The 57,972-nt window shown below is 52.9% G+C and overlaps 2 protein-coding genes across 2 annotated transcripts; one reads left to right on the plus strand and one right to left on the minus strand.

Moving 5' to 3' along the window:
* The first annotated feature begins 2,533 nt into the window (after window positions 1-2,533).
* Window positions 2,534-7,847, plus strand: UBALD1 (UBA like domain containing 1). Its single transcript, XM_004750486.3, has 3 exons — window positions 2,534-2,803; window positions 6,369-6,428; window positions 6,751-7,847. Exons 1-3 carry the CDS (start codon window positions 2,534-2,536, stop codon window positions 7,102-7,104), a joined length of 684 nt encoding a protein of 227 aa, XP_004750543.3. The 3' UTR covers window positions 7,105-7,847.
* Window positions 7,848-9,530: 1,683 nt separating this feature from the next.
* Window positions 9,531-46,865, minus strand: CUNH16orf96 (chromosome unknown C16orf96 homolog). The gene is made up of 17 exons (XM_004750488.3): window positions 45,990-46,865; window positions 35,913-36,017; window positions 34,022-34,102; window positions 33,773-33,859; window positions 32,339-33,665; window positions 30,350-30,435; window positions 29,910-30,020; window positions 25,732-25,806; window positions 24,921-25,085; window positions 23,887-24,005; window positions 23,137-23,199; window positions 19,892-19,984; window positions 18,817-18,994; window positions 18,586-18,688; window positions 14,831-14,911; window positions 13,897-14,110; window positions 9,531-12,516 (listed from the first exon to the last, which is right to left on the minus strand). Exons 1-17 carry the CDS (start codon window positions 46,407-46,409, stop codon window positions 12,501-12,503), a joined length of 3,324 nt encoding a protein of 1,107 aa, XP_004750545.2. The 5' UTR covers window positions 46,410-46,865; the 3' UTR covers window positions 9,531-12,500.
* Window positions 46,866-57,972: the final 11,107 nt, after the last annotated feature.

Raw genomic sequence — 57,972 nt, forward strand, 5'->3', positions numbered from 1 at the left:
CTACCAGCCTCACCTGCCCCACCCCAGTCAGCCTACTGGCTTAGAAGTGCTCCACCTGAGCTGAACAAGCCAGGACAGATAACTGAGTGTTGCTGGCTAAGGTTAGGGGGAAGGGGGAAGGTACTTGCTGTTTCCCTGAGCCAGAAAATCCCCTAGTAGGCCCTGCCAGGGCAGTGCCCCCTCTCACTGGCCAGAAATACACCCTCATAGTCTACTGGGTACCTGGTCTCCAATGACTGGCAAGAGCATAAGGGGGTGTGGATTCCAGCCTGTTTCTTCATTAGTCAAATGGGGCTTGGGCTCCCTAGAGTGGTCTGGATGCAAGCAAAGAGGTGTGTACTAAAAATAGTAGGTACACTGAGTGCCAGGCCCCTGCTAAGCACTGCACAGGAATTAATCCCCTCGGTAGTCCTGGGATTGCTCCACACTCCTAGCTCAGGTTCTACAAATGAAAACAAAGCTCAGGGCTGCAGTAGCTTATCCAACATCAGTCAGTAAGCAGCAGAGTTGACTCATACCCAGGTCTGGCTCCAGAACCCGCTTCCCTTCCAGCATGCCCTGATGCTGTCCCTGTGTAACAGGGACAGCAATAACCACTTTCAGAGCCACCTTCCTCGTGCTGGGCGCTTTATCCACATTAATTCAAGTTCATGATGCTTTGTTAAGGAGCGGGTCCATGCTTAACAAGACCAGAAATCTGGCATTATCCGGGTTTGCAAAAAATGGTGGAGCCTGAGTGATCCTGTATGGCAGAAGAGACATGCCCCAGCCCCCACAATCCTGGGATCCTTCAGGCCCTGTCAGCCAGTCTCCCATTATCCTCCCACTCACCAAAGTCAGAAACTCTGGAAGAGTTAAAGGACCCAGGTGGGGCTTCTCCCCACCCCTCCAGTGTGGCATAGTTCCCTCCATCCAGTGTATTTCCCCTAGTGAGGGGCGCTGAAGGTGGGGGGGGGCACTCCACTAGAAACAGACACATCCAAAACATCTCCTGACCTGGACTGGGCCCCTCTGCCACCATTAGGACCTCACACTAAGTCTAAAGCCAACAACAGATGAAATATAGGAAAACCTCCCAATGACCTTTAGCCCAAGCCCCTAGGGCCTGCGTCACTTTCTAAAGAGCACTTTCCATACTTCTACATTTCCCCAAGTCTACATCTGTCCTAGGGATTTTTTTTTTAAGATTTTATTTATTTATTTGACAGACAGAGAGATCACAAATAGGCAAAGGCAGGCAGAGAGAGGGGAAAGCAGGCTCCTCGCTGAGCAGAGAGCCCGATGTGGGGCTCGATCCCAGGACCCTGAGATCTTGACCAGAGCCGAAGGCAGAGGCCCAACCCACTGAGCCACCCAGACGCCCCTGCCCTAGGGTTTTCTGACACACGATCCCAAACTGCCCCCCCTCCTTTCCCTCCCCAGACAACGCTTCTCGGATGTGCTCTCCGCAGTAACCCGGGCCGGGTCAGGGCAGGGCAAGAGAAAGGGCCCAAAGAACGGTTGCCCAACGGATGAAACTGAGCCCAGGGAGCGCGAGGAACCCGGCCAAGGTCACTCAGAGCCGGGGTGACCGAGCCAGACCTCTCCCCGCCTCCCCGGCCGGGATCCCGTTCCGAGCCCGTCCTGGCCCCGCACGCCCAACCCGCGACGTCACCCGGAAGCCGCGCGTGCGGAGCTGTAAACACAACCCGCAACTCCCCCTTTCCAGTGTTCCCCAGTCCCGCCCCCGCCCGCCACGTGATGCGCCCCCGCCGTCCCCGATCCAGCGCCCGCCCCCGCTGCAGCCCCATTGGGCGGCCAGCTTTGTTTACCTTATATGGCCAGGTCCTTACACTCTGCGGCCACCCATTGGCCATGGCGTGGCCTCACTCACTTGACGTCATTCGGGACAGAACGATGCAAATAAACCGGGGCATTCTGGGAATAGGAGTTCGGGGCCGCCCCGGAACTGGCTCCGCCAGGTCCTGGCGCCCGCGTCTCGAAGCCGAGATTTCCGGCAGAACGCACGAGATTTTGCGTGGGAATGTGGGAGCCTCGCGGGGAGGGCACCCCGAGGCACCAGAGCCTGCCCGCCTTGCCGGCTTGTTCGGGCGCAATCCCATCCCAAACGTTCCTCGGGTCTACTGTGTGCCTGGCCGAGCGCCAGGCTGGGAAGGGACCCACATCACGAGTGGGCGATGTGAGCTTGTGCTCGGGGCGCTGGAGAGACCGGAAGGCTTCCTGGAGGCGGTGGCTTTCTGCAGAGCCCTAGAAGGCACATTCATTCATTCAGTGAAGGGAGTATTTATTGGCGCCTACTGTGTGCCAAGCCTTCGGGGCTGTACGTCCTAGTGCCTACGATTTGTGCCAAAATGTCTAGGGGCCCCCTTTCCAAGCGTGCGCCCATTCAACAGAGGGATGCCAGGCACACCCGGCCGAGAAGCCAGAGGGCCCGCGGATGCGCCCGCCCGCTTCCGCACACAGCAGGGGCAGCGTCCGGACACACCTCCCTGCGCCCCCCGGCCGGCCGCGGCGCGGGACTACATCTCCCAGCATGCCCTCGCGGCCCCGAGCCAGGCGAGGCTCGGTGAGTCAGAGCCGCACAGTAAATATTTGTATTAGCCGGAGCCGGCTCGCTAATGGTGGACGCGTGAGGCGGAGGAGCGCGGCGGCGGGAGGCAGCGGGCAGCGCGGCAGCGGCGCCATGTCCGTGAACATGGACGAGCTCAAGCACCAGGTCATGATCAACCAGTTCGTGCTGACGGCGGGCTGCGCGGCCGACCAGGCGAAGCAGCTGCTGCAGGCGGCCCACTGGCAGTTCGAGGTGCGCGGCCGGGGCCGGGGCCGGGGCCGGGGTCTGGGTCTGGGTCTGGGTCTGGGGCCGGGGCCGGGGCCGGGGCCGGGTCAGTCCCGCCAACCGCGCGTGTGCGGGCCGGTGTGGACACGTGCCGATGCGCGCTCCGCCTGGGCCGGGCCGGGGCCGCGCACTCGGCTCGGTGTCCCGGTGGCCGCGCGCCCCGGCGACCGGGCCCTAGCGCGCACACGCGTCTTGCGGGTCCGGCCGAACGGCACGGCCGCGTCTACGCGGCCCCCGGAAATGCTGCCCGCGCGGGGTGGGCGAGAGAGGCGGCCCGCCCCCGCCGGCGCCCTGAATCCCCGCCCCCCCGCGTCCCCAGGCGGTCGGGATACGGGGACCCCCCTCTTTTGTTCGGGTAACGGCCAGGGCGGGGCGGCGCCGCGGCCCGGACGGACAGTCGGTAGGAGGCCGGAAGGAGGACGCCCCGGGCGGGGATCGCGCGCCGCCCCCACTTCGGGAGTCGCGCGGGGTGGGACAGGCAGTCCCGGGGCCAGCCGGCAGAGCCGCCCCGCGCGAGTGGGTCTGAGGGTCTGCGTGCCCGGTGGGCAGTTCGGCGGCGCCTGTGTTCACGTACATGTGCATTTGTATTTACGCACGCGCCACGCTACGTGCGGGCATGTTGGCGTGTGTGTAAACACGCAGTCCACCCGGCGCGCGGGTGCGGGCTCTGTGTGTTCCGTGTACACACACGTCGCCGTCTTTGCAGAGGATGCCCACGCGTGTACGCACACGAGTGTACCGGTACTGTGTTGGAGCCCCACACTACAGCTACGGGTGTGCATCCGTGCACCCCGCCCCAGAGGCGTGCCCGGGTGGCCGCCTCCATGCTGGCAAGGGACTACCTGCACAGTGCGCGGCGTGGTTTACATGGCTCAGTAGCTTTCAGTCAGCTGGGCAGGAGGTGGGGCTGCCCCAGTCAGGACCCCACCCACCAGGCCTCCCTGACCCATAGGGCGCTAGTGCCCGCAGCTTGTGCTGCCAAGAGGCCACCTGGCTTTGCCTAACTCAACTGCCACAGAAATAACCCAGAGTGGTATCTAGGAAAGAGGCCAGAGTCCTGGAGCTCCTCCCCTCACAGGTGTAAGGTCACAGCCCAGCCGGTGTCTGTGTCTAGCCAGGGCCTGGGAGCCTCATTTCCTGGTGGGGAGCCATCCCAGGAAAGGTGTTTGGGTCTGCTGAGGGGACAGTGAGCTAGGGGATTCCAGGGCTCAGTTTTCTGAGAGTGGGGTGGGGATCAGAATTGCAGCCCAAAGGTTTAGACAGCCTGGGGAAGCAGTGTCCTGTCCAGCCCTGGGGGCACTTTGCTCACCCACATCCACCAGAGCTCTCAGGAGGGACCGCTGCCCCTTTGTGGTCCTCACAGCACAAAATGGGAGGCTTCTTGCTCTGGGCAAGTCCCTTCCATCCTCTGGCCTCAGTTTTCTCTACACCTCCAGTGTGGGAATTGACCTCTAAGAAGTGAATGGCCACTCCCTCCACCACCACCCCCCAGGGCCTGAGCCCCACCCCGCAGGAAGCTCCCTAATCAGCCTGTTTGTCTCAAGAGCTAGATGTGGCAAAACTTGTAAAACCACATTCAGGGCAGTTTGCATGAGTCCCACATCTGCATACACTCCCTCCCTGCCTGGGGCTGGGCAGGCAGGTGTCTTGGTGGGAAGCCCGTTGCGGGTCTGGACTCTGAGCCCAGCAAAGAGCCTAGCACCTGCTGGGCTGTCTCAGCACGGGTTGGTGGCCATCGAGGGAATTAAAAACGGAGCTTTGAGGATTGAAATGTCTGGGGAAAACTCTGTCCCTAAGAGGGGCAGGAGCTGTCTACAGACTCGTAGCTCTGGTGGCTCCCTGAGTCTTCATTTCACATCTGTAAAATGGAGGATAGGGATACTAGGGAGATTCATGTAAGGTGAAAATGAGGTATGAACCCCCAAATCTTAAGTCCTTGCATGAAAGTGAGGGCTACTCCTCCCCCTTAGTAACCTCTCCCTAACAGGCTCACAGGCTGAGGGTTGACCCAGGCTAAGGTGGTCTTTTGGGTCTTAGCTCTGTGATTCAGGTGTTAATGAGGACAGGTGGCTGCGGGTTGGGGGGGGGTGGGGAACCAGAGTGTTTTAAGTGGTGGTGCTTCCTGGCAGCAGCAGGTTCTCCCTGGAATCCCGGCTCAGGGGGCCTTTGGGTCTGCTGCTGGGAATGAATGGTTTGGGTGTGTCCTGGGGCTCCCAGGTAGGAAGGATTCCGGACAAGGTACTTAACCCTAGCCTGTTCCCACACCCTGTTTGGAGAAAATGGGGTAGGGCATCTCCAGCAGGAAATTCCCAGAAAAATTCATCTGAATGTAAAAAAACAAACAAACAAACATACCCCAGGGCAAGCCCTGGAAGTCAGCTTGGTCTGGCTGTGCTGGGGGGTGGGGCGGGGGGGGGCACGCGGTGGGCAAGGGATTGGTTCTGGCTGTGTTTAGGAGGCAGGGAGCCTAAAGGGGTGGCGATGGAGGGCAGCTGGGACTGGGGCTGGGACTTGGCTGGGCCAGGCAGACCCTTCACACACTCCCTCACCCAGCACTTACGCAAGAGCAGCTGGCTGCCTCATTTTCCTCAGTGGGCTCCTGGAGCCCCCTCTCACCAGTCCCCCAGGGCCTCCAGAAGAGCTTGTCTGGCACAGGCCTGCACACTGTCTCCTTTCCCGCTCCCCTTCTCACCAGCCTGGGTGCAGACCTCCCCGTGTCACCCTCCTGCTTTGCAAAACCCAGACCATCCTCCATAATTCTGGCTCTCCCAGCTGGAACGTGGATCTTAGGTTATTGTGGGGCGGGGGGGGGGCAATCTGGAAACCACCTCATCCAATTTCCTTGTGCAGATGGAGAAACTGAGGCCCAGATCGTGGCAATCTCCCGTGGCCAGCCAAGGAGAAGGGGAGTCAGGTCATGGACTTAACATCCAGGAGGCTGTGCCGTCCCCTGGCTCAGTGAGGAGGAAATTGAGGGGCTCCTGGGTGGCTCAGTTGTTAATCGTCTGCCTTCAGCTCAGGTCATGATCCCAGGGTCCTGGGATGGAGCCTGGCATCAGGCTCCCTGCTCCACCGGAGGCCTGCTTCTCCCTCTCCCACTCCCCCTGCTTGTGTTCCCTCTCTCGCTGTGCCTCCATCAAATAAATAAAATCTTTAAAATAAACAATGAGGAAAATAAGACCCAGATTAAGGAGTTGCCACCCATGGAGTTGGTGAGAGTCAGGCTGGAATTTTAGTCAAAGGCCATTCTCCATGAGACCTGGAAAGGGTGCTGCCTGCTCCCCTCCCAAGGTCACAGTGACCACATTAGGTGTGTGCCAGCCAGAGGCAGCCTTGTGTCTTTACTCCCTCCAGACCTGCCCAGGAGTCTACCACGCCTCCTTGGGGAGGGTGGCAGGTGTCGAGTGGTGACAGGCACACTCCTTCCACTCCCTTCTCTCCTGCTCGATAGCCAGGCCCAGGGGCACACCAAGCCCAGAGATTCTGGGAGCAAGGGCCTGAGGGTAATGAAATCTGGGCCTTCTTTCCACAGACGGCCCTCAGCGCCTTTTTCCAGGAGACCAACATCCCCTACAGCCACCACCACCAGATGGTAAGTGTCCCTGCAGCCCCAGGGGTGGTGATAGGGGGTGTTCCCGGGTCGGGGCAGGGAGGCCTCACCCCCCTGAGGAAGCCACAGGGGCTCTCTGCTGTGGGGGGGCCTCCCTGGCAACTGCTGGTGGGTGTGCTGGGCCAGCCTGTCTCAGCTGCACCTTCACCCCGAGCTGGTGTCTGGAGCCAGAAGGCAGCCTGGGAAGAGGCCCAGAAGCTCACAGCCGTGGCAGAGTGTGGGTCTCCTCCTACGAGGCAGCGAGAGGCCAGGCGGCCTCCCTGGAAGGGGTTCTCACCCTAGCCTCTCTGTTTTCCCCCCACAGATGTGCACTCCTGCCAACACCCCCGCCACGCCCCCCAACTTCCCCGATGCCCTCACCATGTTCTCCCGTCTCAAGGCTTCCGAGAGCTTTCATGGGGGTGGCAGTGGCAGCCCGATGGCCACCACGGCCACGTCCCCCCCGCCGCACTGCCCCCACGCCGCCACCGGCAGTTTCGCGGCACCGAGCTGGCCGACTGCGGCCTCGCCCCCAGGGGGGCCACAGCACCACCAGCTGCAGCAGCCGCCCCTGTGGACTCCGGCACCCCCCTCCCCGGCGTCAGACTGGCCACCCCTGGCCCCCCAACAGGCCGCCTCAGAACCAAGGGCCCACCCTGCCATGGAGGCGGAGAGATAAGGGAGGCCCCTCCCCCCTCCCGGAGGCCAGGACCCTGTGGGGCGGGGGAGAGGATGTCTCCGCGGGCCCCCTTCACCCTGCTCTGTCTGCACCCCTGTTCCCCGGAGCCCTGGAGGGGAGAGACTGGACCCTGGTGCCAGCACACGGGCTGCCTGCGTACAAACATGGGAGTGCAGGCACGGGGCCCCCACCTTGCATGGATGTGGTTCAGAGTCGTCTTGGTGCTGGTGGACAGAACTTCAGAGAACAAGCAGCCTTCCCCAGAGGACTTGCTCACCCTGCCCCACCCCAGGGGACTGCAAAGAATCGCCACAGCAGCGGAGACTTGGCTGGCTCCTGCCTGGGAGCTCCTCAGGGGCCAGCAGGCCTAGATCCCCACCCTCGGGAATGCAGAGGCTTCTCCGCATGTGTGTGTGTAGCTGTGTCTGTATTTATATGTATGTCGCTCTACAAGAAGCAACCTAGTTTATGGGGCAGCTGGACTTTGCATGTTAGAGTGAGCCCCCAAGCCCCTTGTCTGCCACCTGTCTCCCCAGGGCCCTGCCCCTCTCTCCCACCCCCTGCTCAGCCAGCCTTGCTGTTCCTTGCAGAAAAAAGAATTGTGGGAAACTTCAGGACTCTTCCCACCCATTCCCCAGCGCCTGCCTGCTGGGGCTGCCTGCATGCCTCCCCCAGAGCCCAGGGGTACCTCACACCCTTTCCCTTCCTCCTTTTAACAAAACAGAAGAAAGAGTTCAAACCACCACCAGGCTCTGTGGTCTTGCCACCCATCTGCACCCGTCTGCTGCTGTCTCAGTCACAACATGGCACTGGAACCTTCTCGCCCATCCAAGGCTCTTCCCATGAAGTTATTTCTGGCCTGTGTTCCCAGAAACCCTGCCTCCTGTCCATCCTTTCCTCCTGTCTGACTGAACTGGTCCTGAACTCCAGGACTAACAGCTGCCTTCCGGTGTGCTTGGGTTTCACATAGGACCTTTCCTTGTGTGTTAGGGTCCCAGGGCTGGCTGCAGGCTGGACTCTGCAAGCCCAGCCTCCAGCAAACATGCCGGGTAGAGCAAGGCCCTCCACCTGGGAAGGTGTGCATAGCCGGCTTCTGTGCAGAGCCAGTGGGGGCTTGGGCAGGGACAGGACGAGCCCAGGGCAGAGTCCAGTCTGCAGCTGAAACCTTTGGTCGCTAAGGAGACTGGCAGCCTAGGAGCGATAGACGGATCCCAGGCTGCTCCCAAGCTGGACTGGGGCAGACACCTGCTCTCATCCCAAGGGAGAAGCCTTGGTGCTCCGCTCTGCGCAGCACCTCCCCTGCCTGGCTGCCCTTGGTGGGGAAGGGGTTTCCTGGGGCAGCCTCAGCCTTGCACACCTTGTAAGGGGCTGGGCGTTGGAGAGAGGCCAAGGTCTTTGCCCAGCCTTCAGTATAGGCAACCTCACTCTAACTTAGGATACCCCGCCTTGCACTGGGTCTTCTGCGGCTGATAATGTGGGTTGGCAGGTTTCTTCTGTTTCAGAAGGTCTGCCGGACTGCCATCTCTGCACTCCCCTCGGGCAGTCCTGCCTCCTGAGGACGGTGCTCCTGGGTCAGGTGTTCCCAGAGCTACTGCCTGGCCTCCCCAGCCTGTCTGCCCTGCTGGACCCTGGACAGGCTCAGGGGTCGACTCCTCTGGCTGTTACTGAAGAAGACTAACTGCTGGGCCCCCGCTCCAGCTGTTGCTTCTGTCCTGGAATCGTGTCCTTACCCTGAAAACCCTTCCAGCAGCCTCCCAGGCCTTCCTGGCAGAGGAGGTCTAGAGGGGAGCACAGCTCTGTGAGGGCGATTCTTGTGCAGAGAGGAGGGACGGAGGGGCAGGACACAGGGAGGGGAAGGGTGTCTTGGGCCTCCTGAATCTTCACCACACCCGAGGGGCACACAGCCTTGTGATGGGAGAAATGCTCAGATAACTGCCAAACGGCCCCCCCGGAGTGTCAGGAGATCGCAGAAGCAAGTACGTTCCCGTGGACGCTCTGCTCTGTAGGGGGTGCATCTGCCCAGGTTGTCCCAGTGAGCAGGCGGCTGGGGTGCTGTGTGTGTCAGATGTGGGAGACTGCGCACCCTCAAGAATTTGCACTCCTGGAGGCGAGGCTCAGCCCTGGGCAGGCCAGTGGGGAGCCTGTAAACAACTCACAGTCCGGTTACTCAGCTGTGGCAGTCCTGGGTTTCCAGCATGGGCACTGTAGACATTTGGAGCTGGGTTAGTCTGCCATGGGACGTCCTGTGTTCTGTGGATACTGGCCAGCATCCTGGCCCCCACCACTGGATGCCCATAGCACCCCCCAGTTGTAACAGAAGTATCTGTAGACACGGCAAAATGTCCCCTGAACCCAGGGTTCCCATAGTTGGCTACAGAGCAGAGCCACCAGGGAGGTCTGTTAAAAAGACCACAGACTTCCAGGTCTCACGGCATCACAGTCCTTGGGGAGAAGCCCTCACAGTATTATTTGCAACGTCCACAGGATATTGGTTGATCAACTTCAGAATAAAAACCACTTAATCATATACCTTGAAAGGGTGAACTTTAGAGAATGTCAACTGTATGTCAAAGCTGAACTCACAGCTCCCAGGTGATTGTGAGGCAGGAGCAGGACATGCGCCTCCCAGCGGCCAGGAGTCACCAGACTCATGACCCCAAACTTGGAGAGCATAAGAGTCCCCTGGGTGCTTGAGGCAACTGCTCTGGAAGAGGGCCCAGGAATCTGATTTTTCGTCATTGCCCCAACCAAAGTGGGAACCCAAGCCAGAGCCAGGGCTGGGGCCTCTCCGAACTTAGCAGCACATGCAGAGGCCCTGGTCTGAGCATCTCACGGTCAAGGGAAAGGCTGCAAAAGCAGGCCAGACAGACTCGAGGGGGAGCCAGAGCTGGGAGCCTTCCTCAACTTCCCGAAGGGTGAAAGCTCAGAAGCGAAGCTGGAGTTAGTAACGGTCTCTTACATGTTCAAGTCTAAACTGGCTGGAAGGCAGAGGGGCTGGTGCAGGAACAGAAGGAACAGAACATCCTCAGCTGGCCTTCGTCTCCGCGCCTCCTGGGATCTGTCCCAGCGGCACACACGGGAAACCGGCCTTGTTACCTCAAAGCCCAGCCTCTTCTGGGCATGGTCACCCCTTACCTGCCTGCCAGACTTGAGCGCAAATGACCATTTCCAAAGTTCTGCTCTAAACGCCATTTGCATCTATGACCTTGCTAGGATCCTAGGAGCTCTGTCTTATTTCTGAAGGGCAGACGTTGCAGCGTGTGGGGTGAAGGTCCGGCTTCCCCAGGTGACAGGCAGTGGGTGTGTCTTTCTGGTCCGCGGTTAAAACACCTGGGAATGCTAACTCGGGGGTTTGCAAACTCCTAGTGCCCCGATGTGCTTCTTGGCTGGCGTGACGTGCTGCTTGGCTCGCAGGACGTGCCATGTGTTCTTGAATGGCCTGCCAACATGTTAAAGTCAGGAGAGTTTGTGGGAGAAGCCTTCCTTCTGGCTCACCTCAGACGTTTGCAACAGCTGGCCCGGGTTCCTGCAAGGCCGCCGCTAGCTGAAGCAGAGCCTCCCAGTGGGACACAGCCAGCCTGGCCCAGTCCACTCCACTGGCTGCCGACGTGTGTGTCCGATTCCTGTATCCAAATCAGTTGCAGTCTGGAGAGGATCTTGTTTTTCACCAGGAAGAGCTTCCCAAGTAAAAGGCTGGCTCCGTGGGGCAGAGGGGGGCACCTGGCGGATGAATGGAGACTAAAACGCTTGCTGTGGGCAGGCGGGGCTCCTCCTCCAGACCACTTTCAAAAGAGAAGGGCTTGTTCTCCAAGATTCTCTCGGATGAAGGGGACACTCCCAGAGCCACTAAGGGGTCCCCAGGGACTCTCCAGGGCTCTCTGAGAACACCCTGTGGCTGGTGGCGGAAAACCACGCTGTCCCCAAGGCCAGCCCCCAAACCCGGCAGTGGGCAGGGCCACCAAGGCTCTGGAAGTCTCTGAGGGGCTTTCATAGCAGGACTCATCTGAGGACAGTCTGCTTACTTCCCAGGGTCAGTGTTGGGGAGGCCGCCTGGGCCGGACAAAAGGAGAGCTTCTGAAGCAAGGCTATTTCCAACTCCTGCGTTTGAAAGTCTCTCCAGCTGCTTAGCTGTGGCTTCTGTTTGGGCAATTGATGTGTTTCAGGTGTGCCTTAAAATGACTCCACTCTTTCAGGGGTGGGGGGTACGGGGTCCTCTCACACCCCATTCCAGGATGACTGAGGCCATGTCACTGGTGCAGCCCGAGGTGCCGGGAGGCTGCTGGCAGAGTTCTCTGCTTTCCGAGGCCGCTTCTCCTCTCCTGGGAAACAACAGCTGCACATACTGGTTGGGTGGTTTCCTGGGGATCCTGGTGATGCCATGAACCAGGCAGACTGGGACGGTTGGTCACCTTACCCCCTGTCCAGCCCAGCACTGCCGCTGCGTCGCAGGCCAGGAGCCATGTCCACCTGGCAGAGGAGGAGGCTGGACCCAGGGCCTTCTGAAATTTCCACTCTGCGGACCCCTCTGGTTCTGTCTGCTCCCCAAACACCTTTCCCTGCTGGGATCCTGTGGGCTGCCCCCCTGAGGCACCTGCCTGGGGGTTGAGGTGGCCCCTCCCTCCAAGCTTCCTGTAGGCCCCACCCTCTGGGGCTGGAATCTGGAGGCGCAAGGATTCTGCCTGCAGCTCCCATGTGGGGCCAGGCCAAACCTGGCTTGTTCCCCGGCAGAAGTGGGGATGGATAGGAGGGTCTGAGAATCGAGCCTGGGTGTGTGTAGGTGCCCGAGGTGGGGACTGCAAGGACAAGCCTGGCATGGGATGCCTTTCCTGAACCGGGCCACACCTCCCTTTCCTGCTGTGGGAGATGATGGAAGTTGGGACCCTCATACCCATGTACGGCACCCAAGGAGGATAACTTCTTGCGGGGGGCTGGAGAGCCGAGGCCGACCTGAGCACACTGGACAGGTCACACCACCACCCCTGCCCTCAGACCCCCTGTCTTCCCAGAACACAGGGCTAAGTCACCTCGGCATACTTTGCCATCATGGAAAATGTAGCGGAGGCAAGAAGGTTTGCTGTTGATTCTCTCCTGGGACTCCTGGGAACTCACAGTGGTTCTGGCTGGTGGCTCTGGGAGGCTGACCCTGGGGTGGGGGCCTGAGTAGGGACCAGCAGGTCCACGCACCCATGTGGGCAGACAAGGCCACCCTCTAAAGAGAGTGCCAGGCCAGTCACCCTCATCCACAGTGAAAAAAGTGAAAGATTTTATTCTGGGAGAAGTTGCCAAAAATACTCATCTGTGATATGGGGGTGGGTCGGGGGTCCAGAGCAGCACCAGCCAGTGCCTGCTAAGGCATCTTGAACTGGTAAGTCGCCTGGGTCAGGAAAAGCTTGGCCTCATTTAGACACAGTCCTTGGAGAAAGAAAAGAGAAGTCAGGATCTGGGAGTGGTCACAGATGAGGAGCTGGGGAAAGGGCCAGGAGACCATTAGGAAGGGGGTAGACATGCCGTGTTCCCAGACTCTGATGGCCGCCAGGCCAGGGGATCCTCCCCCATGCCAGCCCCCAACTTCCTTACCCATCTGGCGGTCCCAGGGGCCTCTAGTGGATGTTGGGGCTGGGGGAGCCATGTCCCAAAACCATGCAGAGCAAAATTTTTTAGACTATGTGTAATGTGGTAGACATGTCAGAAGTACAAGAAGCACAGAGGACACAACTAGACAGAGCCAGGAATGGAAAGGAAGAGGGAGAAGAGGGAACCTTCTCCTTGACAGGGAGAAGAAGGGAGGAACCAGCTGCCTAAGGGGAAGCAATCAAGGCAGGCGTGCACGGTGGCAGCTGCCTGCTAAATGTCCAGATCAGGACATTACGACCTCTTTGTTCCACCAAGTGCATGGGCAGTTAGCACAGGAACCAGGAGGACATCAAATAGGGGTGCAGGATTCCAGCCCTCGGTGGGAGAGAGCAGTCCCAGAATGTTCCAGGGCCGTTGCTCATGGGTTGGCCAAAGAAGTAAATATAAACAACCAGGTTTTAAAAATATCCAATTCATAACCATAATTACTGGTGGGAATAATCAACATGAAGTTAAAAAAAAAAAAAGGATGCACACAGTAAAATTTGTTTCCCGTGAGAAAACTGGTCTTGTTAGAAATAACGGCCCCCAAAGAAAATGTCCGTGGGGAGTGTCTGGGTGGCCCCTGGGTGGCTCAGCGGGTTAAGCCTCTGCCTTCCGCTCAGGTCATGATCTCAGGGTCCTGGGATTGAGACCTGCATCGGGCTCTCTTCTAGGCAGGGAGCCTGCTTCCCCCTCTCATGCTGCCTCTCTGCCTACTTGTGATCTCTCTCTGTCAAATAAATAAAATCTTTTTAAAAAGATAGAAAGAAAGAAAGAAAGAAAGAAAATCTTAAAAAAAAGAAAAAAGTTGTAAAGAAAGAAAACGCCCGTGGGCAGTAGTAATTGGAACTGATTATGATAGAGTCATTTCAGCAAAATAAAAAGGACAGTGTTTTTAAAAACCAGTTAGCTGTTGTATTGAAATGTGGTCAAGGAATTATATTGGCTGAGTGGAAAATTCAATCTAGAAAGCTCTGTACTCCGGAAGGGTAGGATAAGGGCCATGTATTTACATGCATAGAGTTAAAATAGCCACTGGGTCAAAATGAGTCCCTTATGGAGGCCCCTCCCCCAGGTGCAGGCTTGCGCCTCCACCCCCCACCCCCCACCCCAGGCCAGACTCTCTGGGGGTAGGGGGAGAGGAGGGGAGGTAGGGGTATAGGACACCAAGCTCACGGATTGGTGAGCTCCTCGGAGGCCTGCATGCTGGCTCGGGACTCGAGACGCAGAGGTCTTGGGTGCCGGGTGGGCCCTGGGGCCTGCTGGGCGTCCCTTGGGGGTGGCGTCAGTGGCGGCAGCAGTGGCAGGGGCGGCAGTGATGGAGGCCGAGCTGGCATCGCAGGCGAGGGCCTGGAGGCAGCCGAGCGCACCCTGGCGTGGGGGTGCTGGGCTGGGAGAGGCAGGAAAGTGGGTGATGTGTCCCAGGAACATGCTCCAGGAGGCTGGCCTGTGGGGTCCTACTTACTAAGGAGCTGAGAAGCTACCATACTAGAAGTGGTTTCCCACGGCTCACCCAGTCCCAGGCACCCTAAACTTCCCCCGGGGGTGACCCCAAATAAATGACGCCAGAAACGGACGCTGAACCGGACATGGATCTGGAGTCCAGGATTGGGGAGGGGGGTGCTGTGCCCCCAACTCCACACCGTCCGCCCGCAGAGCGGGGCTGAGGATTGCAAGGGGCTGACAAGGGAGAAATTGCTTGGGTGACCGCACCCGCCGCATGCACCTGGGATCTCCCTGGTGCATGGCGAGAGGAATCCAAGGGGTACCCCCAGCCTGGCTCATGGGGCCCCAGGCAGAAAGGCCCCAGAGAACGAATAGGCTCCCTATCCCACCCCTGCAGCTAGTTAGACACCTGTGGGCAGACCCTGGGCCTGGGCCTCTGGGATTGGCACCGGGGCCAGGAAACCCCGCTGAAGGGCAAACTAGGGACCCAGGATGGCTGGAGGCCATGGCCAGGAAGCCGGGTGCTGGGTGGGGGTCACTCAAGGGGCCTACTCAGGCCCTGACACATGCGATGGGGCAGCAGAGCCCCAGGCTGGGACTGGGGGGCACCGGAGACCTGCCACAACCCCAGCTGGGCCAGGGAGTTAGAAGGGCAGATACTCACGGGGGTAGATTGGACCATAAAAGGTACTCGGGCGTTCACGATCATACAGGTTGCGAGTTGGGGGGTGTGGAACCTTCACAGCTTCGTGGAAAAGAAAGAGGAAGAGACAGTGCAGTGAGGGCTCAGCTCTCCCAGAGTTCGGCCCCGCTCCCGGAGGCCCCGCCCCTCCTGCAAAGGCCCTCCCACGGTTCCCCAGACCGGCCCCGCCTCCTCCAAACACGCACCTGCCAGCTCTGCCCCTGGGGAAGCCTCCCCCTCCCACCTTCCTGAGTCTAGAGTTTCTCAAGGCATAGATACTCCCGCTGGGGCCAGACCGCTACTGTGTCCCCGCCCCGACCTTCCCGTCCCTCATCGGGGGTGTATGAATTTTTTTCTTTGAAGTAAAATTCATATTCCATAAAATTAACCATTTATTTATTGATTTTTTAAAAAGATTTTATTTATTTATTTGACAGATCACAAGTAGGCAGAGAGGCAGGCAGAGAGAGAGAGAGAGAAGGAAGCAGGCTCCCTGCTGAGCAGAGAGCCCAATGCGGGGCTTGATCCCAGGATCCAGAGATCGTGACCTGAGCTGAAGGCAGAGGCTTTAACCCACTGAGCCACCCAGGTGCCCCTATTTATTGATTTTTAAGATTTATTGATTTGACAGATGGAGAGAGCAAGAGCAGGGCGAGCAGCAGAGGGAAAGGGAGAAGCAGGCTCTTATCTGAGCAAAGAGCCTGATGCAGGGCTCGATCCCAAAGCCCCAGGATTATGATCCCAGCTGAAGGCAGACTGAACCACCCAGGTGGGCCACCACTTATTAAAAAAAATTTTTTTTTGAGTAATCTCTATGCCCAACATGGAGTTCGAACTCACAACCCTGGAGATCAAGTCACATGCTCCACCAACTGAACCAGTCAGGAACCCCACAAAATTCACCATTTAAAGCAAATAATTCAGTGACATTAATTTCATTCACAGTGGTGGGCACACACCACCTCTACCTAATTCCAGAACATTTCGTGCCCCCCAAGAAAAACCCTGTGCCCAAGAAGCACTCCTTCCCTGTCTCCCCCTGCCCCTAGCCCCTAGTGGTGAGGAACATGCTCTTTGTCTCTGTAAATCAGGCTTGTTCTGGACCCTTCACAGACCCGGGGCCGTACAACATCTGGCCTCTTGGGTCTGGCTCCGAACTTCATGCTTGAACCCAAGGCATCACCTTTCTCCGTGTCCAGCCAAGAATCCACAACTGGTCTCCTAGACCAACGTGTGCACAAGAAGAGGGGAGTCCACGGGGGCGGGGGGAGGCTGTAAGAGTGAAGACCCAGGGGAGGGCCCAGGCCTGGCCCCTCAGGACGAGTTACGGGGGCACCAAGCTCCTTCCAGTAAAGGACATGGGATGGTTCCTTCTGCCCAGAGACCATATCCTTCCCGGGGTGTCCTGACAATTCCCTCTTTGAATGTCCTTTCTTAAATAAATATTTATTTATATCTCATGGTCCCTCGTGGAGTAAAAACCCTAAGGGGGCGGCAACTTCATTTTGTCCACGTCGGGTGTCCCCAGTGCTATCCACAGGACACGCAGCACCAGTAAGGGCTGTAAGGGAGTGACCAGCCGACAGACCAGGGCCCTGAGGCAGTGGGGCCAGCAATGTGAAGTCTCCCTTCTAAGGAAGAACTCACCGTCAGCTGCATGAGCGAAGGTAGCCAGTAGCCTCCCTGTGCTGGTGCCTCAGGGCTGTTGGTAGCTCACAGCCTGGCCAGGGCTGGGAAGTGTTGGCTCAGAAGCCTCCTGACCAGGCTGGCCTGGACTGTACCAGGTCTGCTTACTGAGGGTCTCCACTGGCTCCCCTCCAATTCTTCCGTGCTCTCTGTTACCCCCCGCCCACCCGCCAGCACAAACCTCTTGCATTCCTAACTCTGTCTCACCCGTTTCTTGAGGCTGAACGAAGATCTAGTTCCAGTGTACTTCGTGGGTTCTGGGTAAGATCAAATGCCCAGTGGAGGGGTACCCCGAGGCCCTCGCTCTGATCACCAGGTGGCACCTGGATCCCTCCACAGGTCTGAGAGTGTCTCACTGCTTCCCTGCCGGGGGAGGGATGTGGGCCCAGGGCAAAGGTTCAAAATCGAGACCCAGTGAGCCCTGGGAGCCTAGTTCTGACCCAACGCTCTCCCTGAGGTCCCACCGATGCCTTGGACTCTAAAGGTCAGAACCTGAACTCACCACCTGACCCTGACACCTGCTCCTCCCAAGCCCTCCTCTGCAGCTTCCCCACCTCCGCAGAAGCCAGAAGCCAAGGAGCTGGGAGCCTCTCAACGGAAGGGGACCCTAAGCTCTGGCAGATGAGAATGGTTCCCCCAGGGCTTCAAGGCAGGCACAAAGCACGGAGAGAGCCCCAGGGGCGGGAGACAGCCAGGCTCACTGACAGACGGACAAACAGGTCTGAGAGGCTGGGGACAGGGGCAGACAGGAGACAAGTCATCCGCTGCCCCCGCCCCTGCCACACACACACACCAGATTGGCCAAGGAGCCCGGACTTGGAGCACAATGCCCCTGAGATGCCCCAGTCCTAACCCTTAGAACCTAGGATCCTGAATCATCCAGATGGCCCGGTGTAATCGCAAGGCTCTTAAGAGGGAGGCCGGAGAGTCAGAGTCAGAGAAGGGGAGGTGAGGACAGAAGTGAGGTCCGAGCGAGGCATCTTGAGCTGGAGGAAGAGGCAAGGAATGCAGGAGGCTACTGGCAGGTGGAAAGGGGGAGGAAACAGAGCCAGCCCACTGCTGGAGCCGACGATTGGGGTTCCCCATAGGAACCAGCTGGAATGAAGGTCTTGATGCTGCAGCAAGCAGAATGACTGATTCCAGATGTCCCCCACTAACCCAACCATCACTTACCTGGGCCAGTAAGACAGTAAGGCCTCCAGGGTCTGTCCACATCTCTTCATCATTCCCAACACCTTCCCAAGCTTCAGCAAAGGCAGACTCACCTTTCTGAGTTCCAACTGTGCCTGGCTTCCAGCCACGACAGGATCTTTGCACCTGCTCTCTTTCCAACTGTCCCCTTGATCCAACTGTCCCCTATTCCATCATCAGAGGCCTCTCCTTGGACTGATGTCCTTCTCACAACTCTCCCATCCCCAGGTCAGCATCCCTCCTTCGTGAGGCCATCTGGCACCCCTGCCTAGGCCAGCATCCTTTGTCTCCAGGGTCCTCCCCTCAGGTCAGCTATTCACTGGTGTTCCAAACAACAGGTCCTCACCTTCAGGTTATTTGCAGTCTGCTTCTCCCACTTGTGTGGAAACCCTGGGGTGACAGCCCATCTTTCTTTGCTCTATCTTTGCCACCTGACTGGTACAGTGCCTGGCATACAGGAGAACCCCATTTCTGCAACTGGCTGTGTAAGAATGTCCTAGTCTGGGATGTGAGGGCGATCTGGCTGCGACATCTGTCACCCCATTGATCGCCAGGGTTGATTCGGCTGATCTGGCTGGCTAGGCGGGTGTCCCCTTCCTCCCTCACTGCTCCATGTGTGTCCCTCCTGAAGCTGCACGCTCAGTCGAAGAGGACGACCTTCCCCGATAGAGGAGAGGACCGTTCTTCGGTCAAGGGTATATGAGTAGCTGCGCTCCCCTGCTAGAACCTCCAAACAAGCTCTCAAGGATGTCCCAGTCTGGGATGGGGCCAGCTCTGAGCCCTGCCTGCACCCCCCAGACTCCCCAGCAAAGCCAGGACATCTAGGACAGGGCCTCCCAGGAAGTCCTGACTCCTCTCACCTGCCAGCTCCTTCTCAACGCTGGTCAAAGGCCGTGCCCCATCCTGGCTGATCATTCGGCCCTTGTACAGGATGCCGTCCACTCCCAGAATGTCCACCTCGGCCTGTTAGATGGCCCAGACCCCAAGTCAGGGAGTGTCCTCCCCTGCCTCTCTAGTACATGCAGGGGCTCAGCAGACAGAGCACGGCGCCCCCACGGCTCGCCCACACCCAGGGTGTTTGCCATACTCACGGTGTCATAGTCCAACACTTCAGGGTCCCCGTAGGGGTAGAGTGTTGACAAGTTATAGGAGTTGAACTTGAGGCTGGCATTGCCAGGGCCATCTCCCCAGTCTTTTGGGGACCCCAGTGAATCCAGATTCCTGTCCTGGTCTCCAAGGTCCTGGAGCTGCTGTAGCCGCCAGTGTTCCCTGAGGTAAGCAGACAGGACAGCAGCCGCTGGGAGAACCCCCTGCCCCAGCAGCATCAGGATGGACCCAAGGGCCTGCCCAGTGGCAAGGTAAGACTGGCATTTCTTCTAGCTTGGGTTTGTGGGGGGCACTTTGGGCTGGCGGGTGGATACGGACAGGCGTAGTTGGGACAGAGGGGAAAAACCAAGGCTATGCTCCCCCGGATCCAGCCACCCCTAGGGACCCCGGTCTGGCCCAACTGAAGGCTTTTAACCTGTGATCTCAAGGAGGAGCCAGGCATAGGAAGGTGGGGGTGCAGGCCCAGGCCCCCATGGCTCTCCCCTTTATGTGGCTGCGACTGCTGGTCAGCCATCATGCCCCGACCTGGCCAGAAGGACCTCAGGCCAGGGTGGGTGCATGAGGCAGCCGCAGAGGTTGGATGTCAGGAGGTCGAGGGTGGGACTGGGACCCAGGGAGCCCCCCAGGTGCTCTGGGAAAATGCAGGTATGGACAACCAGCTCCACTTACTACTTGTGACCTTGAGCGGGGGGGCTGAAGTTCTCTGAAACTTAGGTCCTTCAACTACAAAACCTGTCCAATGCAGAATAAACCTCAGGGGGAAGGCTGAAGGATTCACCAAGGGTGGCTGGGGCAAAGTGCTCAGTGCAGTGAGGCTGGTGGGGTTCGGGGGAGGCCCTTGCTTACTTCCTCCTGCTGGAGGCTGGCACATCCAGCCTAGCTCACAGCAGTGGTGAGATTTCAATGAGAATCCTTCCCTCCCCCCCCGACTACCTGCTGCTCCAGCCCCCTCCCCAAAGGGCCCCCTTGCAGATGGCCGGCAATGCCCTGGGATCAGAGCTGGCCTCTCTGCAGGGCTGCGGCTCCTGCGGGTCCTGGGCCGGCCCCCAGCCCACTCACCTCATCTGCTGCTGCTGCAGGTACTCATAGGTATTGGGGCTGGCTGGCCGCAGCCTTGAAAGCAGGTGGGCTTTACGGATGGTGATGAGCTGCCTGTTGGAGGACAAGAGTTCCGTGGGAGGCGCAAATGGCCAGCAGACAGCCCCAGGCTCCCTCCTCCTCCAGGAAGTCCACCACCCTTCACCCCATCCTTCTCTCTAGAGATGCCCACGTCCCCGCTGGGCTCAGGGCTCAGAAAAGTCCCAGTAATCTTCGACCATCATAAAGAACCACCTCATTCTGAGTATAAAACTAAAAGCCAGAGCAGACGAATCCTAAAAACAGAACGTGTGCAGACCTGAGTTTGCCAGGGGCTGGGGGAGGGGCTGGGGAGTGGCCGCAGATGGGGCTGGGGTTTCCTTCTGGAAAGCTGGTGAAAACGCTCTGGCCCTAGAAGTGGGGCGGGGTGGGGGTGGGGGTTGCACAATATGGTCAATGTCCCTGGCCTGCCCACTTTAAAATGGTCGATTGTGTTCTGTGTATTTCACATCCACAAAAAAGAAAAAGGAGATATCCTCTCTGAGCAGTGGGAACTGCTGTACACATTGAGCTGAGAGGTGGTTATAAAGGTGTGCACCTGTGTAGAAATCATCAGTTTGCACCGTATTTACATGCTTTACTGTATTATTTAAGCCACAATAAAATGTTAAAGTGATACATATTGTCAGCATTTAAAAAAGGACAGAGAAGCACAAACCCCCAAAGCTCTAGAACCATGTGACAAATATTTTTATATGTATCCTTTCACTAATTTTCTGTGTTTATGTATTTTTTTAAAGATTTTATTTATTTGACAGACAGAGATCACAAGTAGGCAAAGAGGCAGGCAGAGAGAGGGAGAAGCAGGCTTCTTACTGAGCAGAGAGCCCAATGTGAGGCTTGATCCCAGGACCCTGGGATCATGACCTGAGCCGAAGGCAGAGGCTTTAACCCACTGAGCCACTGTATTTTTTTTTTTTTTAACAAAAATAGGATCATGGGCAACCCCTTCGGGTCCCCTCCCTCCTTGGGAGCTTTGTGCTATCACTTTGCTACTGCTCAGTAAACCCTGCTAAAAAACAAAACAAAAATAGGATCATAACACAAAAACTACTTGATTTTCTCATTTAAGTTATTGTGAACAATCTTCGAGGCCACAAAGTAACTCTTCCATGACTGTGCCATCTAATATGACAACCACTGGACACTGGTGGCTATTTAAATTTATGGTTAAATTCAAATAATGGTTATATTTAAATAAATTTATAGTTATATTTAAATAAATTTAAATAAGATGTAAAATTCTGGGGGCACCTGAGTGGCTCAGTGGGTTAAGCCTCTGCCTTTGGCCCAGGTCATAATCTCTGGGTCCTGGGATCAAGCCCCAAATTGGGATCTCTGCTCGGCAGGGTGCCTGCTTCCCTCTTTCTGTGCCTGCCTCTCTACCTACAAGTGATCTCTGTCTGTGTCAAATAAATAAATAAATAATCTTTAAAAAGAAAAAAAAGATGTAAAATTCCATTCTCAGCCACATTAGCCCTGTGTGGTCGGCGGCTGCTGTGTTGGACAGTATAGCTGTAACCATTTCCAGATAAGAAGGTTCCGTTATACCTCCTTTTACAACATGACTTACATCAGCTGATGTGAATGTAAGTAACTCATTCACCGCTTCACATTGTTTCCTTTTCTTCTTTTAAAAATATTATAAATAGGGGCTCCTGGGTGGCTAAGTTGTTAAGCCTCTGCCTTTGTCTCTGGTCATGATCCCAGGGTCCTGGGATGGAGCCCTGCAAGGTCCTGGGATCAAGCCCCGCATGCGGCTCCCTGCTCAGCAGGGAGGCTGCTTCCCCCCACCCCCGCCTGCCTCTCTGCCTACTTGTGATTTCTCTCTGTCAAATAAATAAAATCTTTTTTTTCCCAAAGATTTAACTTATTTATTTGACAGAGATCACAAGTAGGTAGAGAGGCAGGCAGAGAGAGAGGGGGAAGCAGGCTCCCTGCCGAGCAGAGAACCGATGCGGGGCTCCCTCCCAGGACCTTGAGATCATGACCTGCGCTGAAGATAGAGGCTTTAACCCACTGAGCCACGCAGGCGCCCCTAAATAAATAAAATCTGAAAAATAACAAAAACAAAAAACCCACAACAACCCTGTGGGAGTGTTGTTGGGTGGTTCTTCGAAGAGTTAACCGTTGAGGGACCCCATGAGCTCTTCCACCACCTCCAGGTTTATACCCAAAATACCTGGAAGCAGGTGTTTGAGCCACTCTACGTACACGCACGTTCACAGCAGCACTGATCACAACAGCCAAAAGATGAATCAACCCAAACGTCCATCAGGGCGTAAGCGGGTAAACAAAATGTGAGCGGCTCCCACAATGTGGTATGACACCTGCCGCAATGTGGATGAAACTTGAGAACACGATGCTCAGAGAGGCCAGAACTGGCTCATAGGCGGGATGACTTATTGCGTGTGGAGTGTCCAGAACAGGCAAATCCACAGGAACAGAAAGTCAGTGGTTGTAAGGGGCCGAGGGGAGGAGGCAATGGCGATGGACCTGCTAATGAGTCTGGGGTTTCCTTGCAGGGAGATGAAAATGCTTTGGAATTAGAAGTGATTGCTGCAGATCATCGTGAATGTGTACCAAACACACTGAAACGCTCCCTTTAAGATGGTGTGTGCACGTGAATTTCACCTAAGTAAAAAGTATTAAGCTCAGGGGCGCCTGGGTGGCTCAATGGGTTAAAGCCTCTGCCTTCGGCTCAGGTCATGATCCCAGGGTCCAGGGATAGAGCCCCTCATCAGGCTCTCTGCTGGGCAGGGAGCCTACTTCCTCCTCTCTCTCTCTCTCTGCCCGCCTCTCTGCCTACTTGTAATCTCTGCCTGTCAAATAAATAAATAAATAAATAATCTTAAAAAAAAAAGGTATTAAGCTCAAAATACACCCTTCAAGGAAGTCCCACAAAGTTCATCTTTCCCTTGGTTTCCTACTATCCTTTTGCTCTTGGAGTCGACCTTGACCCTGGGACACAGCGGGTGCCAGGCAGGGCTGGCGAAGGAGGGGATGCCCGTGCACCTGCCCGGGACGGGGAGCAAATGAAATGAAGGGTACGGAATGATGTACACCGGCGGACGAACAGGTAAGTGACGGACCTAGAACCTCCGCTGGAGCGTAGGTGAGGAACCCAGAGAAGGTGGGCGTGGGCGCCCCCTGGCGGCGGTACTCACGGGCCCGTCATCAGCTCCACCGGCCGGTCGCAGGAGATGCATTTCACCCGCTCAAACAGTTTCCTGCAAGACAGCCAGCCATCAGCTGCTGCATGCTGGAGGCAGGTCTGTCTGTGCCTCAGGGTCAGGACTTCCCTCCACACCCTACTCCCCCTCTGATCTGGCTCTGCTCAGCTCAAGTTCACTCCGCTGCCCACTGCTATCCTGTGGCTGCCAGGATACAGGTGGGGGCACAAGGTGTATAGTTTAGCTTCCTGCTGCAAACACAATGGAGGTCTTTAAAACGAGGGGCCTTCTGGAAGGTTACCCTTCACAAGGGATACTGGGAGAGACGGGGGGTCATCTGAGGACAGGAAACCCTTCCCTCCTCAACACTGAGTCCCCCTCTGCCTGGGACTCTTATCTGGAGGTAGGGGACATGGCAACAGGGCTCTAGACCCTGATCCCCAGGCTCCCTGTGAGGCCTTGCACGGCCCCTACCCTCCATGAACCTTGTTTTCATTCGTAGCAAGAGGGCTTTGGAGCAGATATGTCCCTGCAGCCCCTGGACAGCCAAGGCCAGAGCCCCTGGGGACCCTCAGTCCCATCCCCCCATCCCCCAAGCTGGGAAGCCCCACACCTTCTCCCTGGGTCCACACACGTCTGGAATCCTCCCTCCCAGAATCTGTTGGGATGCCCCTCTGGTTTCCTCTCTGGAGAGAGGGTCTCTACCACCCCTGGGAGCTGCACCCCTACCCAGGAGGGGCTCACTTTCTAAAACCAGCAGCACTATCAGGGTCAAATCGGAGGCCTTCAATCAGGAGCTTCCTGAGTACTTTCCAGATCTCATCCATGTCTTTCTTCAGATCATTCAAATCACTGTGGACCAGCTGCAAATAGCCAAAAGGAAGAGAAGAGCAGTTAGTCAACTAATTCACACCCCACTTCACTCCAGAAAATGACCTGCTGCAAAGTTACAGAGAGTGTAACAACATTAAGCTGAAACAGTGAGGGGTTCACGAAAGGGGAAATGACAAAGCTTAGGAGAAGGTTCATCCACCTAATGCATACTGTTAAGAGTTGCAAAGTGAGCTCCAAACCCTCAGGGTAGGCACCCACTAATCCAATTCTTGTCTTGGATTTGCCTGTTCCGGACATTTCATACAAATGGAATCGCACCATCTATGGCCTTCAGTGTCTGGCTTCTGTCACTCAGCAACACGTCTGCAAGGGTCATACCCAAGTGGCAGCATGAATCGGAGTTTCATTTCTTCTTATGGTTGAATGACATTCCATTGGATGGATAGACCACAATTTACTTATCCATCGATCTGTTGATGGACTTTGGGACTGCTTCCATTTTTTGGCTGTTATGAGTAATGCTGCCACGAACATTTGCTCTCACATGGAGTAGGGCTGGCCTGTGGAACCATAGGATGCTATGGAAATGATGTGGTGTGGCTAAGTCATGGAAGACAGTGCAGCTTCTGTTGGGCTCTCCTGGGTCACTCGCTCTGGGGAAGTCGGCTGCCATGTTGCGATGGTGCTCAAACAGACTTGAGAAGTTTGAGTGGCAACAAAGTGAGGCATCTTGCTGACGGCCACAGGAGGCTGCCATCTTGGAAATGGCTCTTCAGAGGACTGGAGTCCCAGATATCATCTTGACCGCATATGGTCAAATCTGAGTCCCTCAGCTAAGCTGCTCCCCAATTCCTGACTCTCAGCAACTATGAGGACTTGTCATTTCAAGGTGTCACATTTCAGGGCTGTTACACAGCAGATGATGGCTGCTACGGGGTACTCACCTTGGTGCTCAGGTCCTTGGTCAGCTTCTCCACATCTTTCTTCCAGTCATCCTCGTGGGTCACAACCCTGAAGAGCATCCCCTGAATCATCTCATTCAGCTCTGTCGCCACTGTCTCCAGGTCGGCTCGGCTTGCCTTGCTGGCCAGGGTGCTCCTGTCGGCTTTCTAGAGACACAGGGAACTCAGGGAGCCAGGGATGCTGTGGCAGGAGCAGGAGGAAGCTGGGGGATCAGACTGCTCTGGTCTGTGCTTTTTAGTCTAGGACCCTGAATGCCCGGCCTTGGCTTAAATTCAAACTTGGGGTCTAATTGGCTCAAATGTGACTGTCAGGTCTAAGCCAAGGTCTTCCTGTGTATGGAGAAGCTGGTGCATGATTTTTAAGTTCACATAATAAATTGTCATTAATCCTGAGTCACTGAAAATAGGAGTTGATAGGACAACTTTGGAGGAGCTTCCCTAGCCCTTCTAAATGAGAAAGATGAAAGGAAACTGTGGGAGGTTCTCTGCCAGGTTTTGTATTGACTCCATTCCCCTGGGTGGGAGACCTGGGCTCAGGATGGACAGGCAGAAGGAGAGAGGAAACTCTGCTCCCTCGTCTCTTTCTTTCTTTCTTAAATATTTTATTTCTTTCAGAGAGAGAGAGAGAGCATGCATGAACTCAAGCATGACGGGGTGGGGAGCAGAGGGAGAAGCAGACTCCCCAGTGAGAGAGCGGAGCCTGATGCGGGGCTCGGTCCCAGGGCCCTAGGATCATGACCAGAGCCAAAGGCAGATGCTTGACTGACTGAGGCACCCACGCGCCCCCACTCACCTCTTTCAACTCCTGCTCCATCGCACTTTTGTCCACCTTATGCATTTCGAGGTTTTTAATTTGAGCATGGACAATCTAAGAACAGAAACAAAGGGCATGTTTGCCATCCCTGGAGGCCTTTGGATAACATCTTCCTCCCATGGCTGCCCTTACCATGTGCTAGGAAGGGACAGTAGGGCCAGGTGGCTAGCCGGTAGGGTGGGCACACCAGGTATGGACTCCAGGTGCCCAGATCAGAAGGGAAGGAACATGAGACTTGGGACCAGGTGTCCCCTTGGAGGTGGCATCATAGGAACTTGGCTGTACATGGAGGCAGACTTGAGGAAGGAGAATGTAAACCAGTGCTAACACTTTGGTTCCCTGGAAGTCTAAGGCAAGTTCAGCTTGTATCTGTAATGGGGTCCAGTGAGACCTGAGTCTATTTATCAACCAAACACTTATATGCCACACAGGCTGTGCCCCAGTGTCAGAGGAAAACTCTTATATCCCATCCCCCACTCCATGAGGAACCAGCTCTGTCCATGAACTCTGCCCACTCTCTACATACTGCACCCTCCCTGTGACAGTAGCAGCAGCTAACCTGCTTGGGAAGAGTCTCAGAGCCTCACACCTCCTGAGCCATGTCCGCAGAAGGTGAGGTCATGTTTCCTCCAAAGCTAGAAATAGGTTTCTGCTTCTCGCTTTGTATCTGGTTTCCCTCTCACCCTCAGGAACAGAGTCCCCAAACTTTCAGCTGGTACCTGGCAGCCCAGAATCAAGAATTCATTTCACACCCCCCTTTATAGCTCAGTATGACCCGCTGGGGTGTAAATCAAAGTGGGTAGGAAGTAGGTAGGAAAAATAACTTTAATGAAGTATGTCCTCTTTGCTGCTGGCTTGAATGTAGAGATGATGACTGGAGCGCCAGCAGCCATCTTGCACCTTCAGGTGGGCTTAGGAATGGGAGTCATGCACCGTGGAGTTCTAACCACCTCTGGACCAAGTTTCTTGAATGTGAATGGGAAATAAACTTACACCTGGTTTAAGTCAGTTATTTTGGGGGGAGGTTATGTTATCTGAAGTTGAACCTAAGTCTAATAAATGCCAAGTTCCATCACATGCAGAAGATGGGTCCCAAGGTCTAGAATGGGAAGTGGAGGTATGAAAAGAAGGCCCTGTTTTGGCCTCAAGTCAGGTTGCTTCCTCCAATCCCACAACAGCGGGGAGCCCTGACCTTTTGGAATCATCAGGCCCAACATTAATATTTACATCTCCACTTGGCTCTTTCTAGTTAATACCTAAAAACAGGGGCACCTGGGTGGCTGAGTGGTTTAAAGCCTCTGCCTTCGGCCCAGGTCATTTTCTCAGGATTCAGAGATTGAGCCCCACATCGGGCTCTCTGCTCAGCAGGAAGCCTGCTTTTCCCTCTCTTTCTGCCTACTTGTGATCTCTGTCTGTCAAATAAATAAATAAAATCTTAAAAAAAAAAACAAAAACCTAACAAAGAGGAGTAATTAGCTGGGATCTTCTAACTTCTACTGCTGGGGTTACCTGTATACTGGGTTGATTAAGGTCTTCCCCAAAATTCACACCTGCCCAGAACCTGTGAACGTGGCCTTACTTAGAAATAGGGTCTTTGCAGATGTACTAGTTAAGATGAGGTCATACTGGGTCAGGGCAGGCCCTAAATCCATTGACTGGTGTCCTTAAAAGGAGGTGATGTGAAGACAGACAGCAGAGGGAAGAGGGAAGCAGAGACTGGAGGGGGGTGGCCACAAGCCAGGGAATGCCTGGAGCCACCAGAAGCTGGAAGAGACAAGACTCCTCCCCTGGAGCCTTTGGTCAAGCAAGGCCCTGCCAACACTTTGATTTTGGGCTATTAGCCTCTAGAACTGTGATGGACCGGGTCCCTTGTGTTTTAAGGAATGCAGTTTATGATCATTTCTTATGGGAGCCACAGGAAACAAACACATCCAGTCAGTGGCAGCACTGACAGTGGCAGCACAAAGCCAGGCCTATCTAAACCACAGCCAGTGTCCTGAACCCCAACAGCAGGCTGCCTCCCAGCCACGTGAGCCTGGCTGGCTTCTAGAAGTGCCTGGATCTGTTTCCTGCTCTTTCCTGGGGCACTGATCCCACGCCTCTCCCAGAGCCTGGAGAGACAAGAAGTGGCATCTTCTGGCTAATTATGGCAGAGTCAGCACTTTGTAGCCACTGGCTGCCTTATCCGCGCCCTCCTGCACCAAGCCCAAACTCCAAAGATCGCTGCTTGCTCCAGGAGGGGTCTTGGAATGCAGCCTCGGGCTTAGGGGAAGACCCTTGTCCCAGTGCAAAACGCAAATCACGTTTTCCGTAAGGTCCGTAAGAAAGAGTTGTGCCCGCACTGACTTTCTGGCTGGGTGCTCGGTGGGAAACTCTCTGAGAGAAGCACACCAAGGACGGAAACATTTCCATTTTGACTGGAGGCTGAGGGCATGGCTACACAAACAGGCAGAGGTGGACCCAGCCCTGAGACTTACGACTTGGGCATTTCACGGTGTATAAATTACACTCTGGTTAAAAATAAACAAATACACCACTGCCCCACCCCCGCCACCCCGAAGGGCCTGGGTGGTGACTGTCTTGCTGCCAGCTGTCAGCCGGGTGCCTGGTGCGAAGTGGAGGCGTGTAGCACAGGCTGCATGACTCGATGAATGAATAAGAGGGTTTCTCGTGCCACCTGCTCTGTTCCCGACGTTTCTTGCAGGCATCCAGGGAAAGCAGCGGCCGCCACGTTTCTTCACAGCTCCAGATGTTGCAAGAGAACCGCAGCATTTCTCTGGCCTCCCTCGTTTCTCCAGGACAGGCTCCTCAGGGCTGCTGATTTCGTATGGCCTATATTCATTTAGGGAATATTTAACGAAGTGTGTGTTGTATACGGAACCCTGCTCCAGGTCCTTCCAGGGTTAACTTTGAGAAGCAACGGATTCCTGTTGGCACAGTGGCGGGAAGCACAAAGGCTGACTTGTTCTGTCCGGTGCGGTTTGGTCGGGCCTTGTCCTCTGCACTTCCCCTCAACAAGCGACAGCTACTTGGAGGCAGACGGTGAGCTGGTCCCTGCTGCGGCGTAGGACGGGGACAGAGTGCTGGGCACACCCGACACGTGCCCCAGGCACTGGCTCTGGTCTCCACTGGGAGGGCCCCCCGAAAGGACGGGAACAGCAGCCCAGCTTCTCTGCAGGGCGGTGGCAGTGAGGGCCTGGAGCTGCCAGGAGACAGGGAGTTCCCAGTCTCAGCATTCACCAAGCCAGCAGCCCCTCTGCCCATACCGGGTACCCTTGCTCAGGCTAGGAAGGGGCTCCCCCTTCAGGAGTTCTTTCCCCTCCAAGTTGCCCTGCATGTGTCCCAGCCTGATTCCTATGCATCATGGTCTTGGGAGGGGGAGACAGGCCTTCTTCTTGTGCCTCTTACATCCTAATGCATCCCACCAATAGCCTCTGACTTGGAATCAGAAGCCCCCATGGAAACCATCTCCAGTGGTTCTGTGTGGGCTTTCGTGTCTTACTCTCTGAGGGAAGGTCATCTCCTCCTGCTGTGAATGACTCAGAGTCCTCCTCCAAAGGAAGGGGACACCTCTGAGACAAGGCTCAGAATGGACTGGTCCTGAGGACCATCAGGCCAGGGATGTCAGGCCAGCTGAATCAAACCCTCCAGGCCCAGGGGAGGGGGTGTTGGACCAGGTGAGCCCCAGCAAGGCGCTCTGTGTCTGTCCACGAAATTGTGGTGTCGGCAAATCTGCCATTCCAGAAAGATACCCTGCCTCTCCCCCACTCTTTGTCCCTGTGCTGAGAATTCTCAAACGACCTGGGATAGGGGAAACATTACAAGCCTAACAGTTGATGCAAGAAATCCTCTTATTCATTCCCTGATTCTTTCAGCACATTTTGAGCATTTGCTCCATGCCAGGCACCCTTCTGGGGGAGGGTGACCCAGAAGTCTGTAACACAGACATTGCTTGGGCTCTCTGGTTTATAGGTGGAGATGGAGGTGGGCGTGGTGGGATGTGTTTCTTTCCGCTGAAGTGTAATTCACAGAGTAAAATGCCAGTGCCCAGTCCCTGGTGTCCCCACCTTCAGTGGGTCGGTGAAACCTTCGGGGAGGGTCCGAATGTCCAAACATCTGGAGGACTCCCCCGCAGCTGCCCACCCGAACCTCCAGACCTTTAAGTCATCCAAGCGAATCTGGAGTTTCTCCACTGCCCTGTCCAGCACAATGTGGTGATGTTTTATCTTCTCTATCTGGTGGCCCCAAATTCTTTCGAGTTCCTCTTCCTAAGAGGGGGAGACATGGACACAAAGGGCCTCTGCCCCTAAGGTCACCATGGCTGGGGAGGGGCATCGACAGTGTACCAGGCCAGTGTGTCACTTGGACCTGCCACCACGGTGTCCCCCTAAAACCCCTGCCAGGGGAGCCACCCAGGCACAACCCACTGGGACCTCTGCACCCATCAGGTCTCCCTCTTTGGTCCCACCTACTCTCCTAGGGTGCCTTTCAGCTACAGGACAGACCAACTGCTGTCCTGGCTCAGGGACTCTGCCCTCAGCCTTGCCCCAAGCTGTCGTCCCATCCCGGAAGCTCTTTCTGCCTGGGGCACACACACCTTCATCCTGGATCTCTGGAGGCTCCCGATCTTTTCCTGCAGCACGTCCACTGTGGACCCAAGCTTGGCAGAGGCTCCCAAATTAGCTGAAAGGGAAGGAGGGGGTGGCTGTCAGGGGCAAGGATGGGGAAAGAGGCTTCATCTAGAGTTCCACCTGCTTCTCAAAGGAGTTGTCGGAAGTAGCGTTGTCCAAAATCAAGAGACTGTGAGCCTGGGGGTCTCTGCGGTCACTCAAAGTTTTCTAGTAGCCACATTCCTTAAACAAATTAAAAAAAAAAAAAAAAAAAGGAGGGGTGCCTGGCTGCCTCTGTCAGTTAAGCACCTGACTCTTGATTTTGGCTTAGGTCATGATCTCAGGATCGTGAGATTGAGCCCCGCATCGAGCCCTGTGCTCAGCCAGGAGTCTGAGTCTCTCTCTTCCTCTCCCTCTCCCTCTGCCCCTCCCCCAACTTGTGTGCACACTCTCTCTCTCTCTCTCTCTAAAATAAATAAATCTTTGAAAAAAATTTAAAAAGGAGTAGGCGAAATTAATTTTGATATTTTCTTTAACCCAATATATTCAAAATAGTTCCCTTTCAATATGGGGTTAAAAAAAAAGTGAGATAGTTTATGTTCTTGTTTTCATCCCAAGCTTTCCGTATCTGACGTGTGTTTCACACTCAGAGCACTCTATGCGGGGCCTTGCCCCATGTCGTGGGCCTGAGCTGGAGTGCCTGGCTGGCTCAGGCAGTGAAGTATATGATTCTTGATCTCGGGATTGTGAGTTTGAACCCTGTGTTGGGAATGGACACTGATTCAAAAACAAGGTCCTGAGCAGAACTACAAAACACCTTATTTATGAGAATATATGATGTGCATTATCTCATCGTGAGATAGAAAGGATGATTTAACAAAGAAAGAGGGGACTTAAAAAAAAAAGTACCCTATATAAAGTTCCAGAAAAGGTTAAAAGGTAATGGCTACACCTAGGAAGGCAGGAGAAATCCAAGCCAAAATATGTTTACCAACGATCTTGAGTCTTCTGAACCACAATGGCAGCTGGTCAGAGGGAGAATTTGGGCTCCTATGGCTTTACCTTCTAAATTTCAATCTTCTACTACCATATTCTCAGCTGCACACCAGTACTCACTGAGAGCGACCTAGTTTAGCTGGTTGAAGAGCAATGTCTTCTTTTCAAGATCTGTGGATGGCACCGCCAGTTAGGGGTAATGCCACCTACAGATTTGACTTAATTCAACTATGGCGCTTGGCAAGGTGCAAAAAAAAAAAAAAAAAAAGACAATGATTCAAATAGCAATGGCTTCGTAGTGGGTCCCCTGGGCAAGCAGCAGCAGCAGCAGCAACTACTGGAATGAGTGAGAAATGCAATTCTTGGGCTCTGCCCGACCAACCAAGTCACACACTCCAGGGGAGGGGTGCAGCCCGCCCGGTCCCCCCACCCCATGCTGATGGGGGAGGGAGGAGGCACAAGGTTGAAAATGACTGGACAAAGCTATTCTGGCCTCCACTCTCCTCAGCAAGCACTTTGCCCATCGCGGGCATGAAACGGGAGCATAAATCTACTATTTCTACTGCTACCCCGAGAGCCTCCGTGGTCTTTAAGGGCACATCTGTTTGCCCAGCAGAAGCTCCTAACCCCACTCGGACCACATCATCTGGGGTCTGTTCAGTGGGTCATTGGCCAGATCTAGACTTATCAAAACATGTTAGGCTGCACTGTACAGGCTGTGGGAAGGGAGTTTTCTAGAGTCATTGTGATGTGCGATTTTCCTTCTTCAGGGCCAGCGCTAGACCCTAACCACCCCTTCTCCAATGTGAGAAGACCTCATGGTACATTCGTGGTGAAAGGAGAGACTAGTAAGAGGCAAATGCTGAAGCCAAAGGAATGAATGGCTAATGGTTAATATAGCTTTCATTGGGGGTGTGAAACAAAGCGAGGGACTTCTGGAAGTCTGCAGGGAGGGAGGGCCTGGAGCAGACCGGACCTACCTAGGTAATTCAAGCGCTGTTGAAGAGTGGATGACAGTTGGGCAAACTCCTCCTTCAGGGAGTCATGTCTAACGGGTATCTGGGCTATACAGCCCATGGAGTACCTGACGGCCGTCTTCTTGTCTTCAGGGGTCACGGCCTTTTGGGCAGCCAGCATGACCTGGGACAGGGTCCTTTCAGGAGGGAGGCTGGCCACAGTGTACACGGAAGAGAGGTCGTCTTCCACCTCTGTGTCCTCTGTTAAAGCCGAGGCCCCACGGGAAGAGCCCGCACCCAGGATGTCTGCGAAGGTCCCTAAGGGACCAGATGCAGCCATGGCCGTTGCTATGGTGGCCAATTTGGTGGCAGGGGCATCCCTGACAGCCTTGGCGACAACCTCGGCTCTCCGGGCTGCTGAGGTGGCAGCAGCTGCGTAGGAGGACGCAGCAGCAGCCGCGAGGGCCGCGGTGGTCCTCAGGTGCTGAAGGGCAGACCGGGGAGCCTTGCTGGGTGCCTTGCTGGGCGCTTCTTTAGGGGCCCCAGCCCTGGGGGCTCCAGCCCTGGGGGGCCCAGCCCTGGGGGGCCCAGCCCTGGGGGCCCTGGCCTGAGGGGCTGGCACATCCTCAGATACATAGTCTTCCTCAGCTTCTAAGACTGCTGGGAGCAGTTGCATGTCTACTTGTGTAGACTGTGACCTCAGTGGAGGGGGCCATGCTGAGCCAAACTCCCTGGCTGGCGGTGGGGCACTGAAGACCTGGGACTCTGCGGACTGCAAGAAGTCTGAGCCCCAGAAGGGCCACGTGTTAGCCCTGGACAAGCCTCTGGGAGGAAGCCAGTGTTCTCGCGGTGGGGGCTGAAGCCCTGGGACGGGTGCAACCCTGGGGGTAGTCCCAGGCTCGGGGGCAACCCCAAGTCCAGGGCTAGTCCCAGGTCTGAGGGCAGGCCAAGGGCCAGGACCAGGGCCAGCTATGAATGGAGACGAAGGTAGGAGTGGGAACCCAGGTGTCAGACCAGGCGCCAGCACAGGCCCTGGAGCAGGCATGGCCTCGGGCTGTGGTCCCAGTGTGGGCACAGCCCCGGGCTCAAGCCCCAGAGGCTGCCCTAGCCCCTGGGCCTCTGCGAGCAGAACATCTTGGGCAGATTCCTCCTCCTGTAGCTGCCCTGGGGTCTCATAATGCCAGCCGGTCTCCAGTAACATGGGGCTCTGGATAGCCTCTGAGATCTGGACAGGACCGACAGCTTCAAGGTGCTCGGTCTTAAGATGACCTGTCTCTGGGAGCTGCCCCACCAACTGCCACAGGTCTGAATCCTCAATCTGTGTTGGACCAGCTCGTCCTATCGAAGTTCCCTGCAGGAGAGGGGGCGAGGCTAGCCAGGGCTGCTCCAGGCCAGCTCAGCGGTCACCCTGCCTTCCCAGACCCTCCGCTGCAGCCCCCCCCCTCCTCCTTCACTCACGGGGCCAAACATGGCCTCATGGAGGCTGCTCCAGAGTACCACATCATCAGCTTTGGGGATGGTGAGGATTTTGCTCTGGAGAGCAACCTGGGAGGCAGAAGGGGAGGTTGAGAATGAGGGGTGATGCCCTCGGGTGGCTCCTCTGTCCACATGTGCCTTCTAGATTGTGTCCTCTTCCTTATTCTTCCCTGTCCCCAGCACCCTGGGGCTAGAGGTCAGGGGACTGGGAAGGGAAGTGGAGGCTCTCACCACTTCCCGCTGTAGCGCACTCATCCTCCTGTTCTGTCCTTTCAGATCTTCAAGCAAAGAATCCATTACTTCTGGCTGCATCTGTCAAATAAGCCAAGTCCATGGGCCAGGGGTGGAGGTTCTGGGCCTGGCCTTGCTTCCCCCATAGCTCAAAGACAAGGACTAAGCTTCAGGTGACTGAGTTGGAGAAGGAAGAACAGATTCCAAAGCAAGTGTTTCCTAGTGAGTGATAAGGAGGTGGAAGAGGGTTTCCTGGGGAAGTAAGTTTGGAAAATGCTGGCCTTAAAAAATATTCAGTGGGGGGGCGCCTGGGTGGCTCAGTGGGTTAAAGCCTCTGCCTTCGGCTCAGGTCATGATCTCAGAGTCCTGGGATCGAGTCCCACATCGGGTGCTCTGCTCAGCAGGGAGCCTGCTTCCTCCTCTCTCTCTGCCTGCCTCTCTGCCTATTTGTAATCTCTGTCTGTCAAGTAAATAAATAAAATCTTTAAAAAAAATTTTAAAAAAGTTAAAAAAAAATTCAGTGGGCTTCTACACTGCAGGACTTCTCAGAGCCTTCAGTGGGCAAAAAAAATGTACATTAAGAATCTCCAGGGGTGCCTGGGTGGCTCAGTGGGTTAAGCCTCTGCCTTCGGCTCGGGTCATGATCTCGGGATCTCGGGATCCCGGGATCGAGTCCCACATCGGGCTCTCTGCTCAGCGGGGAGCCTGCTTCCTCCTCTCTCTCTCTCTGCCTGCCTCTCTGCCTACTTGTGATCTCTCTCTGTCAAAAAAATAAATAAAATATTTAAAAACAAAGAATCTCCAAGGGGCGCCAGGGTGGCTTAGTGGGTTAAGCCGCTGCCTTTGGCTCAGGTCATGATCCCAGGGTCCTGGGATCGAGTCCCACATCGGGCTCTCTGCTCAGCAGGAAGCCTGCTTTCCTCTCTCTCTCTCTGCCTGCCTGTCTACTTGTGATCTCTGTCTGTCAAATAAACAAATAAAATCTTAAAAAAAAAAAAAAAAAAGAATCTCCAGGAGGTAGGCTGAGGAGGTATTTTTCCCTCCAACAGATTTGTTGAAGGAACCATTTTAGTGTTTTGGTTTGTTTGTGTTTTTTGGTTTGTTTTGTGTGGGGTTTTTTTTAGTGTTTTGTGATGCCCTTTCTTCTCAGAGGAAGCAACCCAGACCAAGTTCTCACAGTTGCCATGACAATCAAATGTGTATACTGACCTGTGAATTGGGGCTAATACATTAAACCATGCTATCTGGGGGCAAGTTGAAAATTTTAGCTGCAATTCCAGCCTGTCAGAGCCCAGCTCTGACTCACCAATGACTCATGCTTTAGGGACTCTGTGTCCTTCTACATCATGGTAAGGAGTGAGTATATACCTGAGCTGATGTCCTTGTGACTCCCAAGGGAGATAGACTGTATGCCTATGCTAGGTTTATTCTACTTTTCAGGGTGAATGGAGCTTTATAGAATAGGAAAAGCTGTTCTCTTTCTGCTATGTTGGTGGATGGCCAGCCTGGAGTCTTCGGGAATACCTGCCTGAGAATGAAGCCAACCCACAGGAAAACATCACTGACAGAGAGATGTTGATGGAGCACCAAGGTCTGGTGGTACCTGAAGGTAACTGTGGAATTTTTAGAAAATGAGACACTAAATTCTCTCTGCCTGAGCCAGAATGAACCAGGTTTCTGTTATCTACAAATGATGTCCTAACACAGAAGGGTGGAAGCCATGGAGAGTTTAGTGGGATGGGCCAACTGGCTGGGCCTTGTCAAACCCCTTCTCCTGCTCTCATAGCTGTGTTCTTTGACAAAAAACAGGCACCCTAGATGTGTACTATCACGCCAACCACCTGAGGTCCAAGCAGCATGGCCAGCACAGAGGATGCTGGAGAGGGTCTACCTTGTCAACCATGTCCTTCAGTCTGTCCAGATCCTCTCTGAGAGTTTCAGTGGTGCCCTTGAGTGCACAAATGTCAGTAAGCAAATCCTGCAGAGTCTTCATGGACTAAAGGGAAAGAAGAAGGGAAAATGTGAAGTTGGGTGTGGCTGGGGGAAAAAGTATGTCAAGTCCAGGAGCTGTCTATTGTTGGCCATGATCCAAGAAGTCCTCTTGGCTCTACCAAGGCTTGGGCTGGAACATGCTCAGAGGCCAGCAAACGACACTGGAGTCAACAGCGATCAGCTCTCAGGTGACCTGGGTGGGGCGGAGACAACTCTGCATTTGAACACATTCACTAACCAGGAGTCTCATTAAGACACATGTCAGGACTTTCAGTGGGAGTCACTGGAACATCAGCAAGGGAATTATGATCAGAGTTACACTTCTAAAGGGTCTCTCTGGCTGCATGTGTAGATTGGCCCTGAGAGGGGAAGGGTGGAGGCCAGAGGACCAGTGAGGAAGCCACTCATGGAGCTGAGGGCTCCTGGCTCAGCTCCCCCCTCGACTGGGATCATAAATGCGTCTTCCCAGGTTTTAGATTCCATAATCATAAAATGAGTCTTAAAAATGTCATGATGAGGGGCATCTAGGTGGCTCAGTCGGTTAAGCATCTGCTTTTGGCTTGGGTCATGATCCCAGGGTGCTGGGCTCGAATCCTGTGCTGGGCTCCTTGCTCAGCAGGAAGCCTCTTCTCCCTCTGCCTGCTGCTCCCTGGGCTTGTGCTCTCTCTCCCGAAAAAATAAAATCTTTTAAAAATGTGATAATGAAAAAAAAAATGTGATAATGTATATGAAGGGTCCAGTGCATAGTTTAGGCATTCAGCTAACAAAAATAACAAACAGCAAGATAACAAAAGTCCTTCTTACCAGTAATTAATTACATGTAAATGGATTAAACTCTCAGTTAAAAGGCAGACATTGGCAAAATGGATAAGAAAACACAATCTAACCTCATGCTGTCTACAAAAGACACAATGTATGGTCAAAGATACGAATAGGTCAAAAACAAAGAGCCATTAAAAAATATACCATGCAAGCAGTAATCAAAAGAGAACTAGAGGGGTGCCTGGATGGCTTAGTGGGTTAAGCATCTGCCTTTGGCTCAGGTCGTCATCCCAGGTCCCAAGTGGGACTCCCTGTTCAGCAGAGAGTCTGCTTCTGCTTCTCTCTCCCTCACTGTTTCTGCTCAGGCTCTCTCTGTCACACTCTTTCTCTCTCAAATAAATAAATAAAATCCTTAAAAACAATGAACTGGCATGGCTATACTAATATTGGATAAAATAGACTCTAAGACAAAAATTGTAGCTAGGAGATACACGGGGACACTTATAAAGATAAGATGGTCAAGGCATCAGGAAGATATAATAATTACAAAAATATATATACCTAACAATGTAGCCCCAAAATATATGAAGCAAAAATGGACATAGCTGAAAGAAGAAATAGGCAATTCAGCAAGAATAGTTGGAGACTTCAATACCCCACTTTCAATAATGAATAAAACAACTAGATAGAAGAGCAACAAGGAAATAGATTTGCACAACACTGTTGTTTTTTTGTTTTTAAAGATTTTATTTATTTGAAAGAGAGAACGTAATGAGCAGGGAGAGGAGCAGAGGGAGAGGCAGAAGCAGACTCCCCACTGATCACAGAGCCCAAAGCAGGGCCCAATCCCAGGGCCCCAAGATCATGACCTGAGCCAAAGTCAGACACTTAATTGGCTGAGCCACCCAGGTACCCCTAGATTTGCACAACATGATAAACCGAGTAGACATAACCGACACCTATAGAACACTCCATTCAACAATGGCAAGACACACATTCTCCTCAAGCATACAGAAAACATTCTATAGGACAGACAGTATGCTATGCTAGTCATTAAAACAAGTCCCAATACATTTTTTTAAAGTCCCAATACATTTTAAAAGAACTGAAATCATGCAAAATGTGTACTCTGACCACAAAGGATTTAAAGAAAAAATCAGTGACAGAGGAAACTATTGGAAATTCACAAGTAAATGGAAATTAAATAGCACTCTCTTGAATAACCAATGGGTCAAAGAAGATATCATCAACAAAATTAAACAAACAAACAAACAAACAAACAACACTTTGAGATGAATTAGAATGGAAACATAACATACCAGAACTTATAGGATGCAGGTAAAGCTAACCTTAAGATATTGAGAAAAAGCAGACCAAATTAAACCTGAAGCATGTAGAAAAACAAAAGCAATAAAGAGTAAAATGGAAACTAATGAAATAGAGAACAGAAAAATAAGAGAGGAAATCAATGAAACTACAAGCTGGTTCTTTGAAAACATCAACCAAGTTAGCAGATCTTTAGTGAGACTGACCAAGAAAAAAAAAAAGAGAAGAATCAGAAATACAGGAGAGAATATTACTACTGATCCTACAAAAATAAAACCACTTATTAAGGAATGCTATGAACAACCGTGGGCCAACAAATTAGTTAAATTGGATGAAATGGACAAATTCCTAGAAAGACATAAGCCACCAAAACTGACTCAAGAAGAAATAGAAAACCTGAATAGAACTAAGTCAAGTGAAGACACTGAAACAGTAGTAATAATAATAATAATAATAAATACCACAAAGAGAGTCCCAGGTCCAATGATTTCTATCACACATTTATTTATTTATTTATTTATTTATTTATTTATTAAAGATTTTATTTATTTATTTGACAGAGAGAGATCACAAGTAGGCAGAGAGGCAGGCAGAGAGAGAGAGAGAGGAGGAAGCAGGCTCCCTGCTGAGCAGAGAGCCCAATGCGGGACTCGATCCCAGGACCCTGAGATCATGACCTGAGCCGAAGGCAGTGGCCTAACCCACTGAGCCACCCAGGCGCCCCTATTTATTTTTATTTTAATTATATTTTTTAAAGATTTTATGTATTTATTTACCAGAGAGAGAGCACATGAAAAAGAGAAAAAGTACAAGCAGGGGGAGCATCAGGCAGAGGGAGAAGCAGGCTTATTGCTGAGCAAGAAGTTTGATGTGGGGCCCAATCCCAGGACTCTGGGATTATGACCTGAGCTGAGGACAGACACTTAACCAACTGAGCCACCCAGGTGTCCTTAAATTTTTTTGTTCTAAGATTTTATTTATTTATTTGACAGAGAGGGAGATCACAAGTAGGCAGAGGCAGGCAGAGAGAGAGGGGGAAGAAGGCTCCCCACTGAGCAGAGAGCCTGATGTGGGGCTCGATCCTAGGACCCTGAGATCATGACCAGAGCCAAAGGCAGAGGCTTAACCCACTGAGCCACCCAGGTGCCCCCTAAAATTTTGTTTTTAAGTAATCTCCACATCCAGTGTGGGGCTCGAACTTACAGCCCCAAGATCAAGAGTCACCTGTTCTACCACCTTAGCCAGCCAAGTGCCCCTTCTATCAAAAATTTAATGGAGAATTAATACTAATTCTTCACGGCCTTTTCCAAAAAATAGAAGAATTCCAAACTTACTCTATGAGGCCAGTATTACCCTGATACTAAAATCAGACCAAGACATCACAAGAAACCTAGAATATACATGTAAAAATCCTCAAAATGCCAGTAAACTGAATCCAACAACAAATAAGAAAACCCAAATAGGGATGCCTGGGTGGCTCAGTGGATTGGGTCACTGCCCTCAGTGTCCTGGGATCAAGCCCCGCATCAGACTCTGCTCAGCGGGGAGCCTGCTTCTCTCTCTCTCTCTCTGCCTGACTCTCTGCCTACTTGTGATCTCTCTCTCTGTGTGTCAAATAAATAAATAAAATCTTAAAAAAAAAAAAAGAAAGAAAACCCAAATAAAGTGGGCAAAAATCTGAACAGGCATTCTTCCAAAGATAATATTCAAATGGACAATAAGCACATGAGAAGATGCTCAACATTATTAATCATCAGGGAAACAGAAACCACAATGAAATACCACTTCATAACCACAAGGATGGTTAGAATCAAAAGCCAGATAGTAAAGTGTTGGTGAGGATGTGGAGAAATGGTGGGAATGCACAACGGAATGGGCGTTTTAGGAAACAGTGCAGCAATTCCTCAGAAGGTTGACCACAGAGTTACCAAATGACCCAGCAAGTCTACTCCTAGGTATATATCCAGGAGAAATGAAGACATGGGTCCACCACCTTGTATATGAATATTTATAGCAGCATTATTTGTAATAGTCGAAAGTGGGAATGATCCAAATGTCAATCAACTGGCAGATGGGTAAGTAAAACGTGATATATTCAACCATAAGAAGGAAGGAAGTACTGATTCCAGAAAGACGACCTCACAAATATGATACTAAGTAAAATCCAAACGGGGCACCTGGGTGGCTTAGTTAATGTCTGCCTTTGGCTCAGGTCATGATGGCCAGGGTCTTAGGATGGAGCCCAGTCAGGCTCCCTGCTCAGGGAGAGTCTGCTTTTCCCTCCCCTTTTCCCTCAGCCCTCCCCTGTCCTGCTCATGTGTGTGTGCTCTCTCTCTCTCTCAAAAAAAAAAATCCAAACACAAAAGACAAAATTACATGACTCCATGTATATGAACCATCTAGAATAAACAAAACTATAGAGACAGAAAGCAGATTTTTTTTAAAAGATTTATTTATTTATTTATTTGACAGAGAGAAATCACAAGTAGAGAGGCAGCCAGAGAGAGAGAGAGAGGGAAGCAGGCTCCCTGCTGAGCAGAGAGCCCGATGCGGGACTCGATCCCAGGACCCTGAGATCATGACCCGAGCCGAAGGCAGCGGCTTAATCCACTGAGCCACCCTGGCACCCCCAGAAAGCAGATTAGTGGTTACTTAGGGGTGAGCTGGAATGGGGAATGAGTGAACAGAATGGTGAAAAAGGGTAAAGGGTTTCTTTTGGGAATGGTGAAAATATTCTAAAATTGACTGTAGTGATGGTTGTACAATTCTGTGAACAGACTAGAAACACTGAGTTGTCCACTCCTTCAATGGGTGAGTTGTATGGTCTATGAACTATATCCCAATAAATCTGACTGATATGTAAATAGCACCCTATGTTATGTGTTTCTTGGGATCACTTCCCAAACTGATGTGCAGATTAAACTGAATCCCTAGAAAGACACCAGTGTGTTCTTTTTCATAGAAATTCACAGCCTGATCCTAAAATCTGTATGTTAATACAAGGGACTCAGACTAGCCAAACAATCTGAAAAAAGAAAAACAAAGCTGGAAGACTCACACTTCCTAATTTCTAAACTTTCTGCAAAGCTAAGGGAATCAAGACAGTGTGCTATTGACATAAGGAAAGATACAAAGAACAATGGAAGGGAATTGGGAGTCCAGATATAAACACTCCCATCCATAGTCCATTGATTTTCAGTAAGAGTGCCAAAACAAATCAAAAGGGAAAGAGCTGTCCTCAACAAATGGTACTGAACAGCTGGATATCCCCACGAGTGAAGCTGGACTCCTACCTCACACCATATATAGAAACTAAGTGAAAATGGCTCCTAGACCTAAACTTAACAGATAAACCAAAAACCATTTACTCCTGTACTGGAGGAGAGAATGTAGTTGTAAATCTTCATGACCTTGGTCAGGCAGTGGTTTCTTAGATATGCCACCAAAAGCACAAGCCAACACCACATCAAAAACACGTGACAAAAGAAAGATGTGTATGTTGTATCTCAGCAAAATTTTAAACTTTGCATATCAAAGGACACCGTCAATAAAGTGAGCCTGGGTGGCTCAAGTGATTAGGAGTCTGCCTTCAGCTCAGGTCATGATCCCTGGGTCCTGGGATCGAGTCACTGCAACAGGCTCCTTGCACTGCAGGGATCCTGCTTCTCCCTCTGCCTGACACTCCCCCTTCTGTGCTCTCTCTCTCTCCCCTTCCCTCTTTGACAAATAAATACAATCTCTAAAAAATGTACAAATTACACACATGGCATCATATATCCAGAGTATATAAATAACTTTTTTAAAAGACTTATTTATTTTAGAGAGAGAGAGCATGTGTAAGCACGTGTGTATGAGAAGGGGGAGGGCCAGAGGGAGAAAGAATCCTCAAGCAGACTCCCCGCTGAGCATGGGGCCCCACTCAGGGCTCGATTCCAGGACCCTGAGATCAGGAACTGAGCCAAATCCAAGAGCCAGACACTCAACCGACTGAGCCACCCAGGCGCCCCATATACGGAGAATTACAACTCAACAACAGAATGGCAACCCAATTACAACTGGGCTAATAATCTGAACAACATTCCTCCAAAGAAGAGATGTGAGTGGCTGCTAGCCACATGAAAAGATGCTCAACACAATTAGTCACCAGGGAAAGGCAAATCAAAACCGCAATAAGGTACACTTCCTACCCACGAGGGTGGCTAGAGTCAAGAGGCAGAAACTAACAAGTGTTGGTGAGGAGGTGGAGAAATTGGAGCCCTAAGACACTGTGAGTGAGAACACAAAATGGTGCAGCTGCTTTGGAAAACAGCCTGGCAGTTCCTCAAACCTGAAACAGAGAGTGATCCTATGATCCAGCAACTCCATCACGAGGTACATGCCCAGGAGAAATGAAAAGCTATGTCCACAGGAAATTGTGAGCCCCACGGGTCATAAGGGCCCCGACTCCTAACAGCCTGTGGGTGCAAACAGCCAAATGTTCGCCAACTAGTGAACAAAAGTAGTCTATCCGTCCCATGGAATACACTTGGCAATGGTGAGAATCAAGCACTGATACACGGGACAGTGTGGATGAACCCTGAAGACACCACAGTACGTGCAAAAGTGGGGCTCAAGGAGGAGCAGGAAGGAGAATGATAGCTAATGGTTAAGGGGTTTTGGGGAGCTGTTGAAAATGTCTTAAAATTGAGTGTAATATTCACAGAACTTTGTGAATAGGCTAAAATACCTGAACTGTACACTTTAAAAAAAATTTTTTTTTAAAGATTTTATTTATTTATTTGATAGACAGAGATCACAAGTGAGCAGAGAGGCAGGCAGAGAGAAAGAAGGAAGCAGGCTCCCTGCTGAGCAGAGAGCCCTATGCAGGGCTCAATCCCAGCACCCTGGGATCATGACCTGAGCCAAAGGCAGAGGCTTAACCCACTGAGCCACCCAGGCGCCCTGTCACTTTTTATATTTTTAAGTAGGCTCCATGCCCAACGTGGGTCTTGAACTCATGACCCTGAGATCAAGAGTCACACGCTCTCCAGACTGAGTCAGCCAGGCACTCCGAACCATATCCTTTAAAAGGATGAATATTCTGGTATGCATATGAATATATGCATGAATACATTTCAAAGAAACTATAAAAAATTTTTTTGTTTTAGGAAAGCTTGGGAGAAGTTCAACACAGTCTATTTGGGAACTGTTAATTTTGCGTGGCTCAGTGGGTAAGCCTCTGCCTTCGGCTCAGGTCATGATCCCAGGGTCCTAGGATTGAGCCCTTCCTCCGGCTCCCTGCTTAGTGGGGTTTCTGCTTCTCCCTCTCCCTCTGCCACTCCCCCTGCTTATGCTGTCTCATTCTCTCTCTCAAATAAATAGATAAATGAAATCTTTTAAAAATAAGTAAATAAAACTCCGGTTCTGGGCAGGGCCTGGGAGCCACTGGCTGTGAGCCACTGAGAGGTGAGGGCAGGGCCTGGGAATCTGCAATTTTGGGAGCGCGACACAGGTGGGGCTGGTGCTCCAACAGTCTTGGAAGCCAGGTCGGAGCCTCCCAAGGGGGCTTCAAGGACAAGCACATACTGCGAGCAAGGGGAGCCCAGATTTCCTCCCTTGGCAGTTCTCAATGGGGACAACTTGGCCTCCAGCCGGCATTTTGCAAAGACTGCAGACAGTTTTGGTTGTCACCACCAGGGGTCACTCCTGGCACCTGGACGGTACAGGCCAGGCCTGCCATCCTACATCCCCCAGTGCACAACGGTCTTCACCCCAGACAATTATCTGTGAGCACAAGGGACACTGCAACCCCAGTCCCTTTAGTAAGGACTTGTTGCGGTGCCGGAGCCCCAGATCTGGCAGTGTGCTAACCGTACCTGTGGAGCTCTGCAAACCTTCTTTCAAGAGCCTCCTTGTTGCCGGCCCTAGTTTTCTGGGCACCATTAAGCCCTTCTGGGATGGGTGCTAGGGCTGGCAGACTAGTTTTTCCCCACTTGGGGCTGTCACACCTGCACAGGTGTTTGTAAAGGACGGCGGAGGACACTAACTCAGCCAACCCCAAAGGAAGGGGGGGTCAGGGGCAGTTGAAGTGACCTGGACATCGACATGACATTGGGTCTGCTAGTCGGACCAGCTGGTTGGTGCACTCAGCTAAGCAGCTTGTACCATCCCGGAGCCAGCTACCATGGCAACCCCCTTGAAGGGGAGGGGCTGGGAGGCGGTCATTGTGGTAACCCCAGCAACCTCAGCCAGGCCTGGGGGCGGCACCTTCTCTAACCCTAGGTGTGCAAACAGTCTTGTGAAGGCTACACACCCATGTCCGACCTGACAGCCCCCTTCACGAGCTGGCTGGGTTACTCTGGGTACTGTGCATTCTAGAAGCCTCGACCCATCAAGTCAGGCTGGGGGCAGGATGCTCGGACACTGTGCCCACGTTTCCAGCCTCCGAGGCCTCTGTAACCTGAACTGGGCCACCCATGCTGCCTTCTTTGTCTCTAGCAACAATTCCCATCTTCCAGTCTGTCTTGTCTGACACGAGCCGTGTGGCCACTCCAGCTCTCTGCCGGTTGCTGCCTGCAGAGAATATCTTTCTTCTGTCCTTTTACTTTCAACTTATTGGTCTTTGAATCTAGAATGCGTCTCCTGTAGACAGTATAGTTAGATCATGCCTTTTTTCTTCTGGTCGATTCTGCCAATCTCCGGGGTGTGTGTGTGTGTGTGTGTGTGTTAACACGAAGAATTCAGTGGCATTTAGTACATTCACAAGGTTGGCAACTGTCACCACTATCTAGTTTATGGACATTTTTATGACCCTGAAGAGAAACCCCATCAGCAGTCACTCCCATAGCCCCCCACCGCCAAGCCCCTGGCAGACGCTAATCTTTCTATCGCTACCAATTTGCCTGTTTGATGTTTCATGGAAACAGAAGCACGCAGTCCTGTGTGTCTGGCTCCTTCACTGGGCACCTGGTTTAACCTTGGTCTGTGTTGCCCTGCCTCTCAGCCCACCTTGGCCAGACTGCACCCCCTCCCTGTCCCTCAGGGCTCCGGTGCTGAGGTCCCGGGCATCCCGGTTTCCCTGCTCAGTTCAAGTCTCTGGATAATACTAACAGTGACCGCTGATTGGATGCCCAGAACACCTCGCGCTCTGTGCTGAGCGCCTCCCACACATGATGTGGTTTAGTATCAACCCCGAGCCAATCCTGAGAGGAGGAAACCACAGTCCTCCCCCGCCCAGTGGGTAAGTGATAGCAACTCAGCAATCCACCTTCCTATGCCTTTCACCGACTCTCTTGGCCCCTGGTTTGCACCAGCTTCCCATTTTCTGACACCGTGTGACTTCACCTGGGTTAACCTCTCAGTGCTTCAATTCCTCACCTGTAAGCTGGGGACAGGAACTGCACCTATCTTACAGAGGTGCTGTGAAGATCAAAGGGGCTCACCTGGAGTTTGGTGCTCCTTCTAGGGGATTCCCTGGGGAGGGAGCCAAACAGATCCTTGAGCGTGAAGGGGAAGGAGGAGATTAGGGAACCAGAGGGTGGGAGAAATTAGGTGTTTCCAAACTCTTTTCATCACTGCAAAAGGAGACCTCATAACCACTAGGCTATCCTTCCCCATTCCCCCCCTGCAACTTTCCCCAGGTCCCTGGCAAACCACCAGTCCACTTTCTGTTTCTACGGATTTGCCTGTTTCACACAAACGGAATCATACCAGATATGGTCTTTTGTGTCCAGCTTCTTTCCTCCACACTTGACAAAGGGCACAAGCGTGGAGCTTTGGCTCTGCCTGACTCCAAAGCTCCATTCCTGCTCCTGCGTCTGGGGACAGCCCATCACAAGGGGTATACGGGAACAGACGCCTGGGAGGAGAGCAAGGAGGGCAGGAAGCTTCTGGAGGCCAGGTGGTTTACCTTTGCCGTGGCTTCTTCATTGCCCTCCACCATCTTCCGGAGCTTGATCAGGTGCCACAGGTCCTGGGCAGGCTGGCCCTTGCCGCGGCTTCTCTCCAGCAGCTGGGCAGTGGAGGGCAGGTCCTGCAGCTCGGCGAGCTGGCTCTCCATCTTGTCGATGCGGCTCACCACATGGTCAAACACATTGCTGAGCCTCTTCATGGGGCTGAGGACGGGCTGGGCGTCCGCTTCCCGGGGCATGAACACCGCTGGCGAGGACTGGAGAAAATCCTCATCTCCCGAGAGGACCTTCTTGAGCTCGGCCATGTGGATGTGCTCCAGGATGCCCTGAAGCAGGACGTGCAGAGCCTTGAAGTTCACCACCCCGCACTGCGGGACGGCGATGTTGACCAGCTCGGAGAACGTCAGTGAGAAGCTCATCCCGCCGGGAGGCTCGGCGGGGCTGGGCTTCTGGGCATCCGTGGGGATGAGCAGTGGCTTTCAGGGAACCCACCAGCTGTCCGGACAGGTCCCCTGAGGCCCGGGGAGGCGGCGAGTCATGGCAGTCAGGGAGAAAATGGCCCCTGTCCCAGCTGGAGCCCAGATGAGAGCTTCTGGTTGCTAGGACACCAGAGAACGTGGGCGAGTGCTCGTGCTTCCGAGAGCCCGAGTAGGGCTCGGTGGGCACTCAAGGAGAAGGTGCTGGGTGTTTGAACAGACGGACGTCAGCCTTTCATTTCAAGCCCTTCCGCGATGGGAGACTGACGACCCCTTCCAAGAAGCATGCAGTGAAGGTGATGGAGAGGCAGCTCACTCCTTGGAAGCCTCTAGAATTGGGACAGGAGAGAGTTCTTGGAGTTGGGAGAGCCTGGGTTTTGAGAAGAGTCTGAGGAGCAAAGCTGATCTCCAGACCCACTGGCAAATGCCCCACAGGTGTTCGGGTTTCTGGCCCGGGTCGGGGAGGGGGTAAAAAGGGGAAGAAGCAGCTGGCTTCCCACAGGTCTGAACCAGGCATGGCCCTGCCCACGGTGGGGTGGGGGGCACCGATGAGGACCCTCTTGCCAAACCTTGCTCTGCTGCCCCCTAAAGCCAGAGCTCTGGAACACCCCAGTGTCCTGAGGGCACTGCTGGGAGCCAGCTGCTGCAGAACTGGGAAACCACTTGGGGCCCTATGTGGTCAGGCCCCTCTTATGTCAATTCTTGGACAAGAAAACGGCAGCTTGCTTGTCCTGGTCTCTGAGGGAAGTCTGTAGGGAATGTCCCTGGCTTAACCCTTGGGGCCCCAACTCCGGGCCCACCTCACCATTCCGGGCACGATACACGACGATTATATACTGTGGGTGGCAGGAGCCCCGCTCTGGAGTGTCACTGGCTAAGGGGCAATCTCCCCCAGCTTCCCTCACAGAAAGCCGAGCACCTGTCCACCCTGGGTTTATGGAGATGAGTGCGTGACTCTTTGTCAACAGTGGTGTGACCTGCGCAAATGACTTAACCCCCCTGAGTCTCAGCTTCCCTGTCTGCTAAATTGGAAATAAGCCCTTCCACGTGAGGTTGCTGCCGGGAGGGGCAGAGAGAGAGAGAGAGAGAGAGTGTGTGTGTGTGTGTGTGTGTGTGTGTACACAGAAATAATACATGTTGGGGCGCCTGGGGGGCTCAGTGGTTAAGGCTTCTGCCTTTGGCTCAGGTCATGCTCCCAGGGTCCTGGGATTGAGCCCCGGATTTGGCTCTCTGCTCAGCAGGGAGCCTGCTCCCCCCCCATCTCACTCTCTTCCTGCCTCTCTGCCTACTTGTGATCTCTGTCAAATAAATAAATGATCTTTTTGAAAAAATTACATTACATTAAAGGAATCTGCCCATCTCAAGAGGTAAGAAAACACACAGAGACCCACTCCTGCTGGGAAAAACGGTACTGATGTCCCCAGCTCAGTCTGGATCCCATTTGGATACTTTTTTTTTGGGGGGGGGGGTAACAGCTTTACTGAGCTATCTTCCCCACACCATACCATCCGCCCATTTAAAGCATACAATCCTGTGACTGTAGTAGGTCACAGAGTTGTGTAATCATCACTGCAGTCAACGTCAGCACATCACTCTAACAAGGAACTCCGTACCCATGAGCACGCACTCCCCTATCCTCCGCCCCCCAGGGCCTGGCACTCATTAACCTACTTTCTGTCAGTACAGATTTGCCTCTTCTGGACGTTTTGCATAAATGAAATCATCCTACGTGTGGCCTTTTGCAACTGGTTTCTCCCCCCATCATGGTTTCCAGGCTCACCTACGCTGTAGCACAGGTCGACACTTTGTAGTACAATGTAGCAGGGGTCATTCCTTCCTAGGGTTGTGTGGACAGACCAGTTTTTAACACGTCCACCCTCGGATGGATATTTGGGCCAATTCTGCCTGTTCACTCTCGGGGACGCTGCTGCTACGGAGGGTTGTACAAGCCTTCAGTGACTTGGTGTCGATGGCTGGGGCGGAACTGCTGGCTCAGACGCGGAGTCTGTGTTAAAGGCTTTGAGCGACAGCCAGATGGTTTCCACAGTGGCTGTAGTATTTTACATCCTGCCCCCAGCTATGGGAGTTCCGATTTCCCTCCATTGATGTCACCCCTGTGACTGCCCGTCTTTGTCATTACAGCAGCCGGGGCTGTTGGATGTTCCTTGCTCCGTGGCCGTCAGGCATTGGGCTCTTAGCCCCCTGCTGTGCACTCACTTATCCTGGGCATTCAGGACGCCTCTGGGAGATTCCCAGATGTTTAAACCGACCACCCCTCCAGTGGATCCCGTCTCCCCGAAAACACCCAGAAACCTCGGGGAAGATGCAAGCACAGGTCGCCAGGGCCACTGTCTCTTCAAGCACATCGGCCAGCTGTGGTGCCCACACAGAGGTAACGTGGACGGACGACCTTTCCCATCCCAAACGTGTCTCTGACACTAGCGGAAGTCATAAACGACACAAATGCCATCCCAGAGAAGCAGGGGGAATGCACATTCATGAGCGGATCACGAAGCCCCGAATTTCTTGTTGCCAACCCAGCGGGGGTGGGGGGGGACTCATGCTTAAACAGTCTTTCTTGCAGCACCTCTGTAAATGCTACATAAACACGATGGGTCAAGTAGAACAGTTTGTGACTAGGCTTTAAAAATCAAGAGCCATGGGGCACCTGGGGGGCTCAGTGGGTTAAGGCCTCTGCCTTCGGCTCAAGTCATGATCTCAGGGTCCTGTGATCAAGCCCCGCATTGGGCTCTCTGCTCAGCAGGGAGCCTGCTCTCCCACCACCACCCCCTCTCCACCTGCTGCTCTGCCTACTTGTGATCTCTGTCTGTCAAATAAATAAATAAAATCTTTAAAAGAAAAAAAAAAGGGGGGCGCCTGGGTGGCTCAGTGGGTTAAGCCACTGCCTTTGGCTCAGGTCATGATCTCAGGGTCCTGGAATCGAGTCCCGCATCGGGCTCTCTGCTCAGCAGGGAGCCTGCTTCCCTCTCTCTCTCTCTCTGCCTGCCTCTCCATCTACTTGTGATTTCTCTCTGTCAAATAAATAAATAAAATCCTTTAAAAAAAAAAAAGAAAAAGGAAGAGCCACCAGGCCCTCTAGGCAAAGCCAGCTGCCCTCTGGGGCAGGTTTTCACAGCCTGGGTTTGGCTATCGAGGTCCCAGTCTTCAAGACCTAATACCAGAGCCAGGAGCCAGGCTTGTTTCTGGTAAGCAGCAGCAACCCACAAGTGAGAGGCCAGAACAAATCACTCTGCAGGACAGGGGGCGGCCAGAGGGAGGATGTAACCCGTGACCAGTTGCAAGGACACTCTTGGAACAGGCTCCTGACCGGCAACATTGGGTCGTGGCAAGGCTCTGCATACTGGAGACCAAGCTTCTGAGGACCAGCTGTGGATACCTCTGGCTACTCAGGATGTGGAGGGAGAGAAAAGCATCTCCTGAATTGGGAACTGGCCTGGCACTGGGGGTCCTGGGGCCGCTGGGAGGCCTTTCAAATGCTCCTGCAGACACCAACAACTTCATGGAACACTAGCCCCCCAAGCCCCCATGATAAGACCACCCAAACCAAGACCAGCTGCAATCGTGTCTGAACTCAAATAAAAACACGCGTGTTGTTCCCACCACAAACGTGACCAGACAGCCCCCTGTCCAGACTCATAGGAGTGACCACTGGTTCTTGACCTGCTAGAGCATTAGCGCTCCTTTAGGCCTCCTGCCTTCTAGATGAGGTTGAGTAGGAGACCCCATCGCAGAATCATGTCTGCTTCCCAACAGCGCCAGTCCCCAACACTCACCCATTACCCAACATGGACCCAAGTTCAGTAAGCCCTTCTAACTTAACCCCTCCAGACGTGCCTGGGGTCTCCTCATTGTGCTGGAAGACCTAGCAATTCAAGGCCGCCCTAACGTCGCGGAGCCTCCCGGGGGGCTCCTGGGTCCCCTTCACTCATCAGATGTAACCCCCCCTCCACCGACCGCCAGCATTGTTGGGAAAGGCTCCCCACCCAGCCGGTTCTTCTGCCAGCCAGACCAGCCACACTCCAGGGAGGGGATAGGAGTTAGAAACATACTAAAACAGGACAAAATGAGAGTGAGCAATGGGCACTCATTTCATCAGGCCGGGAGGGTAGTCGGCCCCCAACGCCCCCTCCCCCACCCCACAAGGATACCCTGTGTGGCCCGTTCCACACGACACCAGCCACATACAGTATACACCACTGTATACTGGGTACGCAATGCACACATGCATACCACCGATCTGCGCCTATGGACACATGGGAGTTCACTCATTGTACATTATAGAATGGCAAGATCTGGGAAAGCTGTGTTTGGTGCCGCAAAACCAAAACAGTAGTGATAAAATGCAATAAATAAATAAATAAATAAAGCCAATGCGTTAGACTTGAGAGGACTGGTAAACTTTAAAGATTATGTCATTTTAGGGGCGCCTGGGTGGCTCAGTGGGTTAAGCCGCTGCCTTCGGCTCAGGTCATGATCTCAGGGTCCTGGGATCGAGTCCCGCATCGGGCTCTCTGCTCAGCCGGGAGCCTGCTTCCCTCTCTCTCTCTGCCTGCCTCTCCGACTACTTGTGGTTTCTCTCTGTCAAATAAATAAATAAAATCTTTAAAAAAAAAAAAAAAAAAAAAAAAAGATTATGTCATTTTAGGTCTGGGAATAAAACGCTTGTTATAGAAACAAAAGAGCCGAAGACCCGGCCGTTTGAGTGTAAGAGGACACAGTGTGGCTCCACAGGCTGTGCCTTGCTTCCTGGAGGGACTGCTGTCCCCAGGAGGTGACCCTGCCCTTCGGTCACCAGGAAGCAGCTGCTGAGGCCTGATGGCAGAATCCCCAATCAGACAATTTCAGGGCGAACTTGTCACTGGACATTCTTTGCACGGCCGATAGAAGCCAGAGGCCAATTAACATGATTGGAAATGACCATTAACAGTATTTTTCCCTCCCAAATAAACAGATGTCAACAATTAAATCCATTTTTTTTTTAAGATTTTATTTATTTATTTGACAGACAGAGATCACAGGTAGGCAGAGAGGCAGGCAGAGAGAGAGGAGGAAGCAGGCTCCCTGCTGAGCAGAGAGCCCGACGCGGGTTCGATCCCAGGACCCTGGGATCATGACCCGAGCCGAAGGCAGAGGCTTTAACCCGCTGAGCCCCTTAAATCAGGTGCCCCTTAAATCCATTTTCTAATGTGCCATTTGTCCACTTTGCCCAGACAAGCCATTTTTCATGTTGCATAAAATAGCTACGAAGGAAAACTATGAAGAAAGTCCCCTTTCCACTGTAGCTCCAGGAAGAACCGGGTGCCAGGGAGGACTGTGGGTGAAGGGTCAGAGTTGGAGGTGAAAGTGTGCCGTTCCTGGCTGCCTGCAGTCTGGACATTCTCCTTACTGGGGGAGGGCGAGGGTGGCAGGTGGGGGTGGGGGGTGAGCTCACCAGGTGCAGCAACCTGTCCCAATCCCATCAGATCTCCCCGGCCCCACCCACCTCCGTCTCCTTGGTGGTTAGGTGGGAAAAATAAACAAGGCAACTGCCGTTCCTGGTTCTGAAATGCAGGACTAGTATTTAAAAGAATTTTTTTTAAAGAGAAAATCATACCTGTACTGGCCCACTGGAGGCTCTGGGGTTGGCGGGTGGGGTTGGGTGACTCAGCCACCCAGGTGTCCCTTTTAAGCTTTTAGATCTGGTGGGTGAGTGTAATACTTGTCCTGTTGCGTCCCAAGACAAGTCTCATATGTAAGTTCCCTTTGCTATTATTTTTTAAGATTTTATTTATTTATTTATTTGACACAGACAGAGATCACAAGCAGGCAGAGCAGCAGGCAGAGAGAGTGGGGAAAGCAGGCTCCCTACTGAGCAGAGAGCCCAATTCGGGGCTCAATCCCAGGACCCTGAGATCATGACCTGAGCCGAAGGCAGAGGCTTAACCCACTGAGGCACCCAAGCACCCCTGCTATTATTATTTTAAGATTGTGTTTATTTGACAGAAAGAGAGAGAGCAAAAGTAGGCAGAGTGGCTGGCAGAGGGAGTGGGAGAAGCAGACTCCCTGCCAAGCAGAGACCCCCATTGTGGGGCCTGATCCCAGAATTCTGGGATAGTGACCTGAGCTGAAGGCAGAGGCCCAATGGACTAAGCCACACAGGCGCCCCTCCCTTTGCTATTATTAAACTTGTCACCTACCTACTGGGAGTGCCCTGGCTCGCTCTTTGGTCTCTCCCTACTCTCTGTGTATAGGGGCAGTTCCAGATTACACCAGGAAAGCTCCCAAGAGGGCTGTGAACCTATGGTCCCCCTGTCCTTGTCCTGTTCCCTCCTGCCGTAGGCCCTTCGCACATGAAACATTTTTCCTGCCCATATTTATGAGGGAGAGGAAAGTCCTACTCATCATCCAGACCTCAGCTCAACCATCACTTTCTAAGGGAAGCCTTCCCCACCTCCTTGGTTGGGATAAACGTTCCCAACTCCAGGATCTTAGTACTTCTCACATCCTTCCTTCACCGGCTGGCATGGTCGTTGGTGTGACTATTGGCTGAGTGCCATTCTCCCCCACTACTCTGTGAGTACTTGCAGGCAGATGTTGAGTTCCATGGGATGACTATGGCTTCTAGCAAGCACACAGTAGATGCTTAATGAATACATAATAATTGATGACTACAACAGAGTCATTTGTAGAAGGCCTTTTTCCTAGGAAGGACCACAAACCGAGACATTTGCTTCTTTTGGCTAAACCTCCAGATCGGTGCAGAAGGGCTGATTTTTACTTTCTGCCTCAGTAATACTGAGCTGCTGCCATCAACTCAGGTAAGGCGGATGAAATAACACAAAAGAGGCATTAGGAAACTATACTATATGATCCCTGGTAATGTGTTCAGGGAACCCCTGTGGTCAGACACTGAACTTACAGTTCCTGAATCCAAACAATAATGCTGTAATACCAGGGTCACCCTGTTGATTACTACTGTTTTTTTTTTTTCCCCACTTGGAATATCATCCCACTGCCTTAAGGCCTTCTGTTGTTTCCATGGATAAGTTAGCTGTTAATCTTATCTTTGTTCCCTGGGGCACCTGGGTGGGGCAGTCGTTGAGCATCCAACTCTCAGTTCCTGCTCAGGTCAAGATTTCAAGGTGGTAAGATCAAGCCCCATGTCAGGCTCTGCACTCAGCAGAGCCCACTTGAGTTTGACTCTCCCTCCCTATCCCATGCACTCTGTCTCTCTCTGAAATAAATAAAATAACTCTTTTTGAAAGATCTTTTTTTAAAATTTTTTAAAATTTATTTTATTTTTTAAAAAATATTTTTTTTATTTATTTGAGAGAGAGACAGTGAGAGAGAACATGAGCGAGGAGAAGGTCAGAGGGAGAAGCAGACTCCCCGTGGAGCTGGGAGCCCGATGTGGGACTCGATCCTGGGACTCCAGGATCATGACCTGAGCCGAAGGCAGTCATCCAACCAACTGAGCCACCCAGGCGCCCCTCTTTTTGAAAGATCTTATCTGGGTTCCCTTGTAGTTGATGAGTCATTTTTATCTTGGTCTTTTAAGATTTATTTATTTATTTATTTATTTGAGAGAGAGAGAGAGAGAGTGAGGAAAGCGCATGAGAGGGGGGAGGGTTGGAGGAAGAAGCAGATTCCCTGCCAAGCGGGGAGCCTGATGCGGGACTCGATCCCAGGACTCCAGGATCATAACCTGAGCAGAAGGTAGTCACTTAACCCACTGAGCCACCTGGGAGCCTCTCTTTTGCCCTTTTCTGTCTCTCTTTCTTTTTTAAATGACTTTATTTATTGATTTGACAGAGAAAGAGGAATCACAAGTAGGCAGAGAGGCAGGCAGAGAGAGAGGGGGAAGCGGGCTCCCTGCTGAGCAGAGAGCCCAATGCGGGGATCAATGACCTGAGCTGAAGGCAGAGGCTTAACCCACTGAGCCACCCAGGTGCCCCTTTTGCTCTTTTCAAACTTGTTTTCTTTGTCTTGTCTTTTAACTTATGTTAAAATCATACCATGATGTATCAGGGTATACAGGCATACCGGACAGTATATGCACCTGGGTATACAGCTCTCTGCAAACTTCTCTTTATAGTTCGTTGAGATGCTTGGATATTTTGATTAATGTGGGTTTTTTTTTTCTTTGATTATATTTGGGAGTTTGGGGCACTATTTCTTTAAATATTTTTTTCTGCTCCTTTCTCTCTCTCTCTTTTTTCATTCTGAAACTCCCATTACACATATGTTGGTGTGCTCAAAGGTGTCCCACATTTCTCTGAGGCTTGGTTCAATTTTTCTTCATTCTATTTTCTCTCTTTTTCAGATTATGTGATTTCTCTCAATCTACCTTTAAGCTCTGTAACCATCCCTCAAAACAATGTACTGCTTAAAATATCACCCATGAAGAACTGTACTAGTCTGGCAAGCATGGTTAAATGTTATCTTAAGAAAAACATGCATTAGTAGGGACGCCTGGGTGGCTCAGTGGGTTAAGCCTCTGCCTTCCGCTCTAGTCATGATCTCAGGGTCCTGGGATCTGAGCCCCGCATCGGGCTCTCTGCTCAGCAGGGAGCCTGCTTCCTCCTCTCTCTCTGCCTGCCTCTCTGCCTACTTGTGATCTCTGTCAAATAAATAAATAAATAAATAAAATCTTTGAAAAGAAAAGAAAAGAAAAACATGCATTAGCAACAGGTCTCTGAGGAAGAGGATGATTTACATCTTGGAAGCTGACCAGGAACGCCTGGCCTGCTCAGGGTGGAACATGGCCTGTTTCATTTTTGGATGTCATCTCCCCTGCCTCGGAGACAGCCTACTGTTAATCAGTTAATCAAGATAATCCCCTTAATCCAACTATAAATTCTATACTGCTTGACCATATATATCCTACTCTCCTTATCTGTAAGATTTGTAATCAATGTATAACTCATATTCCTTCTTGTTTATCTACAAGGCATACGGTTAATGTATAGTCCTCTTCTGCTCCTTGTCAATAGTGATCTTGCATCTAATACATGCAGGACTGAGGAGTTGCTGGGGCGACAGTCTTCTCTATGGTCCACCCCTGCTCCCTCTCTCTTGCAGCTGACTTGTTTGTGCCTCATTCTTCTCCCATGCGCCGCCGGAAGCAGCAAAGCTCATTTGTTCTTTCCTCTGCCAGTTCAAGCACTCTCGTTTCATAGATGAGGAAATGAGGATCAGAAAACTTAAATAACTGTGGCGCCTGAGTGGCTCAGTGGCTTGAGCGTCTGCCTCCAGCCCGGGTCATGATTCAGGGTCTGGGGATCAAGTCCCGCATCAGGCTCCTCCTTCTCCCTCCGCCCCCCAGCTCATGCTTTCTCTCCCTCTCTATTTCAAATCAGTCAATGAAATCTTAAAAAAAAAAAAAAAAGAAAGAAAAAGAAAACTGAAATAGTTTACTGAAGGTCCCAGGCAGCTTCTAGGGGCAGAGTTAGGACATGAACCTAAGATCTTGGGTCTCACCCTTCCTGGCACTTACTCCATCGTTTACTCACCCAAGAAATATTTACTGAATGCCAGCTATGTGGCGGAAACTATGCGAGAGGACAGAGAACACCAGGCAGACGAGATTCTTGCTGTCGTGAGAACGCCGACTACGTCAATAGACAAGGAAACCAGGTACCTTCGGTGATGTACGTGCCATGAGGAAAATCAGACAGGGAGCGGGTGCTGGGGGCAGGTGCTCCAGGAGGCCCGTCTGCAGACGTGACATCTGAGCCGTTACCTGTAGAGAGAAGGTCCCTGGAGCTCCTTCAGGACAGAGAGCTTTCTGCTATTTTTCTGTCTCTCTAGCACCAGCAGCAGGAGTCCAGCACGCAGGAGGGGCTGAGGCAATGTTCTCCAACTAGACGATGGCTCCAAGGGAGTGGTCCACTCTCAGGGGCTGTGTGAACAATAGAAATGTTACCAAATAGATGGTGACACTGAAATCATTCAGGGTTCCCTTTAGAATCATTCAGCATTTATATCGGAGGGTCTGGCCATGCCAGGTGTGGGCGAGGATCTGATGAGCAGAGCTCCCATCTTTTGGTGGAGTGCAAACTGGGAGAAGCACTTGGGGAAAGTTTGTGGCAGGATCTGCAAAGCGGAACGCAGGCAGACCCTACGACCCAGGCACCCTGCAGTGTCTGTGACAGCCATACCGTAACAGCTAAGAATTCCCATCTGCGAATTCCCCTGATGCCCATGAACAGCACAACAGACGACCACACTGCAGTCACACAATGGACGGTCCTATGGCCATGAGCTTGAACAAGGGCAGCCATGTGCACCCACATGGATGACTTTCACTGATATAAAATTGAGCAAAAGCAGCTATATACAACAGAGCTCATACGGTATGAATCCATTTCTATAAAAAGCACAAAAACGGAGAGCACTATCTTTGCTGTTAGACATTAGGAGCGTGGTGGCTGTGTGGTGATCTCTGATAAGGGCCCTTTTCCGTATCAAAGATCTGAAACGCTGCCCCCATGACCTAACAATGTGGGGTCCCGTGCTGGATGTGAAGACAGATCTTTATGGAGAACAGGCCTGTGTGTGACAGTTTCCTCCTGGCTCACACCATCTCTGGAGAGCAGCTTAGGGAGCAAGGAGACCACCAGTCAAGGGTCACGAGATTTGGGGTCTGCCAGTTGCAGGCTCTGCACCTCTGAGTACCTTCCACTCACTGCTCAGATTCAGGCAAGAGTGCGCAGGCTCCTTGTGGGGCGGAGGGCAGGTATGCGTGCAGAATGCTTAGCATAGTCCTTGGTGCAAATAAGACTTCCTTGTGGGGGTGGGGGGCAGTGAGTGAAAAGGGGCACAGAGGAGGTCGCTGAGGGACAGTCACACTCTGTGTCTTGACCTGGTGCATTCTGCACCAAGAGTGAGGTTTATGAAACTCCATCAAGCTCAACACGCAAGACATCAGCCCTTTTCTCTTGGGTCTCAACTCAATGTAGGAGAGAAGTCTGGTTTAAACTCAAGCTCAAGAGAGCTAAGAGGGATGAACATTGCTCCGGGCACTCCCTAAGGCAGGCTCCAAGTCCCGGAAGGAAAGGCGCGCCGGGGAGCCACCCCGTCCCCTGCACTGCGGTTTGGCCAGCAGATGGCACTGGTTGTAGACAGGTCGAAGGAGCTCCTGCTTTTCCCACCTTCGGGCTGTTTTCGGTAAAACCTGGGCAACTGGGGTCTAGCCCCTGTAAAAGCAGACAGGTTTTCTTCCGGTGGCACCAGGAGGGTCTGGAAGCAGGGGCCAGCAGAAGGACCACGAGGGTTGTGTGGGGCCCCAGGCGCTCCAGCTGACCCAGTTAGGGTATAATCTGGACTAAAAATAAAGCGAGGCTGGGTTTGCAGTCCAGGTGTGAGTACAGGTGTGAGGCTTGGAGGCTGGAGGAGGAGGCAGATGACGTGGAAACAGCCTTGTAGGTGCATCTGTGAGAAGGGCAGGCGTCTGCAGAGAGCAAACACTCCAGGCGGAAAGGTGAGATCAGCAGTTACATTGACA

This window comes from Mustela putorius, unplaced genomic scaffold (assembly GCF_011764305.1).
Source record: "Mustela putorius furo isolate JIRA1106 unplaced genomic scaffold, ASM1176430v1.1 tig00004007_pilon_pilon_pilon, whole genome shotgun sequence".
Classification (NCBI taxonomy): Eukaryota; Metazoa; Chordata; class Mammalia; order Carnivora; family Mustelidae; genus Mustela; species Mustela putorius.

Bases quoted from the DNA above. Each gene is read 5' to 3' on its own strand.
- UBALD1 (XM_004750486.3), top strand. From the start codon at position 2,534: ATGCCCTCGCGGCCCCGAGCCAGGCGAGGCTCGGTGAGTCAGAGCCGC. The intron at 2,804-6,368 runs GTGCGCGGCCGG...TTCTTTCCACAG, and splicing joins CGGCCCACTGGCAGTTCGAG to ACGGCCCTCAGCGCCTTTTT. The intron at 6,429-6,750 runs GTAAGTGTCCCT...TTCCCCCCACAG, and splicing joins ACAGCCACCACCACCAGATG to ATGTGCACTCCTGCCAACAC.
- CUNH16orf96 (XM_004750488.3), bottom strand. From the start codon at position 46,409: ATGAGCTTCTCACTGACGTTCTCCGAGCTGGTCAACATCGCCGTCCCG. The intron at 34,103-35,912 runs GTAGACCCTCTC...CTTATTTGACAG, and splicing joins TGAAGGACATGGTTGACAAG to ATGCAGCCAGAAGTAATGGA. The intron at 14,912-18,585 runs GTGAGAGGAGTC...TTTTCCACGAAG, and splicing joins CGTTGAGAAGGAGCTGGCAG to CTGTGAAGGTTCCACACCCC.